This window comes from Diadema setosum, chromosome 6 (genome assembly GCF_964275005.1).
Source record: "Diadema setosum chromosome 6, eeDiaSeto1, whole genome shotgun sequence".
Taxonomy (NCBI): domain Eukaryota; kingdom Metazoa; phylum Echinodermata; class Echinoidea; order Diadematoida; family Diadematidae; genus Diadema; species Diadema setosum.
In genome coordinates, this window is record NC_092690.1 from 6,791,953 (window position 1) to 6,864,041 (window position 72,089).

At 37.2% G+C, this 72,089-nt stretch overlaps 3 protein-coding genes across 4 annotated transcripts in view; all 3 read right to left on the reverse strand.

Moving 5' to 3' along the window:
- The window catches only part of LOC140230202 (uncharacterized), a 71,883-nt gene extending 70,587 nt beyond the window's left edge, over positions 1-1,296 (reverse strand). Inside the window, exon 1 of the mRNA XM_072310383.1 lies at positions 204-1,296. Within this exon, the coding sequence (XP_072166484.1) occupies positions 204-1,296 (1,093 nt within the window). The remainder of the gene's footprint in view (positions 1-203) is intronic.
- A 7,563-nt stretch (positions 1,297-8,859) lies between these two features.
- Positions 8,860-49,314, reverse strand: LOC140230203 (guanylate cyclase soluble subunit beta-2-like). The gene is made up of 14 exons (XM_072310384.1): positions 49,182-49,314; positions 45,603-45,667; positions 32,435-32,508; positions 29,218-29,312; positions 18,817-19,080; positions 17,872-18,044; positions 16,659-17,190; positions 15,792-15,955; positions 14,499-14,655; positions 13,714-13,862; positions 12,792-12,938; positions 11,421-11,575; positions 10,144-10,307; positions 8,860-9,077 (listed from the first exon to the last, which is right to left on the reverse strand). The coding sequence occupies exons 1-14, from the start codon at positions 49,312-49,314 to the stop codon at positions 8,860-8,862; spliced, it is 2,490 nt and encodes an 829-aa protein (XP_072166485.1).
- Positions 49,315-57,066: 7,752 nt separating this feature from the next.
- LOC140229925 (large ribosomal subunit protein mL40-like) lies at positions 57,067-69,735 on the reverse strand. 2 transcript variants are annotated; one of them, XM_072310126.1, is made up of 5 exons: positions 69,686-69,735; positions 64,969-65,118; positions 63,403-63,567; positions 61,264-61,389; positions 57,067-59,229 (listed from the first exon to the last, which is right to left on the reverse strand). In XM_072310126.1, the coding sequence occupies exons 2-5, from the start codon at positions 65,052-65,054 to the stop codon at positions 59,043-59,045; spliced, it is 564 nt and encodes a 187-aa protein (XP_072166227.1). In that variant the 5' UTR covers positions 65,055-65,118; positions 69,686-69,735; the 3' UTR covers positions 57,067-59,042. The 2 variants fall into 2 exon arrangements, with proteins under 2 accessions (XP_072166227.1, XP_072166226.1); XM_072310125.1 differs by lacking the exon at positions 69,686-69,735 and adding an exon at positions 65,693-65,849.
- Between the last annotated feature and the right edge of the window lie 2,354 nt (positions 69,736-72,089).

Genomic DNA, 72,089 nt, shown 5'->3' on the forward strand with positions numbered 1-72,089 from the left:
AAAAAAAGTAAGGGAGGAAATGGTTGAACGACAAATACAGACGGTGACTATAACTTCACATCTCTAGCAGACTGCAGTATCCATTATATTTCCACCATATCCCCATAATGTATTTTCCTATCAATCGTTAATGATGCACATGACAGAGTATTAGGGTAGATCAATGCAAATATTGACATTTTGTAACATTCATTGATACTCACGGCTTTGCGGAGCGTAGTCTCTCGGCAATTGATGTTCCGTGAACTCTGCCGAAGACATCAGCGGGTGGTCCCTCGTTGCTAGGGAAGAGGTAGGCGATGGGGTTGGCGATAGCAACGCCCCAGGCCACATTGTCTCGATGGTCCAAACTGGTCCATCAGAGAAGAAACCAGATGCTTCAGACACGCGATCCCTATCGGAAACGTCACGCATTTTCCTTTCAATGCGGTCACCGCCGGCTGACTCCACTACAAAGGAGAGTTCGGCAGTCGTGCCATTTCTCCACCAGTTCGATATTGCTCCCGGAGAATGGGGAAAGGATGATGAAGATAATGAGGAGGAGGAGGAGGAGGAAATGGATGGTGGAGCATGATCTGGAGGAGAGGGAGTCGGCGATTGATGAAAGTGAAGGGGAGATGATGGGGATGAATGAGAAAATGAGTAGGAAGGCCGAATTAGCCTGATGGAAGGTAATGAATGTTCTGATATTGATAATGATGATGATGGTGTTGGTGATGATGATGATGATGATAATGATGGTGATGATGGTGATGATGATGAGAGCATGGTTGTTGCTTTGACTGATTCGAGTGTATGTGAATGGTGTATGTGAGGTATGGTCGTGTATCCTGAGGACAGGTCACGCCTCCAGAGTCTGGTCTGGGTTGGTCCTTGAATATGTGATGCCGATTCGACATGAAGTCCTGTATGAAAAGTTGTTGAAGGCTGTGAGGGAGGCACATGGAACCGAGGTGTCTCTACAAGCAAGGGCGTGGCGCTCGGCTGCAAAGTGTTCCTTTCGAAGGCACTGGACCCGTGAAGTGTAGGAGAAGGTGTAGGCGTGACAATGAAAGGGTTAAAGGTCTGTTCCTTCCAGGTACCACTTCCGGTTTGTGACCCGGAAATATATGGGGTTGAAGGTTGTGGCGTAGGGAAAAGGCCAACGGAGGATGCGTTCGAGGAGAGAGTAGCGACGGCAGGGGAGGGCCAACGGGGATTCGAATGGCTGGAGGGGGTCTCGCTGGCTAGGATAGTGAACAAGTACCCCACATTCCACACCGTCACCTGCACCACAAGCCACTGTCTCAAATGCATGGTATGGTATATCCCTTAATCACAGAGCAGCATGGATCAACACGCATGTTTGTGTCTGGCCTGACCGGCGAGCGGGGCAATTTTCCGGCGCCCGGGGGTAAGCGCTACCAAACGACGCGACTGTCATGGTAAAGATTGCTAGCTATAGATCAGACGAGGTCTCTCTATTCCTCCGGTGCCTCACCGACGAGCGGTAATGCGGAGAGCTTGATTAGCAGCCGACTTCATTTCGAGCTCTGCCGCCACTTGTCTCCACTATGGAGCAAAGACGAGCTGCAGCATTCTCTGGGTACGGTTATTTGCTCGATGAGCGCTGAAAGAGCAGTCAGCGAGAAATGGCACGCGGCGTCGGAAAGCAGTCGCGTCACGTGACATGAGATCGGAAACAAAGAAAAAAAAATCATCTCGCGAAAGAGGAGAAGAGAACGAACACCCAGGAGAAAGCGAGGGAGGGAAAGAGAAAGAAGGGGAGAGAGAGAGAGTGGGATATACAGGGATATTGTCCTTATTCTGGAGAGGTGGGAAAGGAGATCACTGGATGGATGGAACACGGTAACAGGTCAGGGATGTCACATTGGATGAAGGATGCTTTAAAATTGAAAGATGAAGGACAACATGCGCAAACGAGCAAGATGCGATATACGTTAGTGACACAGAAGACAGACAATAAAATAAAAGCCGGAATAGCGTATGATATATTCAGCACAAAGAAAAACAAACGTTCGGTGGAAGATGAAACATCAGTATTGTCACGGTAACGGGGAAATCTAATTTGAATGATCAATAATCGATCTCTAAATGTATCCAAACAAAGCTAACAAATGAAGAGTTTGTTTGCAAAAACCGATAAGTCCATATTTGCCAAATGGAGATATTTGCGATTAAAGGTCAAGAAAAATAAAGAGAATAATAAGAAAATATTTGCTTCTTTTGACCATAACTTCAAAAATATACCTTTATATGTAGTGACCAATATATCATTTAAAAGGTATTATTTTGCACTTTATGACAGAGAACGTACTTCAAAATCTTCAAAAATGGACTTATCGGTTTTTGCAAACAAACCCTTCAAATCTTCATTCTTTTTAACAGTAAAGTCACAGTAGATTATTGTATTTCTTTTCACCATATTTCCCTTGTTATAAGAAATGAGCTGCATTATTCATTTATATGCAAATTTCATACTGTAAAACTACTTCTTTTGGAAATGGAATAAATGAAATGAGATGAAATAAAACTGTGTATGACCAATAAAAGGCTGAAATACTTTGGGGAAAAAGCTATATCGGAGGGAACACTAAAACCACCATGTATGAAGACACAACACGAACCACGAAAAAAAAAATCCGTCTATTAAAAACCGACATCTTTTCCTCTCTCGCTCTCTCTCTCGCTCTCTCTTTCTCTCCATTCTCTCTCCTTCCTTTGTCACTTGCGGCGGGGGGGGGGGGGGGGGTGGGCAGGGATGAGATGAAGTGAAATCGACAGACGATTGGAAATGTCCATCAAAATTGATATCTTCTCAATTTCAATCATTCCCCGAATACTGGTCCCGTCAGAGAGGATGTTTTTAATGAGATTATTTCCGCCCACTGTGTAACTTCCAACGGCCAATATAAGATTAGATTTTTCTCGTATATCGCTGAAGGATTCATCAAGAAGACCAAATAATCAAGATGATTTTTTTTTTCATTCCCTTTTAACGACATTCATTATTCTTTGTGAATGACAAGATATAATGCAATTTGTCTAGAGGCATTCAATAAGCCAAATGTTTTGATATATGTCAGTATAAACAGTTCCTGTGTTTTCTCGCGTGTAATATTGATTTTTCCTTTTCGGCTCAGCTGATGTATGTTGTCTTAATGTTCGTGTATACAGCTGAAAACATATCATTTTCGATGACGTACCTAAATCTGATTTTACGAAGAATTTTAGAGCCGACAATGAAGGAATGAAAATAATGTCCCCCATACAACAGAAATGCATTTTCAACGTTTTCGGGCTTTGCGCACTAAATGAGTTTTCTGCGTTGACACGACAGTTACTCCTGCGACAATGATTGTTCTTGTCTTACTTTATCCGACGACTTATAGTTAGGAAGGGTTGTGGGTTAGGGTTTTGAGTGTAGTTTGATGTAATGGTTAGGGTTGTGGTTTGATATATGTTTGAGGGTATAATTTATGTTTGGTTTAGCATGCAGATATTTCATTGGAACGATTGTCGCAGGAGCAAATGTCATGGAACCGTTTTGTACACAGGCCACTATGTTGCGTATAGAGAATATTGATAGATGTTTTGTAGTAATTAAAATTCGTGCATGATATTCAAAGAATAACATTCTGGACACAGTGGATGTCTCTTTACAAGACAGAGCAGCCCGTTGAAAGCATGCAAAAAGCAAAAAGCAAAAAGAAAAAAAAATCATATCATCCACTTTCCTACCTGAAAGATGGATAATATTTTCAATTAAGTTGGATATTTTTGAGCTTAGTGATGGTATCGTTTTGAAAAGTTTTACTGATTCCGTCCAAGAAGCAAGAACATTAAGATACTCAAACGCATAGGGCCAGAATTCAGACAGTAAAAAATTCAAATAATTTCCTAAGCATGTATATATATATATATATATATATATATGTATATATATAAATTATGTATGTATATAATCCAGATATAACTTGGTAATGCATTTTTTTTTTCCAGGAAAGAAGTGAGTTTATTCCTTTCTTCAGGAGTCTCGTCCTTATGCACATATATATTATACTTAGGAAATTATGATTTGACTTTAACTGAATACTGAACTACACTTTTATGCAATATTACAATGCTATAGGTCACATGACCAACAGTCACAGCAGGGTAAACACCAACAGAGCCAGACACAACCGAAATAACTAACTACTTAAATGAATAGATAAATAGATAAATAAAAAAGAATAAATAAAACATAAATATTTCATCAAAAGGTAAATGATTCTTGATAGATGAAAAAATGAATAAATGCATAATCAAATCTATAGTATAATAAATGATAAATGAATAAATAAGTAAATTAATGGACATCAGCTCTATGTCATGAAATTATTCCCATATATTTTACTACGTTTTAAGATTCTAAGTTTTATATCGTATATAGTGTTGCTTTACGATTATACTTGCAGCCGAGTGTTGTTTATGGCGCAGGCCTACGCTGCTGAAATTTTCAATTCCTGCATAATTATAGCAAGTCGTCAGACAGGACGATTTCCACTCGAAGTACACTTTCATGCAAACTGTATACCACGGGCTTTTAAAGGGGAGTTATCTATTACAGCCAGTGGGATGTAGATGATCAAAGGCTTATGGTGTGATAAGTCCCTTTAAAGTCTTAGAGGTTGTGGGAAGCGAGCGATTATTTTAATCTTTTAGCTCTCGCAGTGAATTCTTAAACATTTCTAGGGCAAGAAAATAGGCAATTAAGTAACCGAATTCTGTAATAGTCACCGTTGGTCAATGTCATCTAATAGCGAAAAAAAAAACAACAAAAAACAACAAAAAACAAAACAAGCCATTACAGGAGAGAGAGAGAAAAAAAAGAAGAAGAAAAATATCGGCATTGTTATTGTTTTTAATTTCAATTTGAAAAATTGGAACATAAGCTCCCACCTTCATCCCCCTTCAAGCTGCCTAACTCCAAGTGATCCCACTCCTTTCTTCTGTTATCAAAACCACAAATCCTTGTGCCAAGCTTTCAGTCAAGCAACCACAGGTAAGAGAACTGAAATGGGTTCTGTAAACATGTTTTTTTTTTCTTCCTTCTTCTTTCTTTTCCTTCTCCTTCTTATTCTTTGCTATGGAAAATGACGGGGTGGGGTGGCACGGGCGGGGGAGGCGCATGCAAAGAAATTCATTTGCTGCCGTGTGAGTAGGGTATGTCACTTTAAAACGGAAGCTCACAGAATCATAATCGCCAATGGGACAGAAAGTAAACATAATCATACGATGCCCCCCCCCCCCCTAAATCTCCGGAGAGACAATTTTATCATCAGTCACCGAGAGATCGGAAGTAGATGTTGCAATTCGTCGCCCGGGAACAAATATTAGACGTACACAAATTGAAAGAAATTCGACTCATCGAGCCAGGATCACATTTTTGACGTATATTTATCATGGCAACAACCGCAACGTCCATGATGATGCCGCCGTCCACAGGGACTCTGAACCACCAGGAAGATAAAAACTTGCAGTGTTGTGAACATGGTATACATTTGTGTGTGTGTGTGTGTGTGTGTGTGTGTGTGTGTGCGTGTGTATGTGTGTGTCTGTGAGTGTGTGCATGTGTGTGTGTGTGTGTGCGCGTGCGAGTGTTGCCACGTAAATCACCATGCCCCATCACTTTTAGTGACCTTGATTAGAGCAAGGAGCTATCCCTTAATCAGAGGATAATGTTGTTCGCAGTCATTGATATAATATCGAAGATGCAATTCAACGCCAGAACCAAATTAGATAACACACTTGACCAAGAATTGACAATCCAGCTAGCCTATTATTTCTTCATTATATCCATTTTATTTCAACTTCTGTACTTCTATTTATCTCTTTGACACATGTATCTGCCTATTAAAGTTCATATTGCAGGAATCAATTTTTACAATTGGCAAATTCACCTTCTTTCACAGTAAAAATAATTCCCCATTTTGCTGTACACTTTGAAACACATGCATTATGAGCTTCCATTCAGAATACTTTCATTTGTGACTACCCGGCTTAAAACCCACATAAGGTCGGATATTAGGGCAATCTTTAATGGAGCGAAGTAGCCTTTTGGTTGACCGACTCAATTTTTTAAATTTTTTGTTACATGGGTAAGTATAATCTTTTCTGTACTTACTGTCAAAATACGGCTCCTTAAAAAAAAAATAAATAAATAAAAAAATCGAGATATTATCAGTTTTCTGCATCATGTTTGTTTTTTGTTTTTCCTTTGGACAAGCGCTGTTTTCATCGTGATCTTCGTTGATACTTCTGCTCAGCATGTCTGAGTGACCGTGATATATTATGGAAATGTTCTTTTCTCTCCTTTCTATGAAACTGCAACTCCTATTAAACTCTCTCTTGTTTCAGCCACATTTTGAATGAAGTAGGATGATCCAATTTGCACAAATTATATATCTTACGAAAGGTCACTGATTACTCTTACAAACTATATAGAAAGACAAACATTGATTTTGACTCATTCATTTGTTCTTCCTGTTGTTGGTTTTAAGCCGGATGGTCAGATTTTTGCAACAAAGACTTGAACTGATGGTAATTTTGTTCAACGATATTCTGTTTAATAAATTTTCAGTGACATGTGTGAATAAGATAATTAGATACGTAGACATCACGTCAATCTTTTCAGACATGTCACTTAACACCAATATTGTACCCATTATTTTTGAACACATATAGATGTAAAAATAATTTTACAAGGCACTACGCATTTCCGTGTAACTGCTCTCCATGTAATCAAAATAAAACAAACATATGAATGGATTGCAAATTCACATTTTTTTAGCTATATATTACGAGAAAATAATGTCATGCAATATCATTCGATTACTTTTGATATTCCTTAACTTTCTCTTTAACTTTCTCTTATTAGAGTGTTCTAAGTTTTGTCAAATCATGGACCTATATTGTAGGTCCATGGTCAAATGTAACAAATGAGACAAGCACATTATTTTCTCAAAGTGTTGCCCAAGATTCATTAAGAAAGGAATACTCCTTAGCAATTCAAAATTACAGTCAGACTATCAGATATATTCGTACAGCTTGTGTATTTACAGTCCATTATTATGTTGTTAAAATTAAGGAATAAATAATGTTACGAGTTGTGTTTCTGGCATTTCATCGCAGGTTTTGTCACACACAAACAAAAAAAAAAAAGAAAGAGAGGAAGAAAAAGAGATAAGGAAAAGGAGAGAAATAATTAAAACAAGGGAGAGAGATAGAGAACGAGACAGACAGAGGAACAGAGAGGGAGAGAGAGAAAGGAAGGAGAGAAGAATGCTGACCTACGACGTTCTGTACACGTGCATTGATAGATATACAATATCAACAGTAATTTAAATATAATTCGTCAATAACTCTTTAGGTTGATATTACGAAAGTTTAAAACAATCAGTACCAAGACGACTCGTTAAAAAGAAAAGAAAGTAAGGCGCTTTTGTTTGGCCAAAGTGTTGCCTGTAAACAAACTGGGCAAGATTTAGTATCGTGCTTTTTCAACAAGAGGGTCGTAATGTGAGTTCCCGGCACTCAACAAGGCTCTTTTTGAGGTTTGCCTTTTTATCACAGACATGATATCAAGGCGTGTTTAAACACTTAAGACATCTAACTCTACCTGTCTTTCGTTCTTATCACTTTCTTACTTGAGGAGGATTTGGGTTGAAATTGAGAAATCAATATGACGTGTTTTGGTTACCCCTCTGTTGGGCTATCCATTCAACCACCCCCCCCCCCCCTTTCATGCCAAGTCCTGGAGTGATTGGAACGAGGGCAATACAAGCTCAGACCTAGTAAGTGCTCTCCCCATTGTGTGGCTCCTTAAATGGAGCTTGATGTTCTGCCCTATTACGTTCTCTTTTCCTAACTTTAGCGAGCTTTAGATCTGCGATGCAAACGCTAATATGCCGATATTAGACAAAAATGTCCAACTCGGGTGGAGGCGCGTCGTGATCGTGGGCGTTATAGTGTCGCAGATCGAAAGCTCGTCATTCGTTATGAGAGAGAAATCAGACCGGCAGATTTTCTTGCTGCATAAATATCATTGTCTGCAACAGCGTTCTACAGGCAGGTCGCTTATTCTTTCAACATCTTGTGTAACCTCGATCGGGCAGTTCAGTGACTATTTGCGATAACGTAAAAAAAAAAAAAATCCATATCAATAGCACAAAACAACGAGTCCCCACATACGAATGAAGCATGCGCATGGTATTCATTTTGTTTTAAGTCCATAACCTGCTTATTGAACATAGAAAGTATACAAATTTTACTCCCATATGCTGTTAGACTAAACCATAGAATTGTTCTTCTATCCTTAAAACAGTGTGATATAAGCCAGTTCGTAATTACTTCGTGAGCTCATTTTACCAGATGACCGTTCTCTTTTTTTTTCTATTGGTTATAGGCACTTTACTTGTAAAGAGACATGACGCGTAAAATTGCCCGACGATTAAAATTAATGGAACTCGTGTTTAAACGGAGAATGGACTTGCTTTAACTAGTTGACAAGAACGTATAGTAACATTTGGCAATATATCCATTTCATTCATTGATTTTCATTTAAAGCATTACCATTTTTTTCTATTCTCATAGTGAAATCATATAGCCTCGTGAACAGTATTTTGTTATCGTCAAGTAGATGTGTTGGCAAGCTTATCTTATATAACAATTGCGTGAATAACCCATACATCAGTGATGCCAGGTCATCTCATTAGATTTGAGAAAGCAAAATTATGCGTTTGCTATCGCAAATCACCTTTTCTGCTCATGCGCAGCGGTTGAGTGGAATAACGAACTGGCTCATCGCCGAGGCGCTCACAAAACTGAGCAAAACGCTGACGATGGGGGCGTACTCCGATTCGAAGGTGTAGTAGTCTGAGGGTCTCGTGGATTGTACGGAGAGGTGTTGGGGTCCTGCACAACTGGCTCGTGTGACTGGTAATTGGATGTTGCTGGGGACGGAGTCGGTTCAATAATCGTCACAACAGGTTCCTTCTTGTCTTCTTTCAGCTCTGTTGTGACGTCATCTTTCTCTGTAAGTGACAAAAGAACACATTATTATTTTCTCTCTCAAAAGCTATTATTGCCAGCAACTCACTCGGCAAGTGGTAAAACCCTTCTTTGTTAACTTGTGTGTGTAATTTTACAACGAAACTATATGTCACATAAGAATGCAGATATAATGAAAGTACAGAGAGCTTTAAAATCTCTGTCGTGATTGTCACATAATAAGTAGTTTTCTATCTAATTGCAGGGTGTCAAATGCGATTACTGATATTCAGCTAGTTTCTGACAATGACCTATGAATGTTTTCCGAAGCAGTCTCTGCAAATTTTACACCCTTCAACGTAATTCACTTTAGTTTTATTATATCACTGGGCTGAAATCACGTGCTTTACCTCTTCTCACTGGACTCACTAAATACCTCTCTCATATTATGTTATCGACTTTGAAGTTGATGAAATTATCTTAAATTTTCTTGCACCACGGAATCGCAATGGCTTGTTAATTCTCTACAAACCAGTTTGTTATATCAGCTCTAGTCATGACCAATTAAACGTATCTTGCCGTTCTTAGACTTCTTCTGCTATAATGTTTCAGTATTAAAGCAGCTCCGAAAGAAGGGAATGCACTTGTTAACTCCACTCATATGATTACACATCAATAACCGTTTTGTAGGGCGCTGTTCTACCAATATCAAAACAGGGTCCTTAGACGATAGTCATTACTATTTATTGTTTCCCTCTGTTTACATGATTTCCTCAAAATCTGTCTTTTCAGAACAATTATTTTATGCGTTTTCGCGCATTAAGTAAGCATTTCAGAGGATGTATATAACTTATAAATTTGAATTAATATGTAGATATGGTAATGAATTTAATATCTTTCAAACCAGATGCAATTACTGATTGTTAATATAACGTTGTTAAAATGTGTGCCATTTTTTTTTTTTTACAGAAAACTATAATATCATAACTAGAATCATATGGAATAGAAATATGGACAGCAAAAGTTTGCGATAGAAATAGAAATGAAATGCAAGTAGGAGAGTAATGTTTCAGTGTGTGTGCTGTACGTCAACACGACATCGGAGGGCACCTTCAACCGATGAATTCGACGACGAATCTTCGCTCCCGTCACCTTTGACCTCGTCTGACATCACGTTGGTGTGACCCACCACAAAATGTGTAGTCATCAAGCCCTTCCCCTTGATTTCCACCTGTCCGCGCTCTTCGAGGATAAACCCTTTGTCCTTAATGGCTCTGTGTGGGTAAATTGTCACCAAATCAAACGAATATATGAATATAAGAACGACCCAAGTCCAATTTTTGGCCAAATTCAGTTTGACATGGGAAATTGTAGCTTATGCATGGACTCATCTTGTGTATAAATGATAAATCCTAATTACCCCCGGAAGTGCCTGAAATAAATGTGTTAAATCTTATATGAATGTAAGAATGAAGGACTTGGGTCATTCTTACATTCATATTATAGCGCCCTCTCTCGTCCTTCTCTCATCTCTATAGCAAAATATTATGTATATGAATCAAAGAACGACCCAAGTCCATATGAATCAAAGAACGACCCAAGTCCATCACACAAAATGGCCTCTCTACAATTAATGTTAATGTTAATTGTCATAATAATATATGTTCTAATTTGTATATACAATGTTGCCTTCCCATCACAATTAAATAGAAAATTATTGGACAAACAAAAAAGATATGAAGTTTTTTTTTAATTTACTCGAAATGGTCTTCCATGGACTTGGGTCGTTCTTATATTCATATACTCATGGTTAACTATAAAACAAACAAAAAAGCATTGGAGCTACCGTCCATGCAATGAGGTCAAAGAGACTCACCTTAGCCATGATAACATTTCACGTAAGGAATCAACTCCATCATCGTTACTGTTTATTTATCTATTCATTCGGTCACTTATCTAGATATTATTTTATAGATATACTTAGACAGGTATTTATCCATTCTTTCATCAATGTGTCCAGAGTATCTATTGGTACCTTTTACGTTCACTTTTTGTCATTTATGTAGAGAATAAGGCTTAACACATTTTTTGGGGGAAAGTCTTGACTTGATATGGCAGGCATCAAATTGAGCTGTTCATTAAATGGTTTTAGGTTAAAGACAAAGTATTGAAAAATAAAACATGTTAGTAAGAATTTGCTTGACATTCTCATTTATTTCAAATCACGGCCTTTTTGTGTTTTAATGGAGTAAAGAGCTGTGAAAGAAAGGCTAATCATTAATATGACAAGAGCATTATCATTTCAATGAACTTGCGTTACATCGTTGTTGTTGTGGTAACCATAGTGATGGTTACCATAGTCACGAGAACACACAGACAACACGCACTTGTACGTGGACGGGCTGATATGGACTTTTCCCGGAATTCCGTGGCTCTCCATCCGAGAGGCAGTGTTGACCGTGTCGCCAAACAGACAGTAGCGTGGCATCTTGACTCCAACCACGCCCGCTACGACGGGACCAGTGTGAATGCCAACTCGGATCTGCAATAAAAAGTTAGCAAAGACGTATAATTTTTATTTTCTTTACGTCACACCGAGTTCAAAAAGTAGTGGAGTGAATATTCTACGTGCATCATTGATTACAGGATTGCAGCATGTTTACGTCACTCTTTTACTTTGTTCTGAATTTTAGTAGTCCTTTAGAATTTACAGCTTTTGTGTGTTTTGTAACTGCCTTGTGTTCCAGCAAAGACAAGGAATGCATTGACCAAGACCATCACTCAAGTATATCGCGAACGAGAAGGAGTCAGACTACAAAAAGCAACACCTCCTGTTGCTCTGCTCAGGGGAGCGTTGTCACTCAGGTGTTCGCAATGACTTTGGCGAGCTGCAAAGAATTTGTCCAAAGTTCCCAAGAGGAAACAAGCAAGTCAGCCTTCACTTAAGGCTGAAGTGAGTTATTGTTATTCTTTGCCGCAGTAAGATCACTCATTGCAACCGACGGTACCTGCACATACCTTAAAAGTAGGGGATACCTTTTACAGACCTCCCAAAATGCAGCAAAACATTAAATATGAACCCCAGGGGACTTGTTTAGGCCTCTGCTGAGAAATTTGGAAGTCAACAGTTATCTACAATTTGAATAATGCACAAAACTCAACTACTCAGTAGTTCTGTGTGTCAGCCACACTTAAGCCTTTTTGTTGCAGTCTTCTGTATATTTTTTTTTTTAATCTATAAACACAAATCTAAAAGTATAAGAGCTGATGTAATAACATATAGAGTGTGTGGCAAGAATGTATATAGAAATGTTTGTAAGTTTTGATGAACTTTCTTCACAAAATATACATGATGGACACACATGCAGTGCATGGGTCTGCAAAGGTAACCTAGTAATGTTCTGGAATTTACGGTGAGCCCCGAAAAAAAAAAATCAATTCAAAATCTAACGGTCAATAAAAATGTACTAAATCTTACCTTCCACTTTCAATACTTTATGGGAGTTTCTAAAATGATACTCTCTTCAACATACCACTGCATTTATACAACTCTTCATTTAAGGCATGCAAATGGGATTACCTACCTTTAATGAGAGAGAGAGAAAAAAACAAAACCAAACCTCCTTCCCTCCCTCACAACACACACACACAAACACACACGATCATGGTAACGAAGAAAAGGTAAAAATTTCCCATTAAGTCTGTTAGGGAGGTCATTATGGTCGTTGAGGTTGACAGGCAGAAAACCACCGAATTACCCGGATTGGATCACCCGTAGCTGGTGACCGGATATTGCCGACGGCTTCATGCTGGCCCAAACCAAAGCGCGCCACCTGTTCTGCATGCGTTTTATTTGGCACTGGTAAGCCGCCGACAGTCATGTAGGCGTCACCGATGGTTTCCACCTGCATTTAGAAACGGCACGTCAAAGAAAGAACAAATCATTACAGCTATCATAGCAGGCGAAGAGACAGTGCAGGCAAGCAAAGAAGTCAATTGGTAATTACCGTTGTATGTTCACATCTTCATAAGATAAGGAGTTCAGTTAAAACGGCTTGGTCATGTTGTGTTAACTTCAGAATTGAAGAACATTGAAAACACATTTGACAGCAGACAGTCCGCCCAAGGTTCACGTATTCATCAAAATAATGTGCATGCATTATTTATGAATTATTAAATGATCACAGATCCAGATCATTACTTTAACGATGAGTCCTGTCATTTTTCTCAGATAAAAGACAGGTTGGCAGGTTATCAAAAAGGATTCAGAAATTCCTTCTTGACCACTATGTAGGAAATTAATCATTGGTTAATTGTTAAAATTCAACAAGTAGAAAAAATAGTCGGATTTCTCAAGACAAAACATGGAGGAAGACCCTTATAATGATTATATGAAGCAAAAATCTTCTCAATTGTTAATCTTCACACGCCTTCAATATTCAAGCTAATGATATCTATTTCTGGTCTTAATAACTGCGTTTTACAGTATAAGTCAAGTTAGCGTTATACGTTGAGGCCATTATAGACGTTTCAGGTATTTATTGATCTATTGTTATTAATAATTATGTTATTATTGTTATTATTATAGTTATTATCGTAATTGTTACAGCTTTAATTGTTATCATCACTCGATTTCACGTGGTCCCTGATGTTCATAAAAGTTTGAGCACGTGACGTCACCTTGTAGATGTTGTGGACGCTTGTAAGCTCGTCGAAGAGTACGTACATCTCGTTGAGCAGGTGGACGATCTGGATCGGCTTACACAGGGCGCACATGTCCGTGAAACGCACGATGTCGCTGAAGGAGATCGTAACGAGCTCGAACTCGCCTTCCATCGAACACGTAATGCAGAACAACAATTTAAGAGTAAGCAATGATTATTAGTGGAATTGTCACTAACACTATTATTATCATGTTAACGATTATTCTAATTAAAAAAATCCATAGAAACAGGAAAGAAGTTTCTTTGTCGCATTCTTTTTAATCCATATCATTATTGTTTGATTATTACGCGTTATTGTGTAATGTGAACATTAGTGCAAGGATAATTAAATCTAGGATTGTGGTATTGTTAGTATTCTCCTAATCATGACCGACAAGGTTACAAAATTTATTGATATAATCATCCCACATTACGATGGCTATGTAATGCTTTATTAACTTCTCAAAAGGAATAAAGTTACATTGAATTCCTTGTAAAATACAATTTATCTGGACGCTTTAAATGAAAAATGAAATATGCACACCTCAACTCAGAGGATCAATCCACCCAATCGAACGTTTTGTTATTGAGGGGAAGCAAAATGGTTTTATGTGAACATTTGACACATAACATTATCTTAAAATATAGTTATTAAAATAAATAGCCGTCATGACATTTGGCAAAAGCGAATTAGTGTAGGTCACTGATCTCTATGTGTATAGGCTCGATGATCAGACTCCACACAGAGCAACATTTTCTGACCTGCTTCAACCCGCTTGCCATCCCTGAGATCATTAGCGACCTCTTTCGGCAGCATGGAGTAGAGGAGCATGTCGGTTTTTTTCTTCTCCAGCTCAAGGTCCCTCATTAGGATTCGGAGCTCCTCCTTCTTCTGTTCCAGCTGTTTGGCTAGTTCCACCTGCAGGGCAGTGGAAGATGGTTGTTTAAAGGAGACCTCTGGATGGTTTTCAGATTTTAACATTTGAACAACTATAAATTAGTTATATTGGGAACAGAGTATCAGACTAAAAATATTGGGATGAAGAATAAGAATGTTTTCAAAATTAATAACAAATTGCAATGAACAAGGATGATGATATGGCAGGTTCACCATAAGAATGCATGAGTTGGGGATCAAGGAAGCAGAACAAAAGAAGAAGGCATGCATAGATTATATTCAGGTGAAATCGCAAGCAAGCGGTATTGTAATGGAATTACACTGCTACATTTCTAAAATATGTGAGCCTCCTATGCCATCCTTGGTCAGTGTAATTTGTTAATGGTTTTTCTAAGTATTGTTTCTCTGCTGAAGAACCACGATAACTTCCACAAATATATACATGGAGATGTTGATTTATGCACTACATGATGTGAAATGATGAAAATGGTCTTGCGCAGAGTCATGTGTGGTGAGTCAAGGTGTAAGGTACTGGGAAGAGGTGAGGAGGGGAACGTGGAGGGGAAGGAAGGGGGAAGAGAAGTAGTTAGAAATAGATGAACGAAGAAGAGTTGGAAGTGTGAGTTGAGGTTAAGGAAAGGGGTGGGGGAGGTAAAAGGGAGCTGATGGGGGGGGGGGGTATGGCTGGGAGGAATAGGAGGAAAAGAAGAGGGGAGCAAGAAGGGGAGGATGAAGATTCGGGGAAAAGGAACAAATAGTTGGTGTAAGATGAAATGATGAAATGGATGGAGGAGGAACAGTTAGGAGTTAGTGAGGGTATGGAATGAGGTGAATAGAGGCGGGGGGGGGGGGGGGGATGAGAGGAAACGGAAGTTGGAAGGGGAGTAGGACGGGAACGTAGACGGCCGCGGGGGGGGGGGGGTAGGAGGAAGGCTGGGAAGGAGAAAGAAGAGCAACTGTCTCACCAAAAAGCAAACCATTGAAGAGATATCGATATAATGTTATGAGTTACATATCCATGCATTATTATCTTGTCGATGACATACGATTTTGTGGCTAGTAATTTACATAATATGATTTAATGTCATTCTCTTCTTGGTCCTGTGTATTCACAGCAGTGATTGTGATATACATGATTCCAGCTTGAGATCACGCACCTCTGCAATGCGCTGCTGATTGAAGAGTATGAGATCACGTGTAAGATCATGTGACGCAATGTCGGAGAAGTGCATCTTTTTTTCCTGGAGGTCACTGAGTGACGTCAGCTGAGGTGAGCACAAAAACACAAACAGACGAGAATCCGCCATCCAAATCATTTGTCCTATAGCAAAAATGATAACAAACGAAACCAGAAAAGAGGACAGAGATTAAAGAAAGCAAATATAAATGGTTACAGAACATGTAAAAAAAAAGAAATAAAACAACATCATAAAATCTCTTTATTTACCCGATCTCTCCAAGACCTGTTAAGAATGATTGATTACTTTAATTGCAATTCAATCGATCAGTGCGAGACGTAATGAACTTATCATTATTTACAAATAATTCGTCAGTGCCAAATGTAATCACATCATACTTTCCATGACCATGAGCACATAATCACCCATTCATTCATTCACTCACTCATTCACTCATTCATTCATGCATTTATTCGTTCATCATATCCAATCATGTTTGCAGGGGCTGCGGAACAATTCAGGAATATCGGAGAAGAGCAATAATAATGTTTAATTTGTGTTTGCACTGATACACGGAAAAAAAAATCCGCATCGACAAACAATACAATTAGTATAATTATGTAATAATATATGTGCGTATATTATTATATATGTAAATATTTCTCTCTGTCTATCTATCTATCTATCTCTCCCTCGCTCATACACAGCGAGTTAGCGTTATGGTGAAAGTGAGGTTGACAAGACCTAGCTGGTGGTGATTGTGACTCAATAGGATGAATTTCCATCTTGTTAGGAATGGAGATTGTAGTTACTGGTATTTTGATTGGGAGACAAAAGTGCACTAACCTCTGAGTGACATGACTGGCATCTGAGTTGCCATGGCTTCCCTCCTCAGGGTGACCATGAAGATCATGTTGAGGAAGAGAAAGATGTTCTCCGAGGTCAGGTCGATCTGGGGGTGATCGAGGATCAGGATGTCTCTGAGTGTACCGCCCTCTTTGTTGACCAAGGGGCAGAACTGCTGCAGCTTCGAGCCGGAATGCCTGATGATCAGGTCGCTGTCGAAGAGGATGTGGTAGGGAAACGTCTTGCAGAAGGTCGTCGGATCCAGGAGAATCTTGGTGGGCACTTTTGGTTTGAACTGACTGACCGGAATCACTCGCTCCTGTCGGCTGAGCCTGACGGCTGTCTTGACCCGGTTGGGCTTCTCTGCGAGGGTTTCTTCCAGCTCCTTGATTTCAAGACCGGAGAAGGGGCACTTCTCCCTAGTACCCGGTCGGCTGCTTTTGCTGGAGGGCGTGGTCTTGGTATCGCTGTCTGAGGGGGTGTAGCGTCCACCGACAAGATGAGATGTGCCGTCCACAATAGATGTCCACTCCTTTAAGAGAAGACGAATACCAGTGCAATACTCTTTGTTTCAATAAATTAATGCACTGGAATTAATATCTTGGTGGCAATAAGGATTGTTGTAGGAGAACAAATGCAGTACATTCTTTGAGTCTAAGTAAAGTTGTTAAAAGACACAGGGGGGAGTGCATATTTCTTCCCTCGTAAAGGCCAGAAAGTAATAAAACTCATAAATTCCATTTCGAGCATAATCACTGTCGATAAAACAAAACAGAGCACGTACTGCAACAGGCCATGTATTTATAGAAATTGGATGCCTATGCCTAAAGTGTATCTGTAGCTTAGATACTATATATTATTTCAACGATTTTCTTTTATCATATGGGCAACAGACTGGAAACGCAGTCATTCTCGACTTCTACAAGTTTCTATACAGAATACAATTAAGGCTACATAGTGAAAGACAACTACGGTAAAATAGAAAAAAAAAATGGTGAAGAAAGAAACCAGGCGATTCGTCTCATGAAAATCGAATTGTACGCAATATTGACAACATGACCGATAATGCACTCTCCAATTAAATTTTAAAAACCCGGACACTCAGCTTTAAATCACAGAATGTCTTCTAATTTCTATAGAGTTTCTGATCTCTGCAATGTGTTTGATGCCAAGTGTAAAACTGCTCAGTAAATAATTCAATTGTGCTCGTTACCTCCTCAGTGACCTGCCCACTCATTCCTAATTGTGGCAAGTCGAATCGAACGAATCGCACGTGGAACTTGTAGTGGTCTTTCACTATCCCACAATGCTCCACCTGGTCATGTGACAAAAGTTCTATGTCCACTTCCGTGTTGAAAATGATTCGTCCAACAGCTTTGACGCACCCTTGATAGGAGAGAAGGACAAATTATTAAAGAGATCGCTAAACAGTTTAAGGCCAATGATCAAATATTGCCACAATTACCATTCCTGTGCGTGTTTATATTTCGAATGTTGATTTCCCAACTTGTGAAAACAAGTACTATATAACAGATTACTGGAATAATCCTTGGTTGCTATATTGACAATTCAACACACTTAAACAGGCAATTAAGGTTTTTGTGATTGGAGGTGTTTTCTTTTTTTTTTCTTCAAAACGTACAGACGAGTTGAATATATAAAAAAAAAGCAAACGAATATTGCTTTGAAACATGCAGTTTAGTTGGCAAAGTATTCTAAACATAAAACCTTTGCTATAAAAGAACATTCGTTCCGTCTACTACAGTCGGTCTGTCAATCGAGGTCATATCAGAGGTAAGATTTGATTTTACTTTATAATTAATTCCGTTATTGTAAGTTTTCCCCATATTTAGCTGGTGTTGGGTTTAGCTGATTCCCCCCTCCTGCTCTCCGTTTGTTAATTTCATATAAAAATGAAGATCTAACACAGTAACAGGTTTAATATAAGAAGTAGCCGGTTACCTCTCGTATAGCATGCGTATATATATATATATATATATATATATATATATATATATACATACAGTGTATATATATATATATATATTTAATAGATATATAAGAGGAAAAAAGGCTATGTGTATAGAATAAAAAAAGGACAAATTATTTTTGTTGTTTTCTTGTTTCAACGGCTGGTGGTTTCACTATAAAGACCTACCATAGACAATACTCCCAAGTCCAGGGCGATTGGAGTAGTAGTTGAGAATTAGCTCGTCGTTCTCGAGTTCCTCCACACGAAAAGACGGGACGGTCATCTTCGGGTACAACGTCTTCATGTACACGCTGTGTAGAAAGTCCAGATTCGCGATGAAATCGGCGAGCGTGGCCCCAAGTGCTCGGAAGAGGGCATCGTAACCGCACCGCATGCACCACACGACCCAGTATACACCGAACGTCTCCAGAACGACATTGCCATCCACACCTTGTATTGTCGAAGGAGAGAAAAAAAAAAGAAAAAGAAAGAAAGAGAAATTGTTATGTTCAAAAATGTGTTGAATATATATGGATATATATGATAATTACGATTGTGATATGCATCTCTCTCCCCCTCTCTCCATCCACTCCCCCTCTCTTTGTCCATTATGAGATAATAATACTAATTATGTTCACATAATATACGTTATAGGTAGCTTATATACCATACAGTGCTCAACATTTGTTTTTTTTGTTTTTTTTATTTTTTTTTTTATATCGGTGGACCTTATAGTGGCCCGATTGGGCAACTAAGATTCTGTATGGATTGTTACTTTAGCCATGTTAGCTTTTGTTTTGGTTACTTTGTGACTTTTTTGAGATATCCAAAAAAAAAAATAGAGATTTTACTGGTATGAACGTTCCACCAGACAAAAAAAAAAAGAAGAAAAAGAATGATAATGTCAAGTACTACATAAACTGATCCTGTTGCTTGTATTAATTCTTCTTTCTTCCATTGCTTTCTAATTTAGAACTCTACTCAATTGCAAACATATTAATGTATTCAAAATACTATACTTGGCTTGCAACACTTTTCACAGTATGCGGCACTATTTTTTGTCATCATTTCTCCCTCTCCTTTATATAAACAACAAAAACAAACACAAACACAAATTGAATACTGTTTCAGCCTGTTTCTGCGCGTGATATAACCGAACAATATAATCCTCGACTTGTTTTTTTCTGTTTTCACCAATGGTCAATCTCCAAGGTGTCATGTACATACACACACATACCTCATACACATTACATCTGGCACATTATTCAAACGGTGTATGTGTGTGTGTGTGTGTGTGTGTGTGTGTGTGTGTGTGTGTGTGTGTGTGCGTGTGCATAATAGTGTGTGTCCTTCAAGGTGTGAATATTATGAATGTCTTGTGTGTTTGTGTGCATGAGTGTCTGTATACATAACCTTCTTTCCTGTCTAAAGTGTTGAAGCATGCGAAAATTGAGTCTTCCTTTTATATCAGGGGCCTACACTTGTCACGGTTCATGACTAAATCAGATCTGCTGCCGAGTGCTGGTCGATAGAATTAGACGTGACCTTCCCGCACTTGTAAAAAGAATTTAGTAGGTGATGGGAAAAGAATAAACATTTCATATGAAAGTCCTTCAGCGTTACTTTGTAACAGCTTTTTATCCGTGTATAAGCTATTCCCAAAGTCCTAATGTGCAAGTGCAAGAGTTTGAGAAAAATATTGCGATTGTAATCTGTTGTACAATCACTCCACGTGATGGTACATTCAAGAACGATTCGTGCGTTGCCGCTTTATCGTTAATGATTAAATGAATGAATGAATCAATGAATGAATGAATGAATGAATGAGTGAATGAATGAATGAACAAATGAATTCAAACTTTTGTAAAGAATTACATTAAAAAGTAAAGCTGTCTTGTCGAGTCACGATGGTCATCATTGGTCATGGTTGAGATGGAAAACGAAATGACATTCCACATCAAATTCTCTCGAAAGCCTAAAGATGAATTAACCACACGAGTGTGGGTACTAATGTATTTTTTCAGCCACTTTCGATATCCTTGTTTACGTTACTGTGTGACAAGAAAAAAAACAAACATGGTTTATGAATCCACCCTCACGATGATTTTCCAAGTAATTAAGTTTATGTCATCAAACACCTAGCTATTCCGGTGCTTCTGTGTATTCGTAAGTGAACCACACCAAAGATTAATAACACCACGCTTCCATTGCATGCTTACCGCTGAGCTGTTTATGTTTTCAAGCCTATTACACTTAACCCGCTTCATGACCTTAACTGCCTTCGATACAACGGTGTGGAAAAATAATTTGCTTTTAATGCTGGATATGCAGATATAAACAAAATATAAGTGTGCGATTTAGCCCGACATGATATTAAGCCATTCAGCCGCCTGTGTTGAAAGTTTACCGGCTCTTTATTAGATTCTCAGCTATATATTGCCTCATCTCGCCTTCAGAAGTTGCGTTCAGCAAAATGGAAGCCCAAAGTGGCAACTGAAACAAAATGCATTTCTCTCTCTTCCTCCCCTCCCCCCCCCCCTCTCTCTCTCTCTCTCCTCAATACTGAGTATATCTGCTGGGGAAATTTCAAGTGTCTTCATGATGTCGCTGCTTTTGATTCCTTGGCATCCATACTATACCAACATACAATCCTCTGCATATAGGCATGCATTGTTATTCTGCTACTTCAGTATACTTCAAGTGCGTCATAACTTGTTGACATGTCTTGTGGGGGAAATACAAATGCATCCACCCATTTTAATTGAATACAATGAAGATTCTGTATTGTAAGCTGGTTTATAAAGCATTAGTGTAGGAATCTGATTAGTGTATAGTCATACTAGCAGTGGTCTTTCAGACAATAGCTGCCAGCAACAGTCATGGAAAATGGTTTCTTATATCGTATAATATTATTATATAGACGCACAAAGACCTCTGGAAGGAGGAGAGAGGGAGAGAGAGGCAAAAGCAGAGAGAAACAAACAGATAGAAGACGAACAAGGCTCTGATTTTATCATCGCCATGACAACACGTTTGTTCATCATGTGGCAATGACATGTTGAGATTTTGGTTTCAAGAACTATGAAAAAAAAATTATGTAATGTTGCCAAATTATTTATTGTTCAAAGGACTGTAGAGACATTTTCACTTACAGTTCATCATTTTCAGAAAAAAAAAAACTTCAGACAAAATAATGATATAAAATCTGACGTGGCTATTGAAGTACTTTTTGAATATTTGTTCTTCTTTTTCGTTCAATTATTTTAGATGCAATTATCTATTCATTCCCTATGTTACTTTACATGCCAGGTCAGAATTTACCCAAATAATATTCACGTCTATGCGCTTCTTTTTGCTCTTAAATATTATTGACTGTGTGTTGTTGTTTTTTGGAACATATTGGGAGTGAGGAGGATTGAAAAGGAATTGCTGCCTTTAGTGGTAGTGTGTGTATGCGTTCTCCTTCTTCAACCGCATGAATTTCAAGTGAAATGAATGTTCAGCCGACCGTGATAGCTGGGTTAATGTGCTCTGTTTTCATTATTTTGAATTCAATGATAATGTGGAATCGAGGACAGCAGAACACTACGCAAGTATTTTGTGGAAGAGAAAAAAAAAAGCGGAATATGAATAGACAGGCAGATAGGCGACTATATCATATCCTTTTATATCCTACATAGAACAGTGACTAGGTAGGACGGGTAGATATAGGTAGACAGATATATTGTCACATTTGAAGATTTATAGATAATGAGAGTAAAAACGGGGAGGGAGAGGGGAAAGCAGGCGAAAATTATGCCATAAAGAAATTCCTGCATGATATCTACCCATTCTTACTGTGGCAAACAATCTTTATGCATCTGAATTGGACTTTGCACGTTGTACTGTAGATGACAAATTATAAGCAGGAAAAAAAAAGACAAAATTGTAGCTATTCCGAGTAAGAGGTAAAAGATACAGGAATTATCAAAAATAATGACTATGGCATATTACGATTACATATCGAATTCTGAGCAATTAGAAATCAAATTAACTGAAGATATCTATGTCGATCACCAACTCATAACGGCTAACGGCAAATGATGATATCTTGTATATTATTCCTTATTAACGAAGGAATGAAATACCATACCACATGGACTTTCTCTACATCTACAAAGTTGGTCACGACGGGAGTTCAGTTTCAATTTCATTTTGCTGACTTCAGCCAAGAATCAAGAATCAATGAATAGATAGCATTATAGTCATTTGGTTCGTGCGTGTGAAATAGATGTAGAATATAGATAGAACATCGCAGATTTCAGTTAAGTAATGATGTTGAAGATCAGTATAGACAAACTAAGAAACAGAAAACACCTACTGTAAACAGAGGACGTTAAAGCAAGGAATAAAAAGTCTAATAAATAGTTTCCAATTATGCAGTTACTTTTTTTGAGAAGTAACAAAAATATCATGTTATACAGAATTAACCCTAAAAGGGTTACGGAATAACCCTAAAAGACATGAAAAACAAAGAAAGAAAACCAGGAAATTAAGATCGATTTTCATAGTAGCATAATCAAATAATTGTTTATACATTATATATATATATATATATATATATATATATATATATATATATATATTGTTATATCATACACACCCACACCCAAATGTTTCACAATACATAATATCAAAGGCAAGACTACCGACGAACCTGTCTAACTTGCATTTTCCATGAAAGAAAACACAAGTATTGCACAATTGTCCTTGATCAGTTAATCTACCTTGCTGTTTGTCTGCGTATCCTTAACTGTGCGTTTTTATACAAGCAGAGTATTTTCAGGTCTGGCAGAAAGTCGAACGCTTTAATAAGCTGTACTTAGATTGAACACGCGATTTTCCACCTTAGTCCATTCGCCCACAAGAAATTCAGTACGCCCTGAAGATTTGACAGGATGCAATTGCGGTATTTAGTACTGGAAAGAAAGCAATCGATTTTTTTTTTTTTTTCAAACGCACTGACATTTCCTGAGGATCGAAAATCTGATGTTCCTTTCGCGAGGTTTACTAGAATATTTAGGGTTGGACGACTTGACAGATTAAAGAAAAACAAAATGGCGAAACATACCTCTTGTGTATAACATTTACACATTTTAAAGCAATTAATGATTTGCTTTACCGACCTGAACTTTAAGTTGTTTAACGAATGCTTCATCAAATTTATGGGATGAAATGAGACACAAGTTTAAAGTTTGAATTAATAAGAAAACGAATGAATAACGGGCAAAGAACAATGAAGCTGGCAGATCAATATGTCGTTAGATACATCGTGAAGGTGATGCCATATAAATAAAAATCTAAAAATTATTCTTATTGTAATACACGCTTATAATATCTCATAGTTTAAGATATTATACTTGTTTGTTTGATTGATTGCTCATTTGTTTAATTTTGTTCATGCGCGTGTTCATGTGCGTGTGTGTATATATGCGTGTGTTAGAGAAAACGGTGTGTGAACAAAGTGTACATCAATCACGCCAAAATCATTCTGAAAATCCAAAATCTCACTTGGACTGAAAATAGTATGCCCAATTCTAAGGAACCCTTTAGTGTATAACGCATTGCGAATAATTATTAGGATATTGTAGTGTCTGCTGTAACCATCGTTCTACCAATAATGGTTTTGTTGTTGCCCCACCACCCCCCCCCCCCCGATTGTATATACGTTCATGGCTCTCAGCCAATCTCAACTGAAGCAAAATGATCCAGATTTCATCCATCAGTGTCCATGAATTCTCAAATCCTCCTAGTCGTAACTTTACGTCGCTACGGACGGCTGTTTCATTCTTGAAAAAGGAAAACAAAAATCCCCCGTACTTTTCTCGAATTTACGCCTGATTTGTTACACCGATTCTTTATCGTGGAAGTGATGGCGAGGGGGTATCGATTTCCAATTTGAGAGCCTCAAACTCTTGCCTTCACCATTCATGCGATGTAATTCTCGATAGACGGAGAAACTAGGACAAAGTAACCTCATTCTAGTGTACTTTTGATCCCCTCAAACATTTGTTCTGCATGCTTGTTGTTGCCATGACAAATTCGCACCCGCGTAAAGCTTGTAGTGATGTCTCTCCCTCTCTCTCTCTCTTTGTTATATATATATATATATATATATATATATATATATATATATATATATATATATATATATATCTTTATATATATATATATATATATATGCATAATTTATATATATATATGAAGAGTTTGTTTGCAAAAACCGATAAGTCTATATTTGCCAAATGGAGATATTTGCGATTAAAGGTCAAGAAAAATAAAGAGAATAATAAGAAAATTTTTGCTTCTTTTGACCGTAACTTCAAAAATATACCTTTATATGTAGTGACCAATATATCATTTAAAAGGTATTATTTTGAACTTTATGACAGAGATCGTACTTCAAAATCTTCAAAAATGGACTTATCGGTTTTTGCAAACAAACCCTTTATATATATATATATATATATATATACATATATGTATCAGAGGGAGAGAGACGTTGTTTATATATCTAATATACCATTTTTCATATAACTATATGTTGATTGATGTGATATCATATATAAACACTAATATAACTTTATAAATTCTAATATTGCAAATGTTATCATTGTCTTTTTTCAATCAAAAGGCAGGAAGTATTATTTCTACATTTCTTATATTTATTTATGATAAAGCTACAATGCTTTTTAAAACTATATAGTAACATGATTTCATAGGATGTGCCGTTTAATAAAGTCACATAACTTTGTAGTAAGGTCAATATAATGAAGTATCCAATCATGTAAGTGCATTATGAAAAAATTGACGATATCATACTCAGCATTGTAGGTAAGACAACTTATTGTGTAAGAAAAACACAACAGAGTTTTGTGTCTTATGCAATTATAAACAAACAATCGATGTGCAAATGCTTTCTAAATTAGGGGAAAGTCTATGAAATAATTACATTAATCAGTAATTCAGAGGCAATAATAATATCAATTTATTTCATTCCATCACACGGGAAATTAGATTAACCTTACGAATCATACATTAGAGTAAATTATTGTAAGAGAATAGGAATAGTACAGGGAAAATATAAACAAGGAAGAAAGAATTCAAAACACACAGATAATACAAAAGGGTAATGCGAGTATATAAGCAGACAGAGAAAGGGCGACATAGAAAGAAAGAGAGAGCAAAAGGGAGAGAAAAGGAGGAGAGAAGGAGATAAGAGAGAGAGAGAGAGAGAGAGAGAGAAATAGATGGGGTGGGTTGGAGAGAGAGTCTCAATACATGAGCGTGCATGTGTTGTTGTGTTGGATTTTTTTTTTTTTTTTTTTTTTTACCACACAATATGATTACATCTGAGACGCGCGCTTTTTTTTTTTTTTTTTTTTTTCATCCACGCCCTTGGTGAACTACTATCACAATGCTCGCTCGAGCGTGGTATGTAGCAGAATTACAGACGAACCTGTTACAGCCTTGCTAATCAAATTTTTACCTAGAAAAATGAAATGAAAATAAGAGAGAACTCCGATGGGCCCGAAGCTACAGAAAATAAAGAGATAACGAAAAGATGAAATGAGGGAGACAGATATCTTTCCTTAATGAAATTGAATTCGGCGAGGTTGGTGGAAAAAGCAGAGAACTTTTTCCTTTTTCGCTTAGTCATTTTTTCCCCGTCCATTCTGGTATCCCCTCACTCTTTCGCTCATTCTCTTTACTCTCCCATTCTCCTCCTTGCATGAGACATGTAAAAGGTGCAAAGATAAAGATTGTTCAAGAATGCTGGAATATTTGCAAAAAATGGTTGCTTTTATAATCAAATCATCCTAATAGGAAAAGTGCAACTTTGTGAATTGTATTTTCTGAGTGAGTGGATGACACTGACCTCGGTCTCAACGTTGGATTCACAAGGATTGTAAGGAGAATTGAAAAAGAATAATGTGTAGCACCTATATATATATATATATATATATATATATATATATATATACATACATACATATATATGTATATTTATATATATATAATCATATAATTATTATATAAAGTGAACATTTTGAGCAAAGAAAATGGGCTTTCATCGTTTGGGTTTTCACTGTGTATTATTCTTTTCTTGTCAGTTTTTCCTTCGTTTGTGTTCATAATATATACATGTTCATGTTCACATGTATATACATAATAATGTATGCATACATACATGTATAGCCTATACATAATAACAACTGCATTATATACATATCTATTACAGATTATGCGTTTCAAGGTCAGATTATTTCTCTTCTCCTCAACTTTCTTCCTTCTTCTTTTACAGTACTGTTTTATAGTGGACGTTGAATAACTTTCAATAGAGAATACAGGTTCAAATAAGTTTCTTATTCAAACGGTGAAATTCTTGGAGAATTTAACTCAGTTGCCCTGAAAAAAAAAAAATCGAAAATTAACATATATTTTGACCTAATTTACACAATTTTCTTTTGAGCAATTTCTCGGTTGAGCAAAATGCATTTTTGTTTCTGTTAAACGCAATATAGACACCTTTGAAGTTATTTCAGGTCACTTTTGTATCTTTTTAGTAAATATTTTGTATGTTAACATTGTAAGGGTGACCACAAGGTGCACAATATTATCTATTGCGTGAGATATCTTCAGAAGAGGTCATCGAAGTTTCAAATACACATTAATTTTATTCCATATCTCACTTGAACGCATTACAGTAGGAGGGACGAAAAAAAAAATAAGAGGGGTCATGTAAAATTTACTCGTTGATACTTAGGGATATCGTTATTTCGTTTTCTCCATCCACACGACTTTTGTAGCTGAATTTATATTAATATGCAACTACGGACACACAATCACACAAACACATAAACACAGACACACACACACACACACACATACACACACACGCTCTCACACACACACACACACACACACACACGAACGTATGCCCACGTACAGCAAAAGGATACCAAAAATCAAATTGGAACGTATGTCCGTAACAGGTATGTCCACGTACTGCAAAAGTTACCCAAAATCGAATCGCATGGGGATTAATAAGAAGAATGAGTCTCAATTACGCCACCTGTAGATTCAACAAGAAGGTTTTTAATCACAAAATTTTCAACCCGCCTCAGGCCTTCTTCAGTGTAGTGTATACTAGGACAATGATAAGTTTTTGTCGAAGGCCCGAGGCGGGTTGAAAATTTTGTGAATAAAAACCTTATTGTTGGATCTACAGATGGCGTATTTTAGACTCATTCTTCTTATAACTTATAACATCCGAAGTCCAACACGTGGAAAATTCCACGATTGTATATATATATATATATATATATATATATATATATATATATATATATGCAACAGGCCTGAATGTGGCATGTCGATCAACTGAGCAGATTTCCATTTCCGGTTGGACAGATATAACGTTTCCGTAAATCTAAGTTGTAATGCGAAGCGTGGATTTAAAAAAACTAGACAGATCACGCGTTTGCTACCATTTTGAAGACCCATGGCTACTTACCGTTACTTTCTCATCTGAAATTGAATCATTCACTGATTTACCGCCCATAAGGTATATCGAATTTTCATGCAAACCCTCCAGGCAGCAGAAACATTGATACTTTGACACTGAGTCAAGATTTGGATGTCGTGATTGAATGTCGGATAATAAATCCTTTTTAAGTGAAAACAAAGAGGAAGGACTCTGTGCAATTGGTAAACAACAACAGCGAAACTTTAACTCACATTTCAAAGCTGATGATTTCATTTTGTAAACATTTGTTAAATATGTATAGACATTTTGGGGGTTTGTTTATAAAAAAAAGAATATACATAATAACAAATTCATAAAGGTCAAGAATGTGTAAGATAAATAACAACGCATCCAATCTCTTCTCTTTTTTTACCATTAAAAAAAAAAAAAAAGATCCGTTCGAGTAGCTATACATTTACGCATTTTGCTGCCAGTCTTTACTGCTAACTTATAGAATTTTTAACAATAAAATTGTATCAACAAATATTATGGAATGATTTCCCGCACTTGTCGTCGCTTTGAATGCATACGAAATCATGTATGTTTGCATGTGCGTGTGTGTGTTTTCATGATTAAGAACATTACACGATGACAAAGATATTCTCCTTACATAATTTCTATATATCTCTATAAGCGTCAAACACTCCAAAATATCTAGTCAGATTCTGATATTTGTTTTGTTTTTTTCTGCTTATATTTATTCACTCTCCGCTCATGGGAAGGATTGCCGTTTAGCGATGCACAATAGGTTGATTTTCAAAAGGGTCATTGACCTTTGCGTTCCGCGTTTATTTTCTTTCCATTGGTTTGTCTAGGAAATTTTGCGCATTTGACACATTGGCGCTGAAAGGGTTAAGATAAAAATTCACTACAATTTTTGACTCTCCGTGAGCGCAATTTCCCTTTTTCGTGATAATCGTTTGAACTATACCCACCCAACGGATTCAGAAATGTTAGTATATTATGTTCCTAGAGGATTTAAAAGAGTGCCCGCCATGTTTCAAGGGTTCTTCACTCACCCAAAACTTCAGCGGCAGCGCCAACGATCTGATAAGTGATGGAGTCAGGATACATGTCGAACTTTACGAAGCGGTCATCGACACCGGCTTTTAGTCTGCAAGTAAGGATATTGAAAATTACTTAAAGGTAGGGAATCCCATTTGCATGCCTTAAATGAAGAGTTGTATAAACACAGTGGTATGTTGAAGAGAGTATCATTTTAGAAACTCTCATAAAGTATTGAAAGTGGAAGGTAACATTTAGTACATTTTTATTGACCGTTAGATTTTGAACTGATTTTTTTTTTTTTTTTTTCGGGTCTCACCGTAAATTTTAGTACATTACTAGGCTACCTTTGCAGACCCGTGCACTGCATGTGTGCCCATCATGTATACATTTTGTGAATAAAGTTCATCAAAACTTACAAACATTTCTATATACATTCTTGCCACACACTTTATATGTTATTACATCAGCTCTTATACTTTTAGATTTGTGTTTATAGATAAAGAAATACAGAAGACTGCAACAAAAAGGCTTAAGTGTGGCTGACACAAAAAACTACTGAGTAGTTGAGTTTTGTGCGTTATTCAAATTGTAGATAACTGTTGACTTCCAAATTTCTAAGCAGTGGCCTAAACAAGTCCCCCGAGGTTCATATTTAATGTTTTGCTGCATTTTGGGAGTTCTGTAAAAGGTATCCCCTACCTTTAACATACATTGTATTTTGTTTCACGGTAAAAATGATGGCACATTGCAAGATGATTTTCAATAAAAAGTCCTTTGGTCTACTTAGGATCCCCTCATTACATAAGTCACATTGTATGAAATAACGCCATAACATAATAGAAATATAGTTTAAATACGTAACTCAAAGTAAATAATGCCACAGAAGAGTCTGTCGGAAAGAGTACAAAGAAATAATAAATGTCGCCCTTTTGGAATATAATGTATTCGAAACTATAGAGTGAGTCTTATAGTATTCACCAATAGGTCGTTTTCACTTTGCTGAGTGAATCTATGCCGCGGTAAGATGTGATGAAACTTTCAGGGTATGTGCATCACGTAATGTGTATAGTTGCCTGTTGTCGTGGTCTCCCTGATTTGTTGTTGTTGTTGTTGTTGTTGTTGATCTATCGAATGGATATTGCAACTCAGACTTGCTTCAAAGCATCTTAAATGTTCCTTAGATTCTCCCTGACCCTTCACCAGTAAATTTTGTTATACGGGAAATTGGATATTGTCCTTGTTGGAATAAAACTATTATCATTCATCTGCTTGACAAGTCGAGCACTCATCTGCAAGTCATTCAAAATCTGTATAGTGTCAGTCTCTCTCTTTCTTTCTACCTTGAAAAGGGCCAATTTTGCTCTGCCCAGCCACAACTCAAGAAGTTTCCTGTCAGCTCTACCTAAACAGACAATGATCATGAAGACAAACAGCACCTACACGAACACACACACACACGCATACACACCCACACGTGCCCGTACACTCACTATAAAAAGTATTACATACATATAGTTTTAAAATTTTGCGCAACCAACTTTTCTTATTATTATTACTATTAATGGAAACTTTGAAAAATCATATTTGCAAAACTCTATTGATTCATACAGCTGTCACAGTGAATACATTATATGGAAAAAATGATGAATAAGTTTAAGGCAGCAAGTTACTCAGATACCTATTTAGATTTAGATGTCCCTCGATGAGTAAGGTCATCACGTTTTCAAATTTTTATGCTTAACGATTGTTTAAAAAAGAAGGAGAAATTGTGAAAGCATGTCGGTGGAAAGGGAAGAAAGAAAATAATAGAGATCACTGCCTTCACGAGGATTGTTTGCTATCGCCTTCTACTTACTCCCTGACATCACGAACCAGCATGCGGTATCTACAATAATGGCAACTGTCGCATATTGAAATGGAACACCGGATAATTGCCTAAATGCGTTGGATTGCACCGGGGGTCGACGTAATTACTATCAATTCTTTATAAGGTCAGTCTTGCGCGGATGAATACCGCTATATCACCTCTCAGCTGCAGACTGCACGCTATGCGGAAGAGCGAGCCGTTAATAAAAGGGATAGTATCCGTCAATCATGGGGGGGGGGGATAAAAAGGACTATACTAGCTCAATTCGGAAGGAAATTCTTTTCTGGTAACAAATCATCATCCATGACACTATTGTAGGGGGAAAAAATCGACATTCGTTTTTATTTGTCTCCAATGGCGACAAAATTGCTTTGTAAACAACAATTGCTTATATAATGTATATATATGATATACATAATGAAAATTGAAAACAAAGATGATGCTGTAATCAACAACAGTTTATTTCTGCACACACATTTTTGAACGATTCTCTCTTTCTCAAGTGTTCTGACAAAAAGCGAATCGTTCGAAAAAAGTGTGAGCCGAAATAAACTTTTGGTTACATCATGAACTTGGTTTCAGTTTAAATCTTGATGGTAATATTAAACCAAGACGTGGACAAGTTAGTCAATATAATAATAGATCCTATCATATATATATATATATATATATATATATATATATATATATATACATATACATATATATATATATATATATATGTGTGTGTGTGTGTGTGTGTATGGGCGGTTGTGTGTGTGTGATTACATGTTTTACTATCAACAGTGCGTGTGCAGATGCAGCGATAATGCAAAAAGAAAATAAAATAGAATCAAACAAGAAAATGAAAAAAAAAAAAGCCACACGCACACAGAATGCTAGTTCGTCAAATTCGTATAGACCATTGTGAATTTTAATTAATGTATGCTTGACAAATCAAGTCCCACAAGCACAGAATTATCCTAAAGTGAGATACATCACCCATGCTCTCCCATTTGTTCGGTTTGTTTTTGTTTGTTCGTCTATTTCTCCATCCCATGCATATTTGCAATTCAAGACTATGCCTTTTTCGAGCAAACTCTTCACTTTTTTTTTTGTTGTAAACGATCAACAGTTTTTTTTTACCATAATCTTAAGTTTTTATCACTCTCCTCCTAGATTATTTCATGTACGTATTTTTAGTTACTTTATTGCGCTACTCCAACATGCTCTTTTTCACATGTCTTTTAATACGGCATATTGGACTTGGGATGAAATATAAGGAAATGGAAAAGGAAATGTCGTTTATTCATCCTCAGCGACAAAGGGATGACAAACATTACAATGCACATGAAAGAAAGGGAGTATGTTGCAGAGTTTACCGTATCTTTTCCCACGTCTCGTTCCCCCATTTCTCCGTCACCAAGTCCTTGATACTGACATTCACACTGCCGTACTGGGTTACAAGAAAAGGAGCAAAAACACAGAAAATTTCGACGTAAGTTCATGTTTTACCTGAAAAAATGTAAGTTTCGTTGTTATACTATATTGTAACAATTGGGTAAAACAGGCAAACAATAAACGTTGTTTGGTCCCAAGGCTTGATATCAAGGTGAAAAAACAACAACATATCGAACATCTAACACACATCCACAGACATCTCTCTCTCTCTCTCTCTATCTATCTTTCCTTCTTACTGCAATTATGTATATGTAACCATATATATATATATATATATATATATATATATATATATATATATATAAATACATATATATACATATATATATATATATATATATATATATATATATATATATATATACATGTATTTGGCTCAACATCAGCGGTACTTCGATGGCTCGGGGCCACTACATTGCAAAGCTGTGATAATACATGATTAATTTTATTTCTTTCATAATATGCAACACAAGTATGAAGTACAGAATAACATTTCATCTTTTTTTCCTTTTCCACAATAGTTTGAAACGCAGTATAACATCTTTTCTTTTCTTTCTTTCCAAATTATTTTGATTTCGTTTTATTTTGTTTTATATCGCTGTCTTGTGTATTTTCTGAGGGTCCCATATCGTACAAGCTTTGCTTCTTAGTAGGACCCCCCATTTCCACCCCCATCCTTAGTAACTTGTATGACATACTTTATGTTTTTTCATCTGTTACTCATTTTCATATGTACTTTGTTAAATCACATTCTGCAATTATTACAAATATCTTCTGTATATACATTGTACACAATTTTTTTTGGTTTATATGATGGAAGTGAAAACGAATCTTGAATCTTGAATCTTGAATTTTTATGTGCACTGTACTTACGAAAACTGTTGGAAATAAAAGGAACCACTGTTGAAAATCAGTATATGGCTTGTGTTATATGTTATGATGAATGCGGAATGTATATGTAATTATTTCATTGTGTAAATATGTTGTTGTGATTTTTTTTTTTTCATTTCCCATGAATGGCTGAAAGAAACTTGTTCCAATAGGCAGTAATCCAAGGCAATGACATTGACATCAAAAATGTAATAATAAATGGTACACCCCGTGACCATCACGGTATATCATGACAGGATAACTCAGTATAAGGGAGTTCATGGTTAGCGCATGTCTCATTTGACCCCTACACCACAGACTTCCAAATAACATGGAAAGGACCTGTGAGAGAGCATTTTTCTTTTTGTTGAAGCATGCCACCTTTGTAATCAATGTCAATGAAATGCGTGTGCAGCTTTTGTTAAACATTATTGATGAATCACTTTCACCTGTGCGTTCTAACAAGGTGAAACACACAACTTTCCATTCCAAATCCTCATTTCCCTGAGGATTCTTTTCGTTCGAAATTCAAAGGCAAATACACAAACATTTATCATTTGACCTTTATTTTTCACATGCGCAAATCGCAACCGTGAACTCCCTTATTGTATGTGAGACTCCATAGCAGTAAATACGTAAATCGCCATCACAGCCAACCATGTGTGGCCTTGAACAAATGAACATTAATTATAAATTGTAGAATATGAGAAAACAGGTATTGTTTGATGTTGGTTATCACATTCAAGTCAATACCGAACACAATTCAACCAGATCTAATCAATAGAATCGCATGTTAAAGTAAAAGGGTCAAGCCTGACATAATCCAGCTGCAGCCACAATCCAATAAATAATAGATGAAGTTTGGATTTTAACGCATAATGAATTCTCTGTTGTTTCTACCTCCACGCAAGCATGGTTTGATTTCGAGAGATACGTGTTCCTTCGGTGAGATTTATGGAGTAACTCTGATAGCAACATTACCAGTTACCATCATTTAACTTCGGTTATAAAATATGATAAGAACAAATATCGTAGTTAATAATCGTAAGAAACGAGTATGGTACATGATTACAGAACTCGATCTCAGATTTTCACGTTCAATTATGTTATAACATTAAGTGAGAAAAAGATCACGGTAAATATATTGTGATATGCCGAGAATGAATTACAACGTTAATCATTTATGCAATTCATTATTGTGATGTTTCAGAAAACATGCTATTAAATTCTGGGTTTTTTTTTGCATGCTTCATAGTTTCTTCCATTTATTTTGCGTTAACGCATCTCTAAATTTATCCTACAAATATTATATAAACATAAAATGAAAGGAGTCAGCACAGCACAGCAATTCACACTAATGATATTACAAGTCAGAAAGGCTCGAAATTTTTTTAATACTGTTGATAGTCTAGAAGTAATTCAAGAAATTATTTCCTTTTAATTTTCACTATTATTGGCAACAAACATTTTGTAACTAAAAAAAAAAATATATGTTTCAGCAGATCTGTTGAAGGGAATATATAGTTTTAGTTTTGATTGGGATTCAGATTTCAGCTTTACGCGAGATGATCAGAAACCACTTTGATAAAACATTGGAGAGCATGCAATTCTGAAAGGAATGTAAAAGTTATTTTTTGAAAATTTGGCTTAGAATGGCTGATATATCCAGAAACAAAGAGATCACAATAAAAGATTGGAGCCACCTTTTATCAGGACGACTTTGTCTAACTTTGTTTTTCGATAATATCCCATCCTTTTCAAAACCGATTTTCATCAGATAAACTTTCATCCCTAAAAAATTGCATGCATGCCCTTTGATAATTCATATGAGTGGTTTCTAATTATCTTTCAGAATGTTAAAACCTGATTCCCCATCTCAAGTGAATATTATTATGATCCCTTTAACATCAGAATGTAATCACTTGATTACATTGAATTAAGTTGGGTTTTATTCAAGTCATCTAAAACCTGCACATCTTTTACAACGTTCTCCAAAAGCTTTCAATGTGAAAATCGTCAGTGGTAAAACATCAAGCAGATATTCATTAATATGAGAAAAGTCCTGTGAAATTCACTCGTTACATGGATTGACCGGGTATTTTCAATCTTCGTCAAGAATATTTGAGGGAAATCAGAATATGCTCTTCAAAGCATTGAGTTAGAAAATCCTTACCACGACCAAACTCCGAAAAAAAAAAATATGGGCAGTTCACAAATAACTATTTAAACCACTTCCTCAAAGAAGAAAAGACATATAAGAATACATAATATATACATATGTGGAGAGTGTGCTTGCAAATTTAGCTAACTTCTTGTTGATGATGGATGTGTCTTAAAATGGCAAATGATGGCATTAACCGCTTTTGCGACCAAACTCTTCACATACCTATGCCATTTTCCTAAATACTGCTTTGTCACCAAGTCTACTACGAATACTAAATTCGCCGAAGTAACAACATATCCACATTTAAACACAGAGTGACACTACTTACCATTTTTTGGAGCTGATGACAAGTAACATGCAACAGGTGGAATCAGGCAATGTGTTCTGTCCAATGGACTGGTGAAGAGATGAAAGCTGTCACCGCCACCGAACTACTAACTGGCAATATGACTGGAATCTGATTGGGGGTCCAGTTGAAAAGACATCTGACCGCGCCACTGCCGGGCAATTAGAGAGAGAGAGAGAGAGAGAGAGAGAGAGAGGAGAGACGGAGGGGAAGAGAAAGTGCGAGAAGGTTGGAGTAAGAGATAATGACATAAAGGTCATACACGATCTCTTCTCGTATTTCTGCGCACTAGACTTTGGCGCACTAAGCGGATCGTTGCCATGGAGATAATCTGAAGATCTCCCTAGAGAATAACTCAATGACGGCGGCACAAAACTTTTTCTTTGATCAGAGCATGTGCCAAGCCTTCAATGAAGAATGAATCCGTGAACAAAAATCATATTCCATCTCGTATCCCGTGACAACATGTGAAGAGTTTGTTTGCAAAAACCGATAAGTCCATTTTTGAAGATTTTGAAGTATGGTCTCTGTCATAAAGTATAAAATGATACATTTTAAATGATATATTGGTCACTAAATATAAAGGTACATTTTTGAAGTTATGATCAAAAGAAGCAAAAAATTTCTTATTATTCTCTTTATTTTTCTTGACCTTAAATCGCAAATATCTCCATTTGGCAAATATGGACTTATCGGTTTTTGCAAACAAAGTCTTCATGTGCTTATTTGAAGGGAGTGTAATCATCATCCATCCACCTTTGAAGAAAATGAAGGTATGATCTCTTTATCTACCTTTGTTTCATTTTTTCTCTATATATATCATGATGATATTTCTTCTACCTTTATTTTGATAGACTATAATTTTTTTTTTCTCCCTCAATGTGAATAGACATGTCAGTTCTTTTTTTTTGTATATACGCAATAAAAAATAGTTATTCGTCTTCTCATTGTAATTGTTATTATTGTTATTATGAATATCATTACTAATATTGATGATACGATTGTAATTACAAACACAAGCACACACACACACACACACACTCACACATATACATATATATATATGATTATATATATATATATATATATATATATATATATATATATATATATACAGTTAACAAGAGAATTATTCATACCCCTGAGAAATTGTTAGTTTTGAGAAGATTTCTTACAAGTGAAGGATGGAGTGATGGTGAATGGTGTTAACCTTTTACTATTGTCGTCTATAGATTGACATTAATTCCTGTTTCACCTAATTTGAATAACAATAAAAATGTTGAGATATAACAACCAATCACCATCACCCCATCCTTTACTTGTAAGAAATCTGCTCAAAACTGAAAATTTCCTAGGGGTATGAATAATTTTGTTGTTATCTGTATGTATATATATATATATATATATATATATATATATGCCATTATAGATTACACTAACTTTTATTAGCTATTAGCATCATTGCTATAATCGTTATCATTGTTATCATAATTATGAGTAATGTTCGTTTCCAATATGATACAGATTCTTTCAGCTATACATTAGAAAACTGAACAGAAAATAAACACGTGCGTAACCTATATCAAGCTAGCTTTTCGAAAGAAGTAATTCTGTTGTTGAGAAAGGAAGGCCCGCACAAAAAAAAAAAGAAAAGAAAAAAACAAGCTTGCACAGATGTGGGCTACTTGATTAATTTGGAATTACTCAACAAAGAAGGTATGATAATAGGAGCACACTTTCAATTTAACCCTGGATGTCTGATGAATTACGTTGAAAAATAGGACGGACCTTGAACTCCGATGATTCTCCGTAGACAAAGCTGAAAGGAAAAAATGTAACAAAAGATAATGGTATCCAAGCCTGTTGCCAAAACCGATAAGCAATTTGATATTTCCTTTGACGCATGCGCATAAAAAAACATCTCTGATGAACTGCAGGGATATAGGCATGCAGCCTAATTCATGAAATGAACGTTATCTTCTACACAGTGAATAAATAAATAAATAATATCAATGAATAAATAATTATTATTTGTTGTTTGTTCTTTACTTTTTTCCTTCCTATCTTTCTTTCTTTCTTTCTTTCTTTATATTAGTAGAGACCTTTCTGTGTTTACTTGTCGCATGGCCACTTCTGATTTCTTTTTCTTTTTAAAAGAAATAAACATCTGGGTCTTCCTGACACATATTATGGGGATCGTTTCAGGGTAATGCCATGCTTGTTGTTGTTGTTTTTTTTTTTTTTTTCATTTTCAATAATTGACTTACAAAAAAAATGGCTAATGAATTTATAATGAGGTGATGTCAGTTGAGGATTAGAAATTTAATACGAAAGCTATTAAAGACATTTCAAAGTTTCAAATGTTCAATGACATCGGATCAAGCTCAAATTCAGACATGGTGAGGAAAAGGTTGGGCAGGGAAGGTTTCTTAACTTTAAAGGGAAGGTAAACCCAAAGAACAATGTGGATTGAGTGAAAGCAGCAACATTAGTAGAACACATCAGTGAAAGTTTGAGGAAAATCGGACAATCGATGCAAAAGTTATGAATTTTTAAAGTTTTGGTGTTGGAACCGCTGGAGGAGGAGACTACTAGAGGATATGACGTATGAGTGGACAACAATACAAAGAAAATATAAAGGAAATTCAACAAAAATTCACTTTTCTAGAATTACGAAAGAGCAATGGACCAACCGCTTTCAGAAAGCAGGGGGAATAATTGCTACCCTTAACATATGTCAACATCAAGTTGATGGAATTTGTAATTTTCATGAAAAATGGATTTTTGCAGAATTTTCTTTATATTTTCTTGGTATTGTTGTCCACTCATACGTCATAACCTCTAGTAGTCTCCTCATCCAGCGGTTCCAACATCAAAACTTTAAAAATTCATAACTTTTGCATCGATTGTCCGATTTTCTTCAAACTTTCACTGATGTGTTCTACTAATATTGTTGCTTTCACTCAATCCACATTGCTCTTGGGGTTTATCTTCCCTTTAAAAGTAGTGATTTCATCACTAAAGACCTCATCACGGGCAAGTCTCCTATTGACATGTATATAAATCATATTCTCTTATTGAATAAGAAAACGAAAGAAAATAAAATCGTATTTTTGTTTTGTTTTGTTTTGTTTTTTATCTGTGTACGGATATGTTGAAGAAGAGCCACGGCTGAAGCTTGTGCCATGCTGAAATATATATATTATATATTACTGTGAATTAAGTCATTATTGGCCATATAAACATTTTGTATGTTATTTAACGTTTCATTTGTCTTTACATACAAAATATGACTTACTATGTAATATGTCAATAATTTTCAGAATTGTATTTGTGTAATTGAACCTGCCTTTGTTATTTTTGTTATTCTGAAAGAAAATATGAAATGCAGAAAATAAAATCTTTTCAAACAAAACAAACAAACAAACAAATAAAATAGAGACAAATGTAATGAAAGAACAACGTCATTTCACAGATTCCTTAAACTTAACATAGTTAACTGCAGGGCCTACATAATAGAGCACAATTTGACAGCTCTGCAGGCGCATAGGAACCATTTCCCCCTACCGCTCTGCCTCTGTTGGGTGTAGTTAAAGGGAACGGACGACGGAAGTGACCGACGCATACAATGAGTAAATGCCGCTGGTAAGATAATACACATCCTCTGTATGTGTTTATGAGTTCAACACTGTTGTAGGTAAAACCATCCCACGAGTTAGACATTACAACATGGGGTTAATGTGTCGGTCTTGAGGGCCATTTTTTTTTTTTTTTTTTTTTTTTTGCTTAGTGTCGAACTCAAAGGCTGAATGACTCTTGGGCTGTATAACTCTTGGGCTGTATGACTCTCGTGACGTGCTCCCCGATATACGCAACAACAACAAACAAACTCTCATGACTATTGTTTGGATGTTAACCATAATTTAACCATATAAGGGATGGAAAATGTACAATCTAATTTCTGAACAGTGAAAAACTGGTGTTTGGCTGTATACATTTTACCGTTGTTTGTGTTTATGTATGATAATGAGTGTTATAATCCGATAGAAATAGAAGTGAATTTTTCATCAAGAGAATATCACTGAAGTGATTCCGATGCATTGCACACCAACGTCCCAACTACTGTAGTATGTTTATACTAATTAAGGTCGTGTATGAAACTGACTTTGATAATTCCTGGGAAGCCGGTGAATAATGTGGGGGTGGATCGTTGGAACAGTGTAAAGTATCAACATGTACTTTGTAAAGGTAATGCTATGTACATTATAGCAAAACTTACCTTGAAAAGGGTCGGCCAATGCCAAAAGGGAGAGATCAAAATGTGACCATGTCAATATACATTGGAATACGGAAGTATACGATTGGTCTTTCAGACATGTTTGTCCTGAAACATTCAAAGTCACTGTGGCGATATGCGAAAACATGTTTCGTTTTCGGAATAGAATTCATTCTAATCCAGAACATGTAGCCAGTTTCGGCGGTGTAGAAAAGTTGTACAAGTTTGTACGAGAGAAGATGGACAAAATCAGTTATTAAAGTAGAAAACAAATAAGAGAACAGATGGACGGCATTGACACCTAAACACTTCACAAAGAGAAGCAGGATTATTGTTGCTGGTATTGTTGTGGCATATGTCTGTGTTCTACCGTGGAAAAATCAAGGTAAAGGTATCGGCTTTCATGCATTGACATGCTGTCCAAATTGATCCTGGTAGTTCCCATCAGAGATAAAAGGTTGCAAAAGCCTGGTCAATGCTCTGAAAACACAGATGTTTCCGCAAAAGATTCAAACGAAAAAAAAAAAGAAAAAAAGAGAGACACAGGATATACAGTGCAAGCCGACTATTTCAAGCATTCTTGAAAGAAAACAATGTCGATTATTTTACAATACACATGGGAATAAGCTATACTGTACACAATAAATGTGACCGTGCATCACAAAACCAACAAAAAGAAGCACACACTGATTTTGTTTCAGGATTCGAAAAAAAAAAGTGAGATGGGTCAACTTTAATAGTAAATCTTGAGTTTTTCATATTTTCTGAGAGAGAAAGATTTCAGCTACGTCATGGTAAAGTTTGGGATCATAAACGAATGGGATATTGTGTTTTCAGCAGTTTTTCTACAACACTTTCCAGAAAAGTACCTTAAAATAGAAACTTTTAGAATATTGTAGAAAAGTTGTGTCGTTCTAGAGTCCCCTTCCATAAGTTAAAAACCCTTTTCACACCCTTCACTTTCGATTCTACTAACTTTTGGAAGGATAATTGCACTGCTCTGAATATTGTATTAGTCTTGAATAGAATGGGTTAGTAGAGCATGATCAATTTCAGCCTAATCCTTTCATTGTTTATACTGCGGAGTTTCAAATCCTGTTTTGTCCCATTCAATGCACAGCTAGGCATGGTAAGATCGAGACCTTATTTTTTGTAGCCTTTTTCTCAGTAAACAATTTCCCCCACAGTATGTGTTTTCTTTTCAATATTTAGATGGGTTGGGAGTGTCCATTTGAATTGACTTATACATCATTTTAGAGCTTAAGGTCTGCTCTTTCAGAATCTGTCCTTAATTATTTAAAGTTAATGTTTGGCGACTTTTCTAGGTTTTATGGTGCAGGGTCACAAATTGTTTAGACTTATTCATTTCAACCACACACATGCAAATACCCCCCTTTTTTTTAATAATAGGCCCCACCTATATTCGCATATGCACATTGGCCTATAATAATTATAGTTATTACAATACTGCAGTTTTTGAGGGGACCTACGAATTAGAGCCAATAGAGAGAAATGGATGCACACAGGCAATGACAAGTCTTGATAATTTGTTAAGCCAGTTTATTTGTTGGTTTTTATCAAGCCATGAATAATACGTTACATTCAATCCAGTCAGTACCATGAAGTGCCCCCTTCCCAACATTATCTAATTTCAAATTTCCATACCACGTGTATACCACTATCAATCTATTTTGTTGGCAACATCCTGACCTGTCCTTGGCATTTGAAATTCTATTGACCACGTCATCACTCGGAACCATCATTCAGTTTTGTATGCTTTGGTGATTTGTGGAAATCATCAGTACGTGTGATTATTCATAGTTCGCTTGCACTTTAACTTTTTTCTATCAACTTTAACATTTTTCTATAAACGTGGATCCACGAATCTCTTAATAAGTCTTTTCTTAGGAGTATTCTGACAAACCTTTTTTTTTTTTTTTTTTTTGATAATCCATGTTGGCAGCTGCTTTTGGTGATATGTGTAAATCAACAGTATGTGCGTTTATTCATAGTTCATAGTTCGCTGGTACCTTAACTGTCTCTTTCAACGCATGTCCACGATTCTTTTAATTCATAGTCTTTTAATTTTAGGAATGTTTCGACAAACGTTTTTCTTTTTTTTTCCTTCTTCTTTTTTTGGTAATCCATGCTGGCAGTCGCTTCCTGCAGTTTGCTCTATCCCGTGCTCAAGCTGCAGTCCTTTTTGTTATTAATTTGTCAAGCTGGACGACAGCTGATGCTGTTCCGCCATACTGGAACGCGCCCTAACCCCCCCCCCCCCCCCCCCATCATTGATGATGAGTTCGCGTCATCCTCTCCTCCAAGGCATAAGTGGAGATTATAAAGCGGTGCCTTGCGATTAACTCTTCTAATCTATATAGACCTTTGGTTCCACTCCTGGACCATGGCACATATCTCTGTCTCATAACAGAGTAAACCATGTAGCGCCCTCTCTCGTCCGATAACCATCAGCCTTCCCAACGCAAAGACGTCACTGAACGTCGAACATGTTTCTTCTATTTGTCTTCAAATTACTTTGATACGCCCACAAAGAAATCCTTCCAATCCAATATTCATGTTGTGATCTCATCTGTCAATCAATGCTTAAGTACTAATATGATTAACAAAAGACTGGAATGCACCATCCCCGAGACCGACCATAACTTGCATGTGTTCCCTTGTCATGTCTTTTGTTATTCACATTAATATCACAGAAACATTCAAGTTATGCTGAGTCGAGGGGAAGGTGCATTCCAGTGTCTTTTGTTAAACATATCAGTACTTTAGCAATGATTGACAGATGAGGTCACAACAGGAATATTGGTTGGGAAGGACTTTTTTTGTGGGCGTGTCCAAGTAATCTGAAAAAAGAAATGATGAAAAATTAGTAAAGAATATATGGGATGTTTCTAGATATTCGCTTCTCCGCAAAAGCGATGTTGAGGGTATCATAAATCAACACAAATCAACATGCATTAAAGTATGTCAGAGAACCTTTAAACGGTCGACAAAGCTCCACTTCCGAGTTCGATGCGCTCACTTGTTTCATCCCAGGCGGCAATGTCGGCCATACTGGATACCATCATTACGTCAGAGGTAATACCTCCCTCGGGACTAGAAGGCAGTCCAGGTTATTTAGCTCTGTAGGAAAGTGTAAATTGTAAAAAAAAAAAAAAAAAATAAAAAAAAAAAATTGTTAGAAATTCGAAGAATAAATTGTCGCCTTGTGTAAAAAGAAAAAAAAAATAGACAAACCCATTTCCACTTATGGGTTTATTATTATTAAATAATGCTTAGTGTTAATAATCATTATTGATATACATGTTGAGTAGAACTAATTGCAAATCTGTTATCAACACAGAAAGCTTTCGTCTCCAAATATTATCACTTACCAGTATTTAGCCGGGGGGGGGGGGGGGGGACCAATGTCCTCCGGGGGTAATCGCCCTGATATCGGAGAGGGGCGGTGTAGGGGAGAGAAACTGCAGCGGGCTTGTCACCATCGGATGGGTTTGTTAGTCTGGAAAATTTTTCAACAGGTCATACACGAACTAACTTGATATGACTATTATTTTATTCTGAAATATATCATGATAAAAAATTTAGAATTTCAGCATTATTATTTGCTTTTCTGCTGTTGTCCTTTTCTCATTATTTCCTCAATAAGAGGTGTTATCATTATTATCGTTACAACTGTTTTTTTTTTCCTTGCCAATAATTTATAACCATCATCACAATGTCAAAATTATATCATATCTGTGTAGTGATTTCATAGGCAAAGAAAAGACAAAAACAAATCCGTAACTTGAATATCAATATTGATATGAAATATAAAGGGTACCGGCGTAAATCCGGAAGCCATTAGAGACAAATCAAAGAATCACTCACTTATCATACACATTAGTGGCATCGGGAGCTCAAACTCATAAGTATGGTGAGGAAAGGTGTCTTAACTTTGAAAGTAGTGACAACAGAAAGGATGTGACAGCAATATGGTTTCAAATTAACATATTAGTTGTTAATATATAAATATAATCATTATCATCATGTGTGCGTGTGTATGTGTTTGTGGGAGTTTACCTCACGCGACAATCGAATGAATTCCACCATCCTTTATTCAGAACAGTGCCTACCAAGAATACGTTCGTATGTACTGGAGCAAAACTTTGAAACTGTCGAATTGTTTCTCTCTCTCTCTCTCTCCCTCTCTCTCTCTCTAATTTGATGTTCGTTAGTTTACGGAATGTGTGAAATAAGCTGTAATAACACGATGCCATTTGAGAACGCTGCTCGGAGCATTATCCGGTCGTGGCTGCAGCGTAATTCTCTTATAATCGATAATCGACCAATCAGACCACGCCAATATCCGCAGGTCTTCAGCGCTCGAATGATTCGCACATAGTACACATATGTATAATAAATACAGCGTGATGGGGAAAAAAAAAAACCGGATTGATAGAGCACTTTCGATCATCACGTAACGTTACATTATACCCACTACAGACTGGAGAGGGCGCTTCAGGAATAAAAGTCGTATGGATCGAACACCCTTGCTCACAAAATTCACGAAATGAACACATCATCATGGCAAATCGCTTCAGCCAAGTAAGTTTCATTATATAACCCTTCTGACGATTTGCAAACAAACTTCATTTTGATCGCAATTGCGCCATTAAGATAGTCATGCGAATTCGTATTTAGATCATTCACTTTGGCAAACAAACTAGCAAGTAGATCATTCAAATTAGAATGCCCTCCGAGAGTTTTCAAATTCGACGGAATGAGAGTACGCGTGTTTTCGAGCATTCTAATTCGCAGGTTAGCATTCAAATTCGTAGTGAGTTCATTCAATAATTAGCAGCGAAGGGTTGGCGACCGGGCTGCTGCAGAAGAAGCTGACATGATCGTGAAAGAATGGCGAGCTCATGCTATACAACAACAACAACAACAACAACAACAACAACAACAACAACAACAACAACAACAACAACAACAAACCGATCATTGGTAGAATACACTCCAGACCTACCGTAATTATTAAAGATTTGTTTTTATTACAATTAGGGCAGTTTATGTATACTTATAATAATAGTTGCCTCCCGTTTGTATTTAACTCCATGTTTATGCGTAACCGGACATACCATAGATGCCCAACTAGACAGTCAAATGAATTTCATTTACCTCTGTTAAGAACCTTGCTAGCTCAACAGACTTTTATTTATGTAGGTCCAAGATTCTGGAACTCCCTTCCTATGGATATAAAAAATGCACCTTCATTGAATTCTTTTAAAAAGAGATTGAAAATGTTTCTTTTGAAGTCTTATAATGTAACTGAATATATTTAATTTTGTAATATTCTTGTGAGCACGATACTATCTTCCCTTCTTCACTGTAAGGCTGCGTTCTCTCGAGGCATCAATTATTTTACTATACCTGGTAGTATTCTATACGTGCTTTCGTCCTCTCGTCCTCACAGTTGAATCTCTTCAGCTGGAAAGCTGCTCGACAATGTGTCACTTTCGAAAACACTTGGCTGATTGTCTCTGTGGGCTTTCGCCCTTGGTGTATGCATCAACAATTTTTTGGCTTCTCTCTCTCTCTCTCTCTCTCTCTTCCTCTTTTCCCTGTTTTTTGTCCCCTTTCTTTCACACTTTTGCTTTCTTTTTTTTTTCTCTATTCCCCACTTCCCCAGTTTCCCGCACTCTTTGTAGTTATAAATTTTCACCCCATTTTCCCCCTTTCCCTCAGAGGTATCCACATGTTACAAGCTTAGTCTTTTGAGTGGGTACCTCCACTTTTTTTTTTCTCAGGGTGTATATAGAGTGTATGTATCTTTATTATACTGATCATGTAGACATGAACATGTTGTTAATCCTGTTTGGTTATGTACATTTTCAACGATTCACATGTCAAATTCATAATAATGTTTCTTGTACATTCTGTTAAAGGAAGAAAGTGAAAATAAAGTTTGAATTTACCTCCCGAGATCCCATGACTGCCGGGAAATATACAGCTAATTCCACTGAAATGAGCTCTCTTTTTATCCAGACCATAGGAATTGATATCATCTTAGTTTGCCATAGCATCCGTTTATCGATGAAAGAAAAATAAAATTGTGTTCCCCCTACAATACATAATGCATAGAACGGCTAATTCATCCTATTTACCTGCTTTAAATTAATTTATGCATATACTTTCTAAAGTGTTACAAAGTATCCCACTTGCTGTCACTACTTATCCTAACAGCGATGAAAGTTGTTACAAAATCTAATGTTTTTTGAATACGTGATATGTTGTTCACGTTTAATTGAGTACCAGAGTTCTACTGTTTCGAATAATACCAGAGAAAGTCATTTTCACGGAGAAAATGAAATAAATTTCTTAGCTCGTTTGTTTACTAGACCTCACAATATAAAATGTTTAACAACTATTACATCCGGCCTCCCCTTGTATACTGTGAATTAACTTCGTACTTTGATTGTATTATGCTATGACATTGTATCATTTAACGCCTGAAGAGATCCTTGTTATTTGAATGGTTGTTTGCCATTGATAATACGTCGTGCAATGGACAGAATATTTCATTCGGCGAAAGATGAAATGCTTGATCCATTCAACGAGGCGCAGCCGAGTTGAATGGATCATTCATCATTTCATCTGTCACCTCGTGAAATATTTTGTCCATTGCACTCAAAAACATTCATTATTAAATACCATGCTATTCTATACTATACTAATACATGTACAATTGAGGGGGTAACTGTACATAATGAAGCAGCCCAAACTCAACAACAACGAGTTGACCCAAATGCGTTATTTTCAAGAACACAGAAAATAACTTTAACTTATGCGACTTTTATGAGATTTATGATGCAAAATCATAAGTGTATGATATGACATTTTATGGAGAGATAAGATAGAACAGTCCAGCAAAAGATCTAGACTACATTATTTCCTGACATTTCCTTGTTTCACGTTTTAAATTGTTTCATTACTTTAAGGTTACGTAGGCATACTCTTGCCTAGTCATCTTATCTATCAGGCATCTTATTTTTATGCCTCCGCCACGAAGTGGTGCCGGAGGCATTATGTTTTCGGGTTGTCCGTCCGTCCGTCCGTCCGTCCGTAATGAATTTTGTGGACAAGGTAACTATCAAAACCTGTTGAGGTATCCTAATGAAACTTGGCATGTATGTGTATTAGGGGGTGAAGTTGTGCCTATCAACTTTTGGGTGCACATGCTCAAGGTCAAAGGTCAAAAGGTCAAGGTCAAATATATAAAATGTCACTATTTCCACCATATCTATTGAATGCCTGAAGATATTTTCTTGAAACTTAGTGTATACATGTATTACCCAATTAAGATTCTCTGGTGAAAGTTTTTTGGGTCATGAGGTCAAAGGTCAAAAGGTCAGGGTCAAATACATGAAATTTCACTATTTTCGCCATATCTATTGAATGCCTGAATATATTTTCTTGAAACTTAGTGTATACATGTATTACCCAATTAAGATTCTCTGGTGAAAGTTTGGGTCATGAGGTCAAAGGTCAAAGGTGAAAAGGTCAAGTAAAAATATCAAAACTTCTTTTTTTTTTCTCCGTGCATTGGAAAATTGTTCAAGGTATCTTCATGGAACATAGTATATACATGTACTGACTGGAAGTGATTATCTAGAGAATGTAGGGTTCATGGGGTCAAAGGTCAGGGGTCAAAGGTCAAGTGCAACACTTAAAAATTTTACTATTTCCCTCATATTTATGCAATGCCAGCAGGGTTATTATTTTTTTACACTTGGTGTATGCATGTGTAACCTAATAGAAATTCTCTGGAAAGTTTTTTTTTTCTTCTTTTTTTTTTTGCCTCAAAGGTCAAAAGGTCAAAGATCAAGTGAAAGTGCTGAACTAATTTTTTCCTCCATATCTCGAAGTGGCTCAAGTTATCTTGAAACTTAGTACATATTATGCATGTTCTACCTGAAAGTGATTATCTTATGAATTTTAGGGTCAAGGGTCAGATGAAAATGGTAACAATTTACTATTCAATTCAGAAATTGCACTTTTTCTCCACACCTGTACCTTGAAAATTACTCAATGCCTAAATGTATGAATTGGCAAAGTCAAGTTAAAGTCCTTAAATCCCTAGATACATGCTCTCCTATTCATCCAATTAAACCTAGGTCAAGGAAGGTGAACATTCAACACATTTGTGACAAACTTGTCATTTCAATATTTTGCCAATTTTGTGAAAATGTAATCACACATTGTCCACATGTACTATCTATAGACCTATTGGGAAAATCATGCATTATGGCGGAGGCATACCAGTCGCCAAAGCGACATTTCTAGTTTATTCTTATGACGGTACATGGATTTTTTACACAGAAAATGTTAGAATGTTATAACAGTCAGACAAATTTTCTTCAAAGTCGTCTGGTATGTTCTACTAATACATACATTTAATACAATTTCAAAAAAAAAAAATACAAAAAACAAGAGGCTTTTTTTTCACCTATTTTCAAATTCGCTTTCATTTTGTGTGTGTGTTTTTCTTTTATATTATGTTCAGTCTGCAACAGAGAAAATGGTGGGAATAATTTTATGCGACCATGTGCGCAACCCAGAATTTAGAAGGTGTGAAGGTTGGGGATGACGTGGCTATACATTAAAAAACAAAGAGATGAGTTTCACACATTAGAATAAGGAAATATCAGTATTGATTATGCAAACAGGCTGGGGAAATCTACTATTGTGCAATAACTGTTGGTGTTAAAAGAAAACAAAAATGACTGAACACACAATGGTTGACAGGAAGCGCCACACCCTATAGAGCCATCGCCTATAGTATATAAGCTCGCAGGCAGTCCACACTTTCTCACTTGAGCCAGAGGGTTTAAGTCAGAATCATTTCTAATTCAACGTGTATAGACTTTCATAATTTCTTTCTGTTTTTTGTTGTTGTTGTTGTTGAATCTCAGATTCTTGAATCAGAAGTTGCTATCAATATAACCCAACCTGTCTGATCGCAGAAGGTGGTAACATTTTCATGGACATGGACAGATCTGTTGAGGGCGATAGTGTGGTTGATGGGCCACCCGTCAGTATCGCAAAAGGCCTGTATGAGAAAGAGCTCGTTCTTGAAGATCATGTAGTCAATCTCGTCGATCAGTGTGGCAAAATTGATCTACTCTCTGACGAAAACATCAAGAGTACTCACAGTATATCTGCTTTTGTAACTTATTGTGGAGTTGTGTTCTCTTTTTGTAACATCCTCAAATTATATAAAATGATTCAGAATCTTACGTTCATCCATACTCTCAACAATTTTGCTGCTTGTACGTTTTATAGCAAGAATACGATTGTGTCTGTCCGAAAAGAAAGCAATGAGAGTTCTATCGACGAGAAGCGTTTATATTACAATACTTGTAAGAATGACACTTCGTGGGGAAACGTGATTAATCGTTCCGTGACCGGAAAAACAAGACTGTTTGGGGAATCTAATCCTACCAAAGATATTGATAAGATTGATAGTTTTAGGGTCAATATAGGTCAGATTATCCGTTCTGGGCAACAGGGACCTCTTCAATCTTTTGTTCTGGGATTGAAAGACAACTTAGCCCCTTGTAGCAAAAACGAGAAAATAATCGACAGAATCCTTTGCAAAGATTCCAAAGTTTTGAATCTTGATGAATATTGTTTTAATCAATATGTCATGCGTGCACCGCGAAAGAAACGCATATAATCTAGTAACTTTCAACGGCTTGTTCCGGATAGATATCCGAAATCAGATAATGTCTAGAGGACATCTAAAAAATTATGGCCTATGACTATGACAATGTCTCAAGAATGCCAAAAAAAAAAAAAAAGTAGCTGACGTTGAGCACGGGAGGATGGTTGGAAATTTGTAGGGTCTACTTATAGGCAGTGTGTCGGATTTCATTTTCAGACTACGTCAACTGATCAGCGTCCGCTCCATATAATAACGTAGAGCTTAGAAAACATCGTAAATCAGGAGAGTACCAAAATCATGACTTATTCGAAGTGACGAGGTATATTTGGGCCTTTGCATGCTGCAACTTTTCATTGTAAAGCGCACCCCCTGGCCCGCGGGACGGTTGCGTAGTAGTGCAGATGTGCGTCCACATCTCGATGACACACCGTACCTCCGACATGAATTGGACTCTAATCTGCAAACTGTGACTCTCTCACTGATGCATGTCCAAAGACGTTTAATACGCCCGTCGCCTCTTCGTCATGAATTGCAGACACATCGGCAAAATGTGTCTCCTCTAACTGGCTCATAGCAAAAAGTTGCTCGTTTTATTCGCCCATTGCAACTCGGCCATGAATTGGAGACACATCAGCCAAATGTTACTCTCCACAGACACACAGACACACACACAAAAGTTTTATAAACTCATCGCAACGCTATGCGCGATCTACGTAGCATGATATAGTATAATATATATATTTTTTCCCCTATGTGAGCATGGTAAAATTCTGTGCCATAGGCCAACGCGGATATTGCAAGCAGAGTAGCTGTTCGTAACATTCTCTAATCCTTACCACCTCCCTCGTCCATTGTTAGTTAGCGTGCTTGGCACAAGGACATATCATCGATTCTTGACGCTACTCTGTTTTACAACTTGTCACTGCGCGCCGTATTTTTGTGTATAGTTGCGCCTCCCCGGCTACTATTGCAGCTCTCTTCTTTTTTTTTTTTTGTCCAGTTTATATTTCACACATAAAGACAATGAAATATCGATGCATAACTATAATCGTTGTGCAAACAGCCTGGAAACGCCACCTTGTGCAATATGCTCGACACGAGGGGCACAACCGTCGGTGTGAAAAGAAAATAAGCATGAAATATGATGGAACATACAATGGCCTAAAGGAAGAGACCATACGCTGAAGACCGCTTCCCTTGAATCACACGTTGAAAATAAAATGTTCAGCAGAAAGTCCAGCAGGCGCCAGTTTCTACAACGTATTCACGTGCATTTCCATGTCCGCATTTTTTTTTTCTTTTCAGGAGGACGAACAAATAGCCAAGACCATTATCATAAGCAAGTATAATTATAGCCTGTACTTATTCACTATGCTGAGCCATACCTAAGTAAAGATGAATCATTCACATTCGGTGTACACGTATACATACGTTTTAACTTCTTAACTGTTTATGGTTGCGTCGTAGTACAGTGCAGAGATGCGTCCACATCTCGATGACACACCGTACCTCCGACATGACTTGGACACACATCTGCGAAACGTGACTCTCCACACGACGCACGAACCAAAGAGGTTTTATCATACGCACGTCCGGAACTCTGTGCGCCATACTGTCCACGCAGGCAAGAAAAGTTTTTGCATGATAAAATTCTGCGCCATAGACCAGCAGCTCATAACATTATCAAGCCCTTATCACCTCCCTGGTCCGTTGTTAGTTAGCATGCTTGGCACAAGGACATACCATCGATTCTTGGCGCTACTTTGTTTTACAACTTGTCAATGCTCGCCGTATTTTTGTGTGTAGCTGCTCCTCCCCAGATAGTTTAGCAGCTGTCGAGTCAGTATCTTTTCGGATGCATCAATACGACCATTGCTTTAAACTAGCTGTTTACCGCATTCTGAAGGAATGTTATTGCTCACGGCACTCATGAGTTGGCGTCCCTCCCAAGTTTTACATTCTGTCCCATCCAAGAGCAAATTTTCGTGCCGTCCTTTTGTTGTTGTTGTTTTTTTCCCCCGTAAACCAACGTTTTGCTTCAGGAGCGGTAACACATGGCCATTGTTTGTGAGTGCATGTCTTTTGTTAACCATTCATGCGCGGGAAAAAATAGAGAAAAAGAGAGACAGTGGATGAAGGGAGAGAGGATGAATTCTGTGAGACAAACAAGTTACGGCACACAACGAACAGCAATGAGCAAATGTTTTGTTTTTCATGCTACTGCTGCAAAACGGACGAATTACCTGTCGGGAATGATACAATTGACACAACCTAGTTGAAAGAATGTGCTATCAGGGTAAGATATGAAATAGCTTAGAAAGTTCATCGCCGGTAATCAAACCCTCTTAGGTTAATTAATGACTCTATCGGTGGTAGTATAACAAGCATCAATCCGAAATTTATTTTGCCGTAAAAGTGAAGCGGCATGACAATGCGTCGAGCGCCAGTAATTGCACCGAGCCGATCTCGGTGTCCAGACCCAACGACGTATCAGACCCAGCATTTTAGAGAGTGTGGGGGTTATGGATGACGTGTAACGCACCTCACACATGGAAACAATGAAATATCGATGCATTACTATAATCGTTATGCAAAACAGGCCACTTGGGAAAATCCACTTTGTGTAATAATGCTCGGCACCATCGTCGTTGTTGAAAGGGGACACAAAAAGTATGAAATATGATGGAACATATAATGGCCAACAGGAAGCAACTACACTCTAGAGACTGTATCTCTTGAATCACACGTTGAAAAACAAACACACAAACAAAGAAAACAAGCAGATGAACATAATATTATAGCCAAGGCATATATTATAAGCCAGAAGATAACCTGTGTTTCCATACTATTGAGCCATACCTGACTATTCTCATACAACGAATACACAAGGTCATTAAGTTAAATCAGTTTTAGCTTCTTAACTGTTGAGTCAGCAGCTTCTTCGATGCTGTTAAATTCATATTTCTCATGTCCTCCTATATAAGCGGGAACAGTTTACAACTGATTGACAAAATTATCCTGCATCGACACTTTCATCAATTTGAACGGGAATACTAACCCTTGTAGTTTGTATTCTCTGTGTGAGAGAGTGTGAGAATATGTGGAGGGCGAAAGTGTAACAGACGGGCTCCCCGTCGATGGGAAAGAGCTCGCTCGTGAAGACCATGTAGTCAGCTTCGTCGAGCAGTGTGGCAAAACTGATTTACTCTCTGACGAAAATATATATCAAGAGTACTCGAAGTATATCACCTCATGTATTTCAGTTTGGTGTTGTATGCTCCTCTGTTGTAACATCGACAAATAATTATACATGTTATATGAGTTGACTCAGAAACGTACGTTCATCCATATTCCAAGCGATTACGTTACGTGTATGTTTTATCGCAAGAAACGTAGAGAAGGAATCATTTCCAAGATTTCTTCAAACAAAAAGACAGGTTTATACTAATTAGAAAGATATGGGTTACTTAGACATGGAGAGCACTTCAGGGAGATACAAACCGTAAGTTTATCCAAGGAGCTGTGTTTGAAGCTACTTGGTTTATCCAGGAGGATATCGTAAGGAAATATTTCCTTCCCACAATGAAGCATGTTTCCTGTTGTAGCTGCCATGGCTGATCAGCGAGAATAAGATCCTTTCTGCACCCACAAACACCCCGGCCGGTGCTCCGCCATTCTCAGCCTGCAATAAAGTAGTGATAGGACGAGGATAGCAATAACTGTGATAATAGAAAGAGAGGAAATGTTCAATCAAGGCTAAAAGTAATGATGATAAAAGTTCACGGGATCGATCGTTGTGATATGATTATCACGTATGGTTATCATGAAAATGATTATAAACAGAGCTAACAACAATTAAACCGACTGCATTAGAATGTGTTTAGGCTAAAAGTGTTTCCAAAGACGAAGGAGCTTTTAGCCATATTTATGAGGCTTGAATCTTTTTCTTAGCTCTTATTTCTTTGCCAATAAAGGCTCATGAACCTCTTCACACAATATTTTCTTTTTTTTTTCCTTTTTAATGATTAAATGATCTTAACTGCAATCAATTCTATCTTGGAATCTGCGTTAGTTAGAAGTATGCCAAAAAATTAATTTTGTCAGTTATGATATTCAATCCAAACTTTCTTTGGAATAGCATTCTTTATGCAGTCTTCCTGTCTCTCTCTCTCTTTCTCTCTCCCTATCTCTTTCTTTGAACTGGACAATGATTAAAATGAATAGTCATCATTAGCCTCTGCTCCAGTCATTTCATGTTATTTTCCTGCTGAATACTGTGCAGAAGTAGATTGCCAGAGAGCGCGCAGTCAGGTACAAAAAATATAACACATGGCCTATTTCGTTACGAAATCAGTCATTTTGTCGAAGAAATGGCCATTTCATTACGAAATAACTGATTTCGTAACGAAATACACCATGCGACACTTGGCGCCTAACCGAAAACTCCCTCAGCGCTCTGCAACCAGTATGGTTGCATCATCTGATGAGCGAGAGAAAGAAGATCAAAAGAACAAAAGAACACAATACACATATCATTACAACTGCATGTTTGATGTAATAAGCCAGTTCGGAGTTCCACTTCGCGCATGAGCAGAAACAATGTCATTCGGACCAACAGTCATGTTGGTTTTTAATTTCACTGGGATAAGCATCTGTAAAGTAATGATTATTCATGAAATACTTATAAATGCTGCTTGCCAGCACATCCACCTGGCAGCAAAAGTGGTATTTGGCAATATCAATAGAAAGAGATTGTTAATACATTCAGTGCAAGATAATGAAAGATGCTTTCCCAAGTGTTATCTGACGGATCATTCTGGTCATCTGGTCTACGCAAGTTCATTCTTTGTTTGAACAGGATCAACGAATTCCATAAATTGTTATGTAAACGCATTATGCATTATGTTGCTCTAAAACGAGTGAAATGCCCCTAACCGACTGAGAAAAAAGAAAGGTCATTCGGACCAATGTGCCCATGAGCTAACTCCGAACTGGCTTATAACAAGGAGGTTTGAGAAATGGAGTAACAACAGTCTCATTCCCTTTTATCCCATGTTTCATTCCGCCACTCAGAAATATTTTAAGTATGAGCTGCCTCACAGATAGGAAGACAATATTGATTCACGTAGCATTGCATCATGACTCGTCACTCTCAAAGGAAGATATGTCTTTATGATGGTAATTGCTTTTCGCCGTCCCTTCTCAGAAAACAAGCGGCACATTAATAGTACAGGCACGGGGATGTGCGAATAAAAATTGTACAAAAATTGATGAAATGAAAATCAAAATTACTCGTTTTCACATGACTTTACACTAACCTAACATATACATGAATAAAGAACTATACTAGAAAATAATACCATACCAGTTTCATTTGTCGGAAGCGATCGGAAAGATGATAAAATCGGCTTTGCAGTGAGAGTACAGTTTCAAATATTTTCACGACATACAGCTCAGGTTTACATTTTTGCACATAACCCTGGACGGGATTTACTTCACTCATTCTATTTGACAAATAAACAAGCAGAATATAGACGATATAATGTAAGAGTTTAAAATAAACCTTCAGATTGCTCAAAAAGACGGCGGCATGTAACACTGATCATCAAAGGCACAAGTGCACCTGTGGAATTCTTTTGTACATCAATAGAAAAATGGCAGCTGTTTGAATAATTACAGCCAATTGGAACTCCATATCTTAAACCTCCTTGGTAATAAGGAGATGTTTGTGTGAGTGTGCGTGTGTGTGTGTTCTACAGCATGAAATGTGAAATTGTGTAAATAATTACAGATCCAGTACAAAATGAAAAAAAAAAAACACAAAAACTGTACCTGCTTATCTATTTTTTTTTCTTTTGGTACATGTATATTCTTAACTTTGAAAGGGGTGTTACATTGATTGCCAATCTCGTGAAATATTTTTTAGTGTCCCGGTATTGGAAGAACTCTTGGATATTTGTATGTATATGTGTACAGTTGTACATGTGTTGATACAGCACACAAATGTGCCTCGAACTTGCTGGAATCTGAAATTTGCTAGGATGCAGTATGGCAGAAGGTACTACATTTATGGCGTTGAAAATACAATGTATGGACTATGTTATTACGCATGAGCAACTTTATGTATCTGTATCCACACACCTCCACAAAAACACACATACACACAAATGTACCTACCTTGAAATCTTTGTCGTCCCCCCCCCCCATCTCTCTCTTATCTCTATTCTATCTCTCCCCCTCTCTTCCATCTCTCTCTCTCTCTCTCCCTCTCCCTGATCTGTACACCCTACTGCCAGTAGTTGTTCCATTTATGTACCCACAATGCCTTGTGAATAAGGAATTGAAGACCTACTACACTGCGCTGTACACATTTATTTGTCCACTGTCGGGTTATTTTGATCATAGCAACTGTCTTGGGTAAAAAAAAAAATAATAAAATAAAATAAATAAATAAATAAAAAAATCATAGAAATAAAAAAGGAAATTGCAAATTCACTAGGCACAAACATACACACATACACACACACACACACACACACACACAAACACATATGCATACACAAGATGTGAACCCATTCGGCTGCTATAAAAAAAAAAACACAAAAACACAAAACAAAAAACAAAACCAAAAAACAGGCTTTAAGACTTTCATGTAGCGTCCATAAGTTCTTTGTTGTTCCTTGTGAGTTAGTTTGTTTGAATTTGTCTCACGTTGCTTCGAGAGGACGACAAAAAGGAGGATCTTGCCAACTCTCATGAATTTGAGATTGCATGGCAGGCACCCTACAACTGTATCTAGCACTAACAATAAAGAAAGACCGACTCATAGATAGATAGATAGATAGATAGATAGATGGATAGAAAGAAAGAAAGATAGATAGATAGATAGATAGATGGATAGATAGATAGAAAGAAAGAAAGATAGATAGATAGAAAGATAGATAGATAGGTAGATGGATAGAAAGAAAGAAAGATAGATAGATAGAAAGATAGATAGGTAGATGGATAGAAAGAAAGAAAAATAGATAGATAGATAGAAAGATAGATGGATGGATAGATAGATAAACATAGATAGATACAATGTAGTTTAGATAGATGGATATATTATAAATTCCATAATACACGTACTGGAGAATCCCAATTCATTTGTGGAAGAAACTAATCACTCTCTGTGGAATACATGTAAGTCAATCTTTATTTTCTGTTTGTCATCAAAATATATCATTACATAACATGTAGTATGTCACAATACCAAAGTCGTATTCTATTTAATTTTCTAGATCTTTACATTATCTCAACATATTTCAGTAATAATACTGACATCATTATCAACAAGAAAGGAATCCGATAATAATGATGATGATGACAAAAATAATAATAATGATGGTGATAATACATGTAACAATAATCATCATTCATAATCACCATCCTAATCATCACCACCATTATGATTATCATCATAAGTTACTGATTCAAAGCATAATGGTAGCACAGCAAGAATATGAAGATGAAAACAATATTCAGGGAAAGATTTTTCTTTCTCTTTGATTATCTAGAGATACTGACTCCAGAAACTTTCAGAAGCATCAATAACTGATGGAAATTTGGAAAAAAGATTGAGGGTAACAATTTACCAAAAGAAAAATTAAACATTCAGTCTTCACAAGGACAATGTCCACTTCCCCACATAATGCACAAAACTGAAATGTTTGATTTTATACATGTATCTTTCCGAAGTTATTTTCAAGCTCTTACTTTTTTAACCCATAGAGGACAGACAGATTTTGCTACAACACGCATTCTCATAGAAACCTGCCCAAGTATAGGTTGTACTCGGGACTCGTCCTCAACAGGTTAATCTTTGGGTAGTTTGATAAACAAAATGAGAAATGCCCCTGCTGTGCCAGTGATGGCCATCTATACACACACAGCCTCCACACAAGGATACATGATTGGCTACATGCACAAAGACTTCAGTCATATGAAACTGAACAGGATTGCAAATGTTGTTAACCCGTTGAGGACGAGTCCCGAGTATACTCGGGCAAGAGTCTATGAGAAATGCGTGTTGTAGCAAAATCAAACCGTCCTCAACGGGTTAAGGATAATCTGCTACATTTTACTCTTGGACGTGACAGTGATAGTGAATTCAATACAGTACACACATTTGCAGTTAGTGATGGTTCAAATGATCACAAATTTTAAAGTATCGAAACAACATAGCTGTAAAGTTAAACATCACCAATTTATGTCATCGGACTTGCTTTTATGTTAACAAGCACCTTTGAATGTTCTTTCACTGCAATATAAAGAAACATTTCAGTCAGGGCTCATGATATTACTCATTACAACTCTGCGTTTCATTCTGTCTTTTTTTTTGTTTTGTTTGTTTTAGTTAATTTTTACCTGCCCATGTGCAAAATGTCACTTTGAACTGGCTAAAACTGGCTGTTTTCAAGTTATGTGTAAGTCATGTGCAGCACACTTTAGTTCCTCTTCAATACAGTGTTAAAGTTGGAGGGATGTGTTCAAATGCTGCTCATACTGACTGACATGACTGTATTAATAGAACGGTACCAACTTAATGGCAAGAAAGGAAACATATAATCTTATCAAAATTTCATTTGGAAGTTCTTCCATCACTGTTTACACAAGTTTGGTGAAGTTGTATCCAATGCAGCTTCAGGTTGCAGATTCAGATACATTTGCATCCCTCACAATAGTGTCAACATTACAGTGTTACTTCAAGACCAGAAAGTTGTGTCTTAACATCTCTGCACAAAACAGTTAACAGTTCAAAGGTGAAGACATCCAACTCCAGCTGAGCAGAACACTCACGATCATGATGAGTCAGTAGTACAGGTCCCATCATAATTGAGTCCATGAGACAATTTTGTCAAATCCAAAGAACACTTGGTGATGATTTCACTTCCACTGGCATGCAATTTCCAGACAGTGTCCTTCATGATTGGGTCCAAAATACAATTTTCTCCAGCTATGTATGAAAAAATGCATCACTTCCTAACTTTGCCTGAGTAACACTCTCCATGAAAGTTTCCGTCAAAATGACACAACACACAACTTCTGCAGTGAATAAATCATATTCCCTGTCAAATCAGTTTGTGTTTTTTCCAAGAGACTATAAATCACTTGTACTGCTTGGTAATGTCTATGTACTCCCCGTCCGGACTGACGTTGGAGTAACCATTGATGGGCGGGGTGTGAGTGGGGCCGGTGATGTGGATGGGAAACAGGGCGGGGTCTGGTCTGATGGCAGCCTGGTAGAGTTCCTCAGACTCCTTCCGCAGCTCTTCCAGTGCCTTTTGCTGAGACCTGGGATCAAATCAACGAAAAGAATACAAAGTATCTGCTAATAAGATTGAAAAGTCAACTGAAATGTCAAGTTACCACATGGTACATATATCATATATCACATAGTATACTCTCTTGATCAAATTGATGAATTTCAGTCAAAGAACATACAATGTGCAAGTAGTACAACATCAAAATACACAACAATGTTCTGATTTATGGGTAACTATATCTAAGCCTTATTTGATTCATTTTTAGCAGTCTCTACTTAACATACTACTACATATTACACATAAGGAACTGGGGGAGTGGGTGGGGGGGGGGGGAGTTTTATTGCTTTGTTCACTTCTATTCATACCAGAATTTGTCTATGGTACATAAACTTTGCCATACTCACATCTGGTCAAAACTGTCATGGCAACAAGAAAGATAAAGGTACACAAAATTGAATCAAAGAAGACATGAATGCATCCTAATACACAAGATCTACAAACCCAATGTTATTTGGGTCTTGCAGTACATCTCTAAATGAAAGTGGGGTCATGTCTCGTTGATTGCACTTGTTAATTTTATCCCTTCCTTTATTTTTGTTTCTTCTCCTTAGTTCATTTTGTTTTAACCCTAACTAGGCCGCGCTATTTAGGTAGATCATAGATCTCGGCCGTCGACCGCGCAATCGCGACGAAAATTGGCACACACATTGCCTATGATATAATCTAAAATATCACAAAGTCAAATATTTTAAAAATTATCATTTATGCTAAATTATGCTAATTTATGCATAATAATGCATGAAATCAGACAATTTGGTATAAATCACTAAATAGAGCTCAAAATGGGCACATTTCTTGTGTGAACGTTTTTTTTAGTGTCCTGAGCAAATATGAGAGAAAAAAATTGCGCCATCAGAAAAAATTTCTTAAGTATTTTATTGTTTTTTGAATTTCTTATGTATTTCGTTGTTTTTTCGACTTTATGTTTTTCATTGTTTTTTCGATGAAACTTGTCCGCGACATTGTTCCGATCAAGAAAATATGTTATTAATTGATTTTAATCAATAAAACCCCAAAATAACCATACTTTTATGAAATCTGCCTGTCAGCACAGTTTGCATTGAAATTGTACACGAATTCACGTTTTTGAGCAATTTTTGGTCTGACATGCACATACATATTTATGCGCAACTTTGGAACCGCGCACCCGGGCATTGCAAATTTGATGTCAAAACATGCGGGAGACTCAAAAGAAAAAAGTCATGAAACGTCGCGGCAATAGCTTTTCGCGTTAGCGATACATCGCGCGGAACGTCGAGGGGGGGGGGGGCCTCGGAGGCCTAGTTAGGGTTAACTTTCTCTTCCTTGAAATAGTATTGTGGGTCATTATTTACCTTTTTCCGCAATAATCATTTGCACTCTTCTGTGTACATTTGAGTTCATTATTGTCTGAATATTCATATTTTTGTATGCAGGTGTTGAAACACACTATGGACAGGTGGGTAGACAATGATAAAGATAATAATATTGAACATATTTATAATACGCCATCTACCTAGTTAAACTCTTCCAAGGCACAGTCATACCTGCCAACATTTCAAGATGAAATATCTTACTCGTGAATTGCAAAAATCTTATTTTATATGCAAACTGAAGTTAAAAATCTTACTTTCGGTCAAATCTTCAGAAAATACACATGAAAGGTATATCTAAATATTTTTTAAAAATCTGATTTCTCTGACAGAAAATCTGATTTTGCTATTTTCAATGTAAAAAATCTTACTGAATCTGATAAAATCTTACTAGTTGGCAAGTATGCACAATGTGAAACAGGAGAAAAAGAAAAGGAAGTATGGTGTAACAAAACTTGTGTTAGCCTTGTACTGTATGCATTTGTATGTACAGCTGTAGGCCCATTTTCAGGTTAGCTTTGAAAGAACGCAAATCATGTTGGGGATTCCTTTCCCCCTTACTATGCACAAGGGAAAAAATGAAAGACCGGAGGAAGGATAGATAGACAGATGGGCAAATGATGAGACATACTAACTGAAAATCAATTTACCTCATTGCCGTCTTGATAAGGTTCGTCTCTGCAACATGCTGGTCGAACCTGTACCTGGACCACTTTTTCTGCAGGCGGGCCCTGCGCTCTGACTCCTCAAAGTCTATGTCAACCTTCTCCCGTTTCCTACCAAACAGGGAGAGAATGAGTACATGAATTAAAAGGACCTGGTAATAAATGTGGCATTCAGAGGGTTAACTCTTCCTGTGCTGGAGTGTTTTTATCTCCAATTTGCACAGATATCTAGAAATCTATTGTCAACAGGTAAAGATAACCTCCATAATCCCCACAGTTACTTTTGTGTTACCATGGCCTTCCTGTTGGAATGAGGCACATTGCTACATCTGAGTGGGCTTCAAACTATACAACTGCATTATTTTATAGGTCAAGCTTGGACAGACTACGGAATGCTAATGAAAAAAACTTGGCAAAATATCCTGTACAGGACATGCTGATTTTGCCATAAACATGCATTTCCCATAGACACCTACCAAAGTACACTTGGCACTAGGCTTCAACAGATTAAGGTTAACCCTATAAAGCCTAAGCTATTTTGACCCCTTCCAGGCCCAAGGGGGGGCACATTGTGCCCCCCTATATAACTTCTTTATTATATGATGTATGACCGTCATATTTGGCACGTGGGTAGAGCAACTCATACTCTACATGACCCAACATTTGAAATTTCCCAAGGTCATCCACTGAGGGCGCTATTTACCAAAATATAAAGAAATACATAGGAAATACGCTAAAATCATGTTTTTTCTTTGTATTTCTTTATCCCCAGTATATATGTTTTTATTTTATATCAATCATTTTCATATTTACCACAAAGGAGAAGCAAGTCAACTTTCACTATTTGTTATGGTTGAAATTTCTCAAGGTCAACATGTGGGGGCGCTATTCATTACAATATGAAGAAATATATGAAACCTATCATGTATTGCTTGGAATGGGTACATAATATTGGCATCACATTTCATATTTCCAAAATATTGAAATTTTGAGTTTGCAGATTGATAATATGATATACAAATGATATTACCGGCAAAGCTTGTGTGAAAATAACACAAAATAAAAGGGTAGTCTTTGGAAAATGCTGTATTTTCGATTATTTCTATTATATCTATTGTTTGATGCCTATGTCATATAAAAAATAAAGGAAATAATAAGAAGACCATTTCAGGGTAATTCACAACCATAATTACTTCACAATTTGGTCCTTCAGCAAATTACAGCCAAGAAAACCCCCATTTCATCCATTATTATATTGTTAACTGAACTTGGAACGGAAAATCATGCAAAATCTGACGAACATGGTTGTCAGTTTATGGTTGCCATGGCAACCAACAATATTGGACATAGCTAAATTATACATCAAAATGTTCGCAATAAGATTTTAGAAAAAGTCACCAAATTTGGTTGAAATCGAGTGAAGGGTGTAGGAGTGGCAAACGAAAATATGGTAGGGGGGGCACAATGTGCCCCCCCCTTGGGCTTTATAGGGTTAACCCAATGTAGACAAAAGTGCCCACATCCGTGGCCTAATTTTACCTTTGTTTTATGCTGCCCAGGAAAATGGCTTTCATAGAAAGAGTTTTTTTTTTTTCTATCAATACCAGTTTTCCTTCTGTATGAAACCATATGTATCACAGTATTATTTGCCTTTTTTCCAATGTAATTTGAACTAATTTTGCAATAAAACTTGTATGAAGATGTCCAAGCAATCAAGGCTGACCTAAGTAGATATTTGTTTTCACTGGCCCAATTCAGGTGCCTACTTTGTGTAGAACAAAAGAGTTTGTGAGCCCATCAGCGCATGCTCTATTCATACCTCATGCCCGATTGATATTTTGCATTGTTCGATGGCACATGTAGTTGACTGTGGAAAGGGCATAGGTGCGCCGTTTGACTACTTTCGCACAAGCGCATTACCAACCTGTCCATTCTCCCTCGACCTGACAAAAAAATAAAAAATAAAAAATAAAGAATTCTGTCTTGGGGCATTAAAGGCTTTCGGAGAACTTTGGGAGGAATGGGTTACGTGTGGCGGCCACAAACGTGCTAACCACCATGTGAAGTAAACTGCACACATTGTGTACTAATAGTCTGTGGCATAGTTCAGCGAGTAACATGTACCTGTCATCTTCCTGAAGCTTCCGGTCCACCATGAACTCTGTAATGGGCTTCATCTCAGGGTCACCCATCTTAAACTGGATCTTCTTGAGTTTCTTCAGCAGCCGTTGCTGCCTCATCATCTCTTGCTTGGGGTCAGCTCGCTTCTTTTTCTTCGGTGGCTCAGCTCTGGGGATAGCAGAGGGAGAAGACAACAAGTGAAGAGTTTTATTGCAAAATGAGCTAAGCCACATTTTTTAAACATTTCAAAGTAAGTCCTCATCAGATATCAAACTAAACCTTTCCAGTAAAACTTTACTTGTGACATAATAAGGAACATTTTAGAAGTTATGATTAAAAGTATCCTGTATTTCCTTATTATTGTCGTTTTTTAGCACCTTTAATCACAAGCACCTCAACTTAACAAGAATGGAGTTAGCTTGTTTTGCGATAAACCCTTTCAAGTCCTCGCCACACAGAAATGCAAGGTGTTTCACTGCAATGCCAAAGGAAACCTGAAGCATACTTACAGGCTCAATATGTTGAAGAACATATCATTAACACAAAATTAAGGGACTGCAGCTGCAGAAATACAGTATTAGCATCACCATAAGCTTGATACATTTCCCTTTCACAAGTTTCAAGCATAACAGACAATTTCTGCACACTATTTTTTTCTTCTGCTTCCAGTGCAGCTGGTTTAAGGTTCTTTGTAGTTAGGAATACAGCCATAGGATATTATTTATCCTGCTATAACCCGTCGAGGACAGTTTGATCTTGCTACAACACGCATTTCTCCTTTGTTCTCAACGGGTTAAGGAATGAACACCTGCTGCTTGGGGCAGAACTTCAATCTTCCAAACTCACATCATCCATGAAAAAAACTAATTTACATGTAGATAACTACATATGAATAAATAACCTATGCAATAAGAATGTATGAGATGGAAAAAAAACAACAACACATTTTGAATATAATTCTGTAAAAGTTTTTACTTCAAGTTAAAACCAATACCAAGGAAAATGTTGCTTGAATGAATTTACTCGATATTCAAAATATTTCATGAACATACATGCATTGTATCTCAAAAAACAACACAAACAAAAAAGTTGTGCCAGTGCTTTAACTGTAGGGGAAAGAATGACAGCAAGCAAGGAATATGTGGACAGAATATCTATAGCTAGCTAAATAAAGTACTAGAGTGTACTGGATATCTCAAGAAAGATGGAATATATTTGTCTAAAGCAATCTCTATACCAATGAATCTGTACTGGAAAGACAGGAGAGTGGTTGCTTTGAACACAACAACAACAAATCTCTAAAACAAGATGAAACAATTATTAATGTCATGCATAAGAAACATGCAAAGATGTCTACGTCACTCTACTCTTCTTCTTTATACCAATCATATTTCAACATCAATTGTATGGAAGACCAGAGTGAAGGTTACATTAAATTAACAAATTTAATCACTTGGTCATTCATACGTTCTGAACTCTGTAATTTTGTTAAATGAAATAAAATTCACTGTGAAATTCTGCCCATACCTTGTTGGGACAGTGACCGATAGGCCTATCTAAAGCACAAACCTTAAAACCTGAGTTGCCCGAAATGCTAGTCCTCCTGATCGGGTAAAGAATGATCGGATCAGTTGCAGACTCTGAAGATTCGCCATTCCTGCACAATGTCTCTGCTCACTGGATCGATGTCAGTAACTCCCGAGTTAGCAACTGGCTGGACTTTGGAAATCATGGATGGTAGATAACAATAAACATATAACGATTAAGTTTTTATTGGTGTTTTATCATTAGAGGTCTAGTAGTTCAAATCATAATGCACTGTAAAATCCATCAAACAATATTGAAATGGCAACCAACTCTGAACTTACCTAAATCACAATGCAATGCTGCCAAAAATCGGACCACCTGCGCTTGCTATAGACACATATTATTACTAATTAGTATAATCATTTTGGGCATGCAGTCCTAAGAAATGGATTCTATAAAAGAACAGAAAAAAAAATGCATATAGCAAGTGAATTACAACTGACAGAGTGATCAAACACTTCCCATCAATTCAGTGGGTTCTGGATGTGGATCTGGATTAACTATACACAGCACAGTTGCTGTTTAAATGCGGTAGCGACAGGGCTGTACCGGCACGGCCCACAACAGAGAGCTCAGCGATCCCTTTACGATCACTTTTGAGTTTTGATACTTGACATCATTTTTTGTCACCTCAAACTCATTAGATGTAATCTTCATTAATGACACTACATGTTATCAATATGGACATACACATTTCACAACTTACCGAAAATGAAGACTTATGCAGCAAGTGCGAACAATACATCTGGTAATCGGCAGTTCACGCGATCTGAATGCACTTCTAATTGGTCACGCTGTCGACTGTGCTGCTACCAAAGAGCGCACGCACGCAATACACTTGTAGATCGCTGCACTTCCAGCCATGCAAGCGCACACATAATTTGCTGAGTGGTTAACACGCCATTTTTAATTCTGCAATGATGAACCCCGACGGTCGGGGACTGCGCTAGAAAGTGCCATTTTTTTGTTCAATGAATTATCATGAGGGCTCGCTATGGACTTATGTACCTTCTGTAATATAAGCATGCACTTTACACGAGTAATGTACAAATGTCTATTTATAGATGTCTAGATAAGTAATGTATAAATTGATACAAGTTTGGTAGTTGTGTTGTGATTCCCCACTTTTATAGCGAGGCTTCGTCTGTCTGACGAATTCGCACAGCGTCTGGTCGGGCTAGATCTGGGAGGTGTTTCACAACGCCGTTCTTAAAGTTAAGAAGGACTTAAGTGCGACTGGTGATCAGTTCTTGTGCTGAATTATTGAGATTCTGATAAGTATAGCACACAAGAACTGCACTGGTCACCAGTCGCACTTAAGTCCTTCTTAACTTTTGTGAAACACCCCCCTGGATGTAAAGACTAACACCACTTAAGTTAGCCCGACTAGACGCTGTTAATACGCTACGCGAATACAGCGTCTGACCAACGAGCGGGCACCTACAAAGTGGGGAACCACAACACAACTACAAAACTTATGAAAATTTATACGTTCTTTATAAACAATGTACACGTTACCAAACGTTACTCACCTTAAGTGCATGCATGTATTACAGAAGGTTCGTAAGTCCATTGAGAGCCCTCGTGATAAGTCCGTGGAACCAAAAAATGATACTTTCTGGCGGATTCCCTAACACCGTCAGGGTTCATCGTTGCAGAATTCAAAATGGCGCCTTGATCTCTGCGGAAATCTTTTGCGTGCGTGCGATGCGCTGCTTGAGTGTTGGTGTAGCAGCACGGTCGACAGCGCGACCTTTTGAAAGGGCATTCAGATCATGTGACCTCCCGGATATTGGAAATGGCCTGGCGTGAAAGACGATGTACCGTTCGTGAACCGTTCACACATGCTGCATATAACCATCATTTTAGGTAAGTTATTAAATCTAAATTTCAATATTCATAGCATAGATATGAAGTCTCATTATCATTTTGTTCGTCAGATGAGTTTGAAGTGACAAAAAAATGATCTAAAGTATCAAAATTCAATCCGATCGCATGCGATCGTTGGACCCTCTTCGTGTTTGGAGCTTCGTTGGTAATGGTGTTACAGCCCTGTCGCGCTACGTACATTGTATGTACAGCAGCGACTGGGCTGTGTATAGTTACACTACAGGCCAACTATCCAAGCTACCCACCATGTGTACAAGGCTGGACCAAATGGTAATAGACTAGCTAGTGCAGCGACTGGGGAGTGATATTAATCGTCGATCATGGCAGTACCTAATGTCGTCATTGGTCATGGTTGTTAGATATAAATTAAATTCACGCACATCCACTTTGTTGGGCAGCAAGAAAGTACAATGTAATTTACATGCACATGTGTATCAGGTACGACAGCTCGACAGTGCAGTAGGCATATGGTAGGCAACCTATTAGCACTGACGGTAACCCCGTCGCGGGGCGCTGTAACTTACGTAGTTGTCCGTATGGGGTCGCTGCTGCGGTTACACTGTCACTGGCGGTAGCTCTAACGTTAGGCCTATAAATGGCTGTTAGTAGGGTGTCTGTAGCATTTTTGCAACTTTTGAAATTCTATAAAAGGTGGATTATAAACTATTTCATATGAAAGAAAAATATGTCATAAGCATATATTTCAAATTTCATGGCAAAATAATTATTCTATCTCGAGAAATTCAACTTTCAAATCACTGCAATATTACAACTTTTTTTTTGACGAGCACGCACGAAAATGTGTCCAAATCATGTTTGCAAACAAGGCCGATAAGTAGCATTCGCGTGCAGATCGCCAGCGACCGGTTAATGAGCGTACAGCGGATTGCTAAAACGCGTAACCAGCGCAGAAGCCACTCCCCCTCGTGTCGTCATAATACATGTTGTGCGTACGTATACAGTGCTCAGCGTTGTGAATGAATACGTAGCGCATGCATTCCGGCCCAGCCGAAATCGTCGGACGAGCTATAGCGAGCGTGCATTTGAGTGTATTATTGTACTACCTACACACACACGTACGCAGCTGGCTACTGAATGCGACGACTACATAACCGTCGATGCTGTCGAGATCTATGGCAGTTCATGTGAAATTATGGCTATTTAGCCATGAATGCCACTTTACCACCATTCGTGGCTGAAGAGTATAGCTTCCAAAATCGTTGCCTGCATGCCCTTTTTTGTCGATTGGAAGTTCAGTCGTAAAAATCGGTATTTGTACCTACCTTCCACCGCGGTACCGCTTCACAATTGACTTGCCTGATATGGAGCGTTATGTAGCCTAGGCCTATCTGTTGTGCTGCATAAGATCGCGAGAAAGACTGCATCGTTAGTGCACTTTTCTATTGAAGTATCAAAAAGAAATAAATATGACTCTACATGGTCATTCGTTTGGATTGCTAAATCATACATTGTAGGCCTGTTATGATCATTATCAATCCAGTAATAGTACATGTACTTTGACTACGTTGAAACTGATGCGCCTGGTGGTTTACGAGCGTGTTACATACATGCACATTGTGAATGCTGGGCAATCGTAACCCCATAGAACTCTGTGCTGTAGAACTATCGCAAGCGAAGCGACGTGACAGCTAGCTAGCTAGCTCAGTCTGTTTTCAGTGGCACGGGTGTGCGCGCACGTACTCGTAAGTAGACACACACACAGCGATCTAGCGAACTACATTGTATGTAGCTACGTAGCTACCTTGCGACGGTAGACACACTGCTGACCTACACGTGTAGGTCCGTGAGATACACACACACACACACACACAGCGCGCGAGCTAGCTGCATGCGCGCCATGTGGTGGCGAATAATGCGTGTAGATTTACATATTTATGAGCGTATTTGCTCGGACGTTACTATGGTTGTTGCATACGAAGCCACGCCTAACACGTTCGCTGAGATCAAAAAGTTATTGCAAGGGGTATCTTCTAGGCAATATCCCCGGTCCAAGACGTGGAGCTAGCGAAAAACTGACCTCACCATCGGATTCAGCACATCCTAAACTACTCGCATGCCACACGCTGGTACAAGTAGCGAAGCAGACGCCGAGATATCGAGATAGGTGTGATTCTAACGACATTTACACCAATTTATCGTGGGAGTCATGTACCAGCGCTTTGATAGATTATGGAGCAAAACTTCCTCTTTCATATGATACCAAATTTGTTAGGATTCGATAGCGGCATGGACCGGGGATTTTGCAATAAATGTGATTTTTTAGCACAAAACACGGGGTCAAAACAGCGTAGGCGCGCGACTCCATTGTGTTCTATGGGGCTTGCGTGTTGTAAGATAGGGGCGCGTTTTGTCCGAAGGTTGGCAGTGCGCGATCAGACACCCTACTGTTAGCTTAGGCCTAGATCTGCATCATTTATACGAACGTAGGCTAGAAATGCCTAGATGTAGACATCTACTGATATCCACCGTTGCTAGACCGTAGGCATCTTCAGGTCTTGTCTATACGAGTACTGACGAGTAGACACCGTCTAACACTTAACTGTTAGATTCTAACAGTAACTGCCATGCTATTGGTGACTGAGTCTATTGTGCAGATACGCAGTAAGCCCCAAGTCCCAACAAGAAACTTTATACGTGGGACACACAGGACCGGCACAGCACCGTCCTAGCCAGGTTGAACTTCAGTTTCTTTTGCTCGCATTTCGATTTCTACACCTAAGATTTGACAGCGAACTTGACGCCTGAAATAAAAAAAAACAAACAAACAAAATCCGTTTCAAACAATTACCTTTTTTTCGATGTAAATTCGCCTTTTACACTGACTCGATGACGAAGCCTCTGCTGGCTCAGTCTACAGTAGGGCTTAAACTGGCTGCAGCATGTACAAACGTGTGAGGCATGTCACGACTGCACGTTGAGGGCGTAGTCATTCTGTGCTTGCAAAGAGATTGACAGTGCCGTACTGGTGCTTGATTCTTGGCTCACACCCATAAACATTTCCCCATAGGGATGTGTGTTAAAAATCAAATTTCAAAAAATTATGTAAAATAGCTGGGAGAAATGAGGTATTTCAGTTTCACTAACCTGGATAAGTGAGATATACCCTTTCATCCATCAAATTTTCAGGGTGGATTCTTCAGACCAAATTCTGTCCAGGGGTCCGCAAAGCCAGACTACGAGTTCTTGTCACTCAAAAAATCACCTATTTTCCGTACACGTACCCAATGAAATATAGTCCCCTCAAATTCCATCAGAAAAGCTTTCATCTTCCAACCAAAATGCAGTTTGTAGAGGAATTCATACTCAATATCTACAGCTATTCAGTTTTTTGCCAAACTACATCATTGATTTTTAATCAATTTTTTCTTTCATTTATTTTGCCCTATCAACACTCACTGGGTACGGTATTCGCACATCAAGTGAAGAAGATAATGAAGGAATCGTGTAGGGCCTTAGTTTCGGTTTCAGTTTATTTTCACAAACATTCACACAAGGTCAGAAATTACTGATGTACAACATGAGCATATACTAGTAAAGAGGTACATAATGGCATCACACTATTGTTGTCGTTAACTTGTTGAACAAGGTCCCAGAGGAGAAAAATAGTGATATAAAGTTGAGGCAAAGTGGTCATTACAGAAAGAATCAAATAGAAGAAAAGGTCAATGCTACCATAGCAGGTTTATTGCATGCTGATTCAATATTTACTGAGATAAGCATCCGTAATATGACTATTTATGCAATTCGTCACTGGAGGTCCAAGAAACTTCGTGACTCAAATTCTTCCAAAAGCACAAAAACCGTCATACAAAACGTAGCCCAAGACATAGGCTTACATATTCCAGTTTCGATGAAGGTCAAGAAGGTTTAAAGGTCACTCCCTTGTAGTGAAAACGAGAAGAAGAAGAAGAAAAAAAAAAACAAGCTGCAAGGGTCAGAATCATTTATAAAGTCTGTTTTAAAAAATTTTCTGAGTCAAGGAATTCGATTCTGAAGGAATTCCCCTTGACTGAAGTCAACTTTTCCTTATAAGGTCACCGGAAAGGTGATAATAGGCCTATTCATATTGTCACATGAATGACTTGAAACGATGGTAACTACAACAGGATTCAGCTTTGATAACATCGATGTAAACGGTTGTTCATGGCTGAAAAGGGGCATAATATTTCTGGTTAGAAAAAAAAAATAAACAAATAATACACTTATGGTCCGATGTGTAGAAATACAAACTACGAAAAACATGATTTGGGGGGATATATAATATGCATAACTAAATATATATATATATACATATATGTATATATATATATATATATATATAGCTATATGTATACACACACAGACACATATATATATAGAGAGAGCTATATGTATACACACGCACACACACACACACACACACATATATATATATATATATATATATATATAATAATAATAATATGCCTAATCACAGGAAAAAAATGGACCATTTCGTCCAATATACACATGAGCTAATTAACGAACTCAATATTGTATTGAAAGGCATACAGCAGACAATTAATGTTATCGTTTCTGTTATCATAAAAGGTTTAATTTGAAAAAAAAAAACCAAAAAACAACAGTCCTTAATTCATGGTTTAAAGGTTAGGGGTGGAACTGTTTTGGTTGACATGGGGCTATAGGGTTTTGTGTGTGTGTGTGTGTGTGTGTGTGTGTTTGTTTGTTTACGATTTTGTTTAGATAAAGAAAAACTTCTTACAAAATATGAAAGAACACATTATTATAAAAGGAATTCCAACTGTATATGAAGCTTATTTGTTTTGAAATGGCTGAGATATAAAAGAAAATGAATGCAATAAAAGGTGGGACCGATCTTTTATTATTATTGTTATTATCATTATTATATATATATATTTTTTTCTTTTTTTACTTCATTGCCAATTTTCATTTAATGAACTTTGAATTTCCCTTATGCTCTTTACAACTTCATAAAGGAATTTCTTGATATACCTTGTCAAAAGTTAGAGGCTGAATCTTCACTTCAACCAATACAATACCATCTCTATAATCTGCCTATATCTTCACTGCTGGTGCTATGACGTTTTCCTTTTTTTTCCGTCCCGTTCATTGCACAGTTAGCACACACACACACACACACAAATGATTATAGCTTGGCAAGGCGGTTAAGCGATTAGATAGAACCTCCGTAT

Bases quoted from the DNA above. Each gene is read 5' to 3' on its own strand.
- LOC140230203 (XM_072310384.1), bottom strand. From the start codon at position 49,314: ATGATCTTCAAGAACGAGCTCTTTCTCATACAGGCCTTTTGCGATACT. The intron at 29,313-32,434 runs GTAAACTCTGCA...CCTTACTTGCAG, and splicing joins GAGACGTGGGAAAAGATACG to ACTAAAAGCCGGTGTCGATG. The intron at 13,863-14,498 runs GTCAGAAAATGT...GTTCGATGGAAG, and splicing joins TGGCAAGCGGGTTGAAGCAG to GCGAGTTCGAGCTCGTTACG.
- LOC140229925 (XM_072310126.1), bottom strand. From the start codon at position 65,054: ATGGCGAATCTTCAGAGTCTGCAACTGATCCGATCATTCTTTACCCGA. The intron at 63,568-64,968 runs GTTTGTGCTTTA...TGCTATCCCCAG, and splicing joins CGGGCAACTCAGGTTTTAAG to AGCTGAGCCACCGAAGAAAA. The intron at 61,390-63,402 runs GTACATGTTACT...CCTGTTTGGTAG, and splicing joins AAGCTTCAGGAAGATGACAG to GAAACGGGAGAAGGTTGACA.